Source organism: Oryx dammah, unplaced genomic scaffold (genome assembly GCF_014754425.2).
Source record: "Oryx dammah isolate SB20612 unplaced genomic scaffold, SCBI_Odam_1.1 HiC_scaffold_16, whole genome shotgun sequence".
In the NCBI taxonomy this organism is placed as follows: Eukaryota; Metazoa; Chordata; class Mammalia; order Artiodactyla; family Bovidae; genus Oryx; species Oryx dammah.
This window is the reverse complement of record NW_024070200.1, coordinates 63755899-63827987: the sequence shown is the minus strand read 5'-3', so window position 1 is coordinate 63827987 and position 72089 is coordinate 63755899. Positions and strand designations below refer to the sequence as shown.

Below are 72089 nucleotides of genomic sequence, written 5' to 3'. Positions count from 1 at the left end.
TAAAATTTTTTAAAAAAATAAATTAAATAAAATTTAAAACAAAACAAACAAACAAAAAAAGAACAAATGTTGGCAAGGATGTAAAGAAAAGGGAACATGGTATGCTGTTTTGGAGAATGTAAATCAGTACAACCAGTGTGGAAAATGGTATGGAGTTTTCTCCAAAAAGTTAAAACTGGAACTACCATATGACCCAGCTAATTCCACTCCTGAGTATATACCCCCAAAACCCTGAACACCCTAATTTGAAATATACAGGCATCCCAGTGTTCATAGCAGCATTACTTACAGTTGCCAAGATATGTATGCAACCTTGGTGTCCATCAAAAGATACATTGATAAAGAAGTATACACATCTCACCATATATATACATACATACACACACAGAGACACATGCACAGAATGGTATACTACTCAGCAATTAAAAAGGATGAAACTTTGCCACTAGCTGCAATATGGATGGACTTGGAGGGCATAATGCTAAGTGAAATGAATCTGACAGAGAAATAAAAATATTGTATTACTTATATGTGGAAAAATATTGTATCACTTATATGTGGAATCTAAAAACTACATATCCTAGTGAATATAACAGAAAAGAAGCAGACTCCTAGATACAGAGAACAAACTTCTGGTTACCAATAGGGAGAGGGAAGCTGGGAGGAGCAATTAAAAGTAGGACATAAGAGTTACAAACTATTAGGTATAGGGATATATTGTACAATACAGAGTATTTCGCCAGTATCTTATTTATAACCTTTAAAAAAATCTTTAAAAATTGTGAATTAAATTGTTACCTGCAACATATAATACTGTGCATAAAACATACTTCAATTAAAAAAAGAAACAAGGTCAGGCCAGAAAATACTGAGGGATTGTACAGGGAGGGAGGTGGGAGGGGGGGTCCAGGATGGGGAACACGTGTACACCCATGGCAGATTCATGTTGATGTATGGTAAAACCAATGCAATATTGTAAAGTAATTAGCCTCTAATTAAAATAAATAAATTTATATTTTTTTTATAATTGTTTGAAAAATGAGTTTGAAAAAAAGAATGTTTGTGGTTTCTCTCAGGCCCTGGATTTGAGCCAGCTTTCTGCAATGTGTCCACTAGCCATCTACTAAAGCTTGCTCTTGCCACTGTTGGGAGCATACACAAGGAGCTAGATGCAGGTTGCAGGGGGATATCACATGTAGAGTCCTAGAAGTGCCTATAAGCCATTTGGGGAAATCCACAGGTGAGGCGCCCTCAGTAACTTGTGGGCACACCTTCTGATTGAATCCCTGAAGCACTTAGTAGAATCTTTGTCCTTTGTTCAGGCCCATTACAAGCTCTAAGTGCTCACCACCCCTCAGGTTGCCACTCAGGATTCAGTGCTCTGGGTGAGGGAAGAGAAAAGTGGGTGTCATTAGCAGCATCTCTCACACTAGGAAATCAGGCATTCACTTATGTGCTTTCAGTTTCTTCTATGGGAGAAATCACAGAAATCACAAGAAAATCTCTTGGCTCAGAGCTGTACTGCCTTGGGGGAAGAGATGATGTGGGTAAAGTCTAATCTTGATTTATTTACTCTAGTAGTACAACTTTTCCACTAGACTCTTGGATTCTGACAAAATCTCTCTCATCTGTAGGTGATTGTTTAAATCAGTGTTTTCAGGAGCTCCCTGACCACAGCTAAGAGGGGCAGGAGCTGATTCATGGGCCACTTCATGGCCCACAGCTGGGACCAAATTCTGTACTAGCCAACATACAGTAGGTATGACTCCTCGTGGGTCCCTAGGCATATGGTGTTGCTTACAGAACCAAAGTCAAACAGGACTGTAGCTGAATTCTAATACAATCAGAGTTGTTTCTAGGTCTGTAGTTTTGACTGCAGTCAATGAGTCAGTCATCTGGGTATAAATCTGTTTTCTCATTTGGTCTCTATTCTTCTACAGCATCATTTTTTCATTCTCCTAGCTGAATACCACATCTCCCAGAAAGGCAATTTTATCCATGGATAAATGAAAAAGATGGGAATACCAGACCACCTGACCTACCTCTTGAGAAATCTGTATGCAGGTCAGGAAGCAACAGTTAGAACTGGACATGGAACAGACTGGCTCCAAATAGGAAAAGAAGTACATCAAGGCTGTATACTATCACCCTGCTTATTTAACCTATATGCAGGGTACTTTATGAGAAACGCTGGGCTGAATGAAGCACAAGCTAGAATCAAGATTGCTGGGAGAAACATCAATAACCTCAAATATGCAGATGACACCACCCTTAGGGCAGAAAGTGAAGAGGAACTAAAAAGCCTCTTGATGAAAGTGAAAGAGGAGAGCGAAAAAGTTGGCTTAAAGCTCACCATTCAGAAAACTAAGATCATGGCATTTGGTCCCATCACTTCATGGGAAATAGATGGAGAAACAATGGAAACAGTGGCTGATTTTATTTTGGGGGGCTCCAAAATCACTGCAGATGGTGATTGCAGCCATGAAATTAAAAAACGCTTACTCCTTTGAAGGAAAGTTATGACCAACCTAGACAGTATATTAAAAAGCAGAGACACTACTTTGTCAACAAAGGTCCATCTAGTTAAGGCTATGGTTTTTCCGGTGGCCAAGTATGGATGTGAGAGTTGGACTGTCAAGAAAGCTGAGCACCAAAGAATTGATGCTTTTGAACTGTGGTGTTGGAGAAGACTCTTGAGAGTCCCTTGGACTGCAAGGAGATCCAACCAGTCCATCCTAAGGGAGATCAGTCTTGGTTGTTCACTGGAAGGACTGATGTTGAGGCTGAAATTCCAATACTTTGGCCACCTGATGCAAAGAGCTGATTCATTTGAAAAGTCCTTGATGCTGGGAAAGATTGAGGGCAAGAGGAGAAGGGACGACAGAGGATGAGATGGTTGGATGGCATCACCGACTTAATGGACATGAGTTTGGGTAAACTCTGGAAGTTGGTGATGGACAGGGAGGCCTGGCGTGCTGCAGTCAATGGGGTTGCAAAGAGTCAGACACGACTGAGCGACTGAAATGAACTGAACTGAACTGAACTGAACTGAAGGGAGAATTTGTTTAAGGGACCTTTGGTTTGGCCACTGTGCTGATGTCATTCTATTTTTCCACTTCTTTGTAACAAATTACCAGCAATTTTGTGGCTTAAGACAAAATAAACATAATTCAACAGTTTCTGTAAAGAGGAATGGGTGTGGCTTACCTGAGTCCTTTGTCTAGGCGCTCATAAGGCTGTGATTGAGCCTGAGCTTAATTTTCATCTGCAGTCTTGACTGGGGAAAAATTTACTTCTAAACTCGTTAGACTGTTGGCAGAATTCATTGTTTGTAACTGTAGAGCTAATGACAGCTCACTTCTTCAAAACCCGAAAAATTTTTCATCATGAAAGACTCAGTTCTTTTAAGGATTTTCTTCTGATTAAGTCAGGCCCACACACAATAATCTTTCTTTGGATCAAACTTGAAATTAACAGATCTACAAACTCCATGCTAAAACCAAATCACATGTTCTGCCCAGGTTCTCAAGAGGAGAGAGTTATACATATGTGTGACTAATTAAAAGTCATTTTAGGGTATGTCTGCCAGGAATGTCTTTGGTGTCTGAGGAGAGATAAAGAAATGAGGATACTCATGACATTGAGTAAATAATGATTTATAATAGTATTCTCTGGAACAGTGAAAATTATGAAAGATATAGCTACTGTTTAACCTTCAGGGGACATTCTGTATGCTGTTAATCTTTATATTTCATGGAACACAGTACTAGCTTAACAAATTTTTATTTCATAAGTAATATCAACAGGCTGTCTATGCTGTTGTCCGAAGAAGTAATAATTCACCTGCTCTCCCAAAAAGTCTTCAGTATAGCTTTTCCTTACCTTGGTTCAGAAAAAAAATTTTTCACAAAAATGAGCAATTAGCAAAAGGTAAATTCTTCTTACAATTCCACTGACCCAAGATGACTTGTCTATCTTGATAAATCAAATCAGAGAAACTTCTCACTTCCTCTCCAGCTTTTTCTATTCCATCTTCCCCTGGGAAATGGGTATCAGACACATTGCATGGCAGACTCTGGTGACCTCTAAGGATTCTATAATCACTGAACCCTGTTATCTGTCATAAGAGTTAATTGGAAACTCAAGTGTCTGATCACAATAAAACAAAATCTCTTCAATTTAGTTCATGACTTGCATTAGGAAGGCTACACATTTATCAGAGTAAACAGCTAAAACACCTCAGAGAAGGAATTAAGGCCTCTAAAAAGCATGTACTTGGAGAGGAGACTTCATACTCAAGTTGGAGCTTGCCAGGTCCCTGAGTATGTGTCTGTGTGTTCATAACGTGCATGTGTGCAGGTATGTATACACTTGCAGAGGGGAAGCACATAGAAGAAACATTTCTTTTTCAGTCCCCAGTCCTAGAACTAATGACAAATATAACTAGGAATGCAGCTGACCTTATCTGAGAAACTGCACGTGTAGTGTTCAATCACTCAGTCGTGTCTGACTTTTTGCAACCCTATGGACTTAGCCCACAATGCTCCTCTGCCCATGGGATTCTCCAGGTGAGAATACTGGAGTGGGTTGCCATTTTCTCATCCAGGGGATCTTCCCAGCCTAGGGATTGAGCCCATGTCTCCTGTGTCTCTTGCATTGGCAGGTGAATTCATTACAACTGAGCTACCTGGGAATCCCTGAGGAACTTTATAGGCACACGTTTTCAGAAATAAGGAAATGGTTTTGCCTTCTATGAAGATATGTTTTAACTTAAGCCTAGACAAGTAAATTATGTACAGAAACGTGATGTTTCTGAAAATGAGAGCCCTATGCCCTCTTCCTTCCAATTTGGGATGACTGGCACATTGGCTTTGTATTGGTCTTCCTGTCTGAAACAGTGAAGCTGGAACCCGCAATTCCTGCTGCTACTGCTTCTCCAGATATTTGATCCCCATGGAAGCTGGAAACAGAGAGCCAGGGGTTCTCTGGAACCACTTTTTATATTGTGTCCCAGAACATTACCAAGAGCCAACTGAGTTATAGAACCCAGCCTCAGAATGTGGCCCTGACAACCCCTTCTCACTTTCACATCTGACAGTGGGACATGCAGGCAGACCCATGAGTTAGGCAAACGGGTATCCTGAACACAGGATATGCGGAACCTGTTCACCTCAGGTGGGTGCAAAGCAGATGAATTTGTTAAAATGAATCTGCTCTGGAGTTGTCCCTCTGTTTTCCTCACTGAGGAAATTACAATGGTGGTTGAAGAAATTATTCAACTTGTGGAATATTCCATTGAGATTGTGTTCATAACTGTTAAGGTGTTTTATTATGTTTTGCTTTTCTATTTTCTGCTCAGTTTTTACTGAAATTTTATGTAAATATTGATAGACCTTTAAATATCACACATAAATAATAATATTTCCCCAGGAAATGATATAACTTGACCTTTATATTACTTAGAAAAATATGTTTGTGTTTTTTATTGCTTCAGGTTAATCATTCTGCTTTCTTTGTACTGAAATAATAATTTGCTAAAAATTTTTAATGTTTCTTGGGAAATAATCTCCAAGTTGATGTTTCTATTGGCCATCCTGAATATTGCTACAACAGAACACCATATTTTGCAAAAAATATTCTAATTTGTTGAAAGGCATAATTTTATATAGTCTGCTTGTGAATATTTTAAGTAAAAATGTGACTTTGGGACGTTTTTCATAGAAGAAACATTTCTTTTTAAGTCACCAGTCCTAGAACTAATGACAAATAAAACTGGGAATGGATCTGGCCTTATCTGAGAACCTGCACGTGTGGTGTTCAATTGCTCAGTCATGTCCAACTCTTTGCAAACATGAAAATCTTCTTTTTTTAAACAAGTGCCAGCTGATTGCTTATCAAGTGACATTGATAAACAAGGCATATATTCTAAAACTCAACTAGTTTATTGGTTTTGAGTCGAATATTTTATTAGAATTTTAGAAATAAATTAATCGCAGTTGTTGGAAACAATTAGAGATTGCTTCCTGGTGGACTAAATGGTTTCTAAGCTGAGCTTCAAAGTTGAGTGTGAACTATTTGGGTGCAGGTGAAAGGAAGCACATCCTACACAGAAAAGAAGATATGCAGCAACCATTGGGGAAGGGTCTTGGCACAACTGAGGACCTGGGGAAGTGCAAAGAATACAGGGACAAGGGGGCATTTCATTCAGAGTGATGCAGACTGTTGGAGAGAGGGAAATTCCCCCCACCCTCCACCCCTCTTTAGTTCTTATGGCTGGACTAATATTAATGATAAAATTGACATGATACAGATTAACAGGAGAAATAGAGAGAAAATTTGATTCATACACAAGGAGGTCTCATAGAAATGGGACCTAAGAAGTGCCCCAAAATGTAGCTTTTATACTTTTTAGACTAAAAAGAACAATACATCTGTGAGGAATTAATAGGATAAAGAACTTGGGTTTTGAGTGCTTAATTAGTGAGAAATCAATTAAAGAAGGGAAAAGGTTTGTTTATACAGGCTGCCTGGCAATAAGGATGTCCTACATCTAGACATGGGGAGTACACCTTTCACATGAGAGATTGTTTTCCTACTTCTGGAGACAAATAGGAGGGTCAGAGTATATATCTCTTGCATTGGTCATTTCTTAAGTAACTTTAATTCAAAAAAATCACTATGCTATTGAGGCATATTTTGGGGTAGCTTACCCTGGGCCCCAGAAAGACCATAATAAAGTATTTTTCCCTTTTTAAAATTTTTCTTTATTTTTTTTTAATAAAAGGATAATTGCTTAACAGAATTTTGTTGTTTTCTACCAAATATCAACATAAATCAGTCATAGGTATACATATGTCCCCTCCTTCTTAAACCTCCCTCCCAACTCCCTCCCATCTAGGGAGGGTTGTTACTCCCTCTGTAAAGTTGTTACAGAGCCCCATTTTGAGTTCCCCGAGTCATACAGCAAATTTCCATTGGCTATCTATTTTACTTATGGTAATGTAAGTTCTATGTTACTCTCTCCATATATCTACCCTCTCCTTCCTCCCCATGCCCCATGTCCATAAGTCTGTTCTCTACGTCTGTTTCTCCATTGCTGCCCTGCAAATAAATGCATTGGTACAATCTTTCTAGTTTCCAAATATATGTGTTAATACATGATATTTATCTTTCTCTTTCTGACTTACTTCACTGTGTATAATAGGCTATCCATTCATCCACCTCATTAGAATGTAGACTCAAATGCATCCCTTTTTATGGCTGAGTAATATTTCATTGTATATATGTACCACAGCTTCTTTATCCATTCACCTGCCAATGGACATCTAGGTGGCTTCCATGTTCTAACTATTGCAAACTGTGCTGCAATGAACATTGGGGGTCATGTATCTTTTTCAATTTATATTTCCTCAGGTATATGCCTAGTAGTAGGATTGTTGGGTCATATGGTGGGTTTATTCCTAGTTTTTTAAGGAATCTCCATACTGTCTTCCATAGTGTCTGTATCAATTTACATTCTAACAAACACTCCAAGAGGGTTTGCTTTTCCCACACCCTCTCCAGCATTTATTGTTTGTAGACTTTTTAATGTTGGCCATTCTGTTTGGTGTGGGGTGATATCTCGCTATAGTTTTGATTTGTATTTTTCTAATAATGAACTATGTTGAGCATCTTTTCACGTGTTTGTTAGTCATCTGTGTGTCTTCTTTGGAGAAGTGTCTGTTTAGTTCTTTGATGCACTTATTGATTGAGTTGTTTGTTTTATAGATATTGAGCTACATGAGCTGGTTCTATATTTTGGAGATAATTCTTTGTCAGTTGTTTCATTTGCTATTATTTCCTCCCATTCTGAAGGCTGCCTTTTCACCTTGCTTATAGTTTCCTTCGTTGTGCAAAAGCTTTTAAGTTTAATTAGGTTCCATTTGTTTATTTTCATTTTTATTTCCATTTCTCTGGGAGGTGGGTCAAAGAGGACCTGGCTGTGATTTATGTCAGAGAATGTTCCACCTATGTTTTCCTCTAGAGTTTTATAATTTTTGGTCTTATATTTAGGTCTGTAATCTATTCTGAGTTTATCTTTGTATATGGTGTTAGGAACTGTTCTAATTTAATTCTTTTGCACATAGCTGTCCAGTTTTACCAGCCCCACATATTGAAGAGGCTATCTTTGCCCCATTGTATATTCTTGATTCCTTTGTGAAAAATAAGGTACCCATAGGTGCATGGGTTTATTTTGGGGATTTTAATCTTGTTCCATTGGTCTATATTTCTGTTTTTGTGCCAGTACCATTCTGTCTTGATGACTGTAGCTTTGTAGTATAATCTGCAGTCAGGAAGCTTGATTCCTCCAGGTCCATTCTTCTTTCCCAAGACTGCTTTGGTTATTCAGTCTTTTGTGTTTCTATATGAATTGAGAAATTTTTTGTTCTAGTTCTGTGAAAAATACCATTAGTAATTTGATAGGCATTGCATTGAATCTGCAGATTGCATTTGGTAGTATAGTCATTTTCACATTTTATAGTCATTTTCATATATTGATCCTTCTACATAGGAACATGAAATATCTCTCCATCTGTTTATGTCATCTTTTATTTCTTTCATCAGTGTCTTATAATTTTCTACATACCATTCTTTTGTCTCCTTATGTAGGTTTATCCCTAGGTATTTTATTCTTTTTGTTGCAATGATGAATGGAATTGATTCCTTAATTTCTCTTCCTGATTTTTCACTGTTAGTATATGGGTATGCAAATGATTTCTGTGTATTGGTTTTGTATTCTGTGACTGCTAAATTCACTTACTGGCTCTAGTAATTTTCTGATAGTATCTTTAGGGTTTTCTATGTATAGTATCATGTCATCTGCTAACAGTGACTACTTTACTTCTTTTCTAATCTGGATTCCTTTTATTTCTTTTTCTTCTCTGATTGCTGTAGCTAGGACTTCCAAAACTACGTTGAATAATAGTGGTGAGAGTGGACACCCATGTCTTGTTCCTGCTGGGGAATGATTTTAGTTTTTCACCATTGAGAATAATGTTTACTGTGGGTTTATCATATATGGCCTTTACTATTTTGAGGTATATTCTTTCTAGACCCTTTTTTTAAAAAAATTTAATCATAAGTATGTGCTGAATTTTGTCAAAGCCTTTTTCTGCATCTATTGAGATTGCAATATGGTTTTCATCTTTCAATTTTTTAATATGGTGTATCACACTGATTGATTTGCATATATTGAAGAATCTTTGCATCCATGGAATAAACCCAATTTGAATTGGTGTATGAGCTTTTCAGTGTTTGTTGAATTCTGTTTGCTAGAACTTTGTTGAGGATTTTTGCACCTATGTTCATCAGTGATAGTGCCCTGTAATTTTCATTTATTGTGTTGTCTTTGCCTGGTTTTCGTATCAGGGTGATCGTGGCCTCTTAGAATGAGTTTGGAAGTGTTTATTCCTCTGTAATTTTTTGAAAGAGTTTTAGAAGGATAGGCATTAGGTTTTCTCTAAATATTTGAGAAAATTCACCTGTGAAGCCATCTGGCCCTGGGCTTTTCTTTTGGGGGAGAATTTTGATCACAGTTTCAATTTCAGTGCTTGTAATTGGGTTGCCCATAATTTCTATTTCTTCTTGGTTCAGTCTTAGAAAATTGAACTTTTCTAGGAATCTGTCCATTTCTTTCAGTTTGTCCATTTTATTTCCATATAGTTGCTTATAATAGTCTTTTATAATCCTTTATATTTCTTCACTGTCTGCGGTAACCTCTCTTTTTTCATTTCTAATTTTGTTGATTTGGTTCTTCTCTCTTTTTTTCTTGATGAGTCTGGTTAAAGGTTTGTCAATTTTGTTTATCTTCTCAAAGAACCAGCTTTTAGTTTTATTAATCTTTACTATTGTTTCCTTCATTTCATTTTCCTTTATTTCTATTCTGATCCTTATATCTTTCCTTCTACTGACTTCGGGGTTTTTGTTCTTCTTTTTTTTCCAGTTGTTTTAGTTTAAAGTTAGATTTTCTATTCAATGATTTTCTTGTTTCTTTAGTTAAGATTGCATTGCTATAAACTTCCCTCTTAGAACAGCTTTTGCTACATCCCATAGGTTTTGAATTGTTGCATTTTCATTGTCTTTTGTTTCTAGGAATTTTTTTAATTTCCCTTTTGATTTCTTCAGTAACCTGCTCATTATATAGAAACATATTGTTTATCTTTATGTGTCTGTGTTTTTTATAGTTATTTTCTTGTAATTGATATCTAGTTTCATAGTGTTGTGGTCAGAAAACATGCTTGATATGAGATCAATTTTCTTAAATTTACTGAGGTTTGATTTATGACCCAAGATGTGGTCTATCCTGGAGAATGTTCCATGTGCACTTGAAAAGAAAGTGCATTCTTCTGCATTTGAATGGAATGCCCTGAAGACATCAATGAGCTCCATCTGGTTTAATGTGTCATTTAAGATTGTGTTTCCCTTTTAATTTTCTTTTTGATAATCTGACCACTGGTGTAAGTGGGATGTTAAGGTCTCCAACTATTATTGTGTTACTGTCAATTTCTCCTTTTTTGTCTATTAATGTTTGTCTTATGTATTGAAGTGCTCCTATGTTGGGTGCATCGACTGAGTGACTTCACTTTCACTTTTCACTTTCATGCATTGGAGAAGAAAATGGCAACCCACTCCAGTGTTCTTGCCTGGAGAATCCCAGGGACGGGGGAGCCTGGTGAGCTGCCGTCTATGGGGTCACACAGAGTCGGACACGACTGAAGTGACTTAGCAGCAGCAGCAGCAGCATGTTGTGAGCATAGATATTTACAACATCTATTGCTATGTCTTCCTCTTGGATTGATCCCTTGATCATTATATAGTATCCTTCCTTATCTCTTGTAATGTATTTTATTAAGATCTATTTTTTATGATATGAGGATTGCTACTCCAGCATTCTTTTGATTTCCATTTGAGTGGAATATATTTTTCCATCCTCTCATTTGCAGTCTATATGTGTCTTTAGGTCTGAAGTGGGTTTCTTATAGACAGTATACATGTGGGTTTTCTTTTTGTATCCATTCAACCAGTCTGTATCTTTTGATCTTTAATCCATTTAGATTTAAAGTAATTATTGATATATATGTTCCTATTGCCATTTTCTTAATTGTTTGGGGTTCATTTTTGTAGATATTTTTCTTCACTTGTATTTCCTGACTATATAAGTCCCTTTAACATTTGTTGTAAAGCTGATTTTGTGGTACTAAATTCCCTTAACTTTTGCTTGTCTGTAAAGCTTTTGATTTCTCCATTAATTTTGAATGAGCTTCTTACCAGGTAGAATAATCTTGGTTACAGATTTTTTTTCCCATTCAGTACTTTAAATATATCCTGACATTCCCTTCTGGCCTGAAGAGTTTCTGCCAACAGATCAGCTGTTAAATGTATGGGGTTTCCTATGTATGTTACTTGTTGATTTTCTCTTGTTGCTTTTAGTATTCTTTCTTTGTGTTTAATTTTTGTTAGTTTTATTAGTATGTGTCTTGGTGTGTTTCTCTTTGGGTTTATCCTGTATGGAATACTTTATGCTCCTTGGGCTTGATTGACTATTTCCTTTCCCAATTTGGGGAAATTTTCAACTATAATCTCTTTAAAAATTTTCTCATACCCTTTCTTTTTCTCTTCTTCTACTGGGATCCCTATAATTTGATTGTTGATGCATTTAATATTGTCCCAGAGGTCTCTGAGACTATCCTCAGTTCTTTTCATTCTTTTTACTTTATTCTGCTCTTCAGTGGTTATTTTCACCATTCTATCATCCAGCTCACTTTTCTATTCTTCTGCCTCAGGTATTCTGCTAGTGATTCCTTCAAGAGTATTTTTTATTTCAGTAATTGTGGTGTTTGTCTCCGTATGTTTATTCTTTTATTTTAATAGGTCTTTGTTAATTGATACTTGCATTTTCTCCATTTTATTTTTTGACGTTTTGGATCATCTTCACTATGATTATTCTGAATTCTTTTTCAGGTAGTCTGCCTATTTCCTCTTTAGTTATTTGGACTTACATGTTTCTAGATTGTTCCTCCATTTGCACATTATTTCTCTACTTTTTCATTATTTATTTATTTATTTTTAACTTATTGTGTTTGAGGCCTCCTTTTCCCAGGCTTTGATGTTGCACTCTTTCTTCCTTTTGATTTCTGCCCTCATCAGGTTGGTCCAGTGGTTTGTGTAAGTTTCAGGTAGGCTGTGACTTGTGCTTGTGTTTCTGTTGGAGGAGGTGAGTTTTTTCCCCTCTGATGGGCATGACTGAGTGAGGCAGTAATCCTGTCTGCTGATGATTGGGTTTGTATTTTTGTCTTGTTTGTTGTTTGAATGAGGCATCCTGCACAGGGTGCTACTGCAGTTGGGTGATGCCAGGTCTTGAACACAAATGGTTGCCTTTGTGGGTGTTCTCACTATTTGATATTCCCTAGGGTTCTCTGGTAATCTAGGGACTTGGAGTCAGCATACCCACTCCAAAGTCTCAGGGCCTAGGCTCTGGCCAGGAACAGAGATTCCACAGGTGGTTTGTTAGGGCATTAAATGGTATTAAAACAAACACACAAAAGTGAGAAACAAAACATGCATCCCAGATAAATGGCAATTACAAAATCAGGTAAATAATAACTAAAATAATGGAATATACACACATATATGTACACCCATAAGCAAAAGCAAAAGTCCAAAAAAGATAACTAAATAAAGTATAATAGATTGACCTTGCAAACAAAGGAAATCAAAAATGATATCCACCAATTAAGAATAAAACTAACTAAAGTGCAAACTGGAAAACAGAACTAAAGCAAGGTGCCAACTGGGGAATAAAACAATAAAAACAAAATGAACTGACAAATATGGTGAGAAAAATAAACAAAGAATATAAATGCAAAGTTAAGCAGAAGTAGATAAAGAAGATTTATATACAGTAAAGATTAACTACAATGGGAAAAAAACAGTAGGAAAAGCAAACAAAGGAATAAATGTAGGAAAAAAACCTAACAATAAATTTTTAAATTTTTTAAAAAGAGAGAACAAAAAATAAAAAAAAAAAAGGAAAACCCCACATAACTGCAAAAAGCCAATGCAGAGGCAGTATATTACAGAAATAAAAAGTGTGATTTTAAAAAATTCTCTAAAGTTTAAATAGATTTAATAGTACTAGTAAAAACAATCAACTACAAAGCAGAGTGAAAAGGGGGTGGGGGAACATCCAGAAGCAACTACAGAACAAGTCAAAATATAAGAAATGTGTTTTTTTGAGTCTCGGCTGTCAGCATCCATTCCCTCACTGGGAGTCACAGTCCACCTCACCTCCCTAGGATGCCCTTCAGTACTGGGCTGGGGTCTGGACCTGCTGTGAGATCTGCTCAGACTCTAATCTGATACTATTCCTGTGTGTTCTTGCCTTCAATGTCCACAGGTGTCAGAACTAGTGCATTTTCTTTTGTGAGAACTCTCATTGTCCTTTTACATATTCCATAAACACAGTCTTCCTAGTTGATTGTGTGGATTTAATCTAGTTTGTACAGTGGGTGGGAAGGTTTGGGGTCTTCTTCCTTAGCCACACTGCCCCTGGGTTTCAACTGTAGCTTTACCTCTACCTTTGGATGTGGGTCATCAAGAAGGGTTTGCTCCTGAGGCTGCCCTGGAGTACTTGGTTTTGCGCCAGTGAGGGCCAGATGTGGAGGTGGCACAGCTGCTTAGTTCACAGGGGCCCTGGCAGCACCAGATACTCAAAGGAGCTGGCAGCAGGAAATGTCATGCTCTAGAAGGGTATGGCAACCCACTCCAGTATTCCTGCCAGGAGAATCTCCTGGGCAGAAAAGCCTGCAGACCACAGTCCACAGGGTCTTAAAGAGTTGGACGTGACCAAAGTGACCCCGTTTGCATAGATGCAGGACTCTTTCTAGCTTCTGGCAGTTCTTTCCCAGGAGTGATCATGCATGAAGGTGGCGCGGTTGCTTGGATCACTGGGACCCTGGCAATGCTGGCTATGCAGGAGCACTGATGTCTATTGTCACAGGAGACATGGTGTTATTAGGGCTTTTTCTAGTCTGTGGCAGCTCTGCCCCAGTAAGGACTTGAGCATGAAGGTGGCACAGCAGCGCCAAGTGTGCAGGGACACAGATGGCTTCAATTACAGGAGCTATGGCCCTACCAGAGTCTTCTTCTAGCCTCTGGTAGCTGGTGACCTTCAGCTAGTCCTCCGCCATTGCCCCACCCATTCAGGCCTTTAGAGGGCTGCCCTGACTTGGGTCCTTCTCTGTTGCTCAGCACTGTCACGTGCTTGAAGGGCCAGCCTCTCTGTTGTTCAGCTGCCAGCGCTGGCCTGTGGGAGAGAGAGGTTCAAGTGGTGGCCCCACCCTATAGACTCAGCCTTGCCTCCAAGGCAGCCTGGCTCTCCTCCACAGGCATTTCCTGCCACAGTCTCCTCCCACATGTCCCCTCCGCCCATCTCCCCACCATCAACAGCAGACCTCACCCTGAATTCCTCCACACTCCCTGCACTCCACCTCCCAGCTGCTGTGCCTTCGAAGGGACCCACATCCCTGACTGGGGTATATATGGCTGCGGCAAGGATTGTCTGTGTGATTCTCACTCCATTTAGACTGTCACAGATCAGCTGCTTCACTCTCAGCCTCAACTATCTCTCCTCTGTCCCAAACAATTGCCCCAGTGTGGAGGTCGAACCCCTGCTCAGTTCCCCCACCTTCCAGGGGCAGGTCCAGTGCTACTAATGCTTCTCTTTTTCTCCCTACTTCCTTCATTCTACTGAGTTTTATGTGGTTCTATATATTATTTTCCACTGGTCAGGAGCTCCTGCTCACTTTCAACTGTTGTTCTGCAAGCACTTCTGTGTCTGAAGGTGTATTCCTAATGTATCCATGAAGAGAGATGCACTCCATGTCCACCTACTCCTCCACCATCTTATTCTCTCCACTATAAAGTTTTGACAGTTGTACAGGAGAAACAAGATGCTGTGTTCTGGAAAGATCCTTTTGGTGACAGGACGCAGAATGATCCAGGGTACTGAAGGTTGTTATGAGACAAGCCAGGGGCTTTGGTAAATAGTACATGGGCCAGGTAGGAAGAGGAATTGGGGGAAATATAGAAGTTGAAGAAGGGAAAATGAATCAGAAATGGTTGTCTAGGTTCCCACCTTGGATAAATGAAAGGAGGACCTAAACTAAGAGAAGGTATTGGTGTGATAGAGATAACAGCTTATTTCTAGTCATCGTGAATTTCAGGTGCCAGAAGATTGAATCCAGCAGGTTGAAGGATGGAGGTCAAACGGGAGGAAGGGGAGAAACACAGTTCTGCAGAAAATCACCTAGAGGTGACTTTGGAATAAAATGAACAATGTATTAGGCATGCACACCCTCACAGTCCCTCATGGACTCTTATGAGATTTCCAGTAACATCTCTGTTAATCCCAACTCTTCTATGTGTGGCTTTGCATTAGTAAAGAGGAAGTAGTGTCCATAAAATGATTTCTTCTGTTTGTTTTCTGAGTAATTATGAAAGGATAAGATAAATATTAAAATATTATCTAAAACATTATAGTAAGTGATTGATAAGCTTAAATTCATACTACAAAAATATAAATATAAATTTGTTGCCAAAGTTTAGATATAAAAGTTTATGTATAGGTCTATTACTATTGAAAAAGCAAACTGAGAATGGAGTTACTTGAGGGATGAGTTTTTTCTTATCCTTGGTTTTAAACATGTAACATACAGCTAGACAGAAGTGATAATAGCTCATTGAGTAATGGCCTGAATAAATGGTGTAGAATAATGGCATAGAATAAATGTGCATGTCTATCACACATATCAACTATTATGTATCTTTTTGTGTCTTTTACAGTAAAATACTTCACACAGCCATGGATATAAAAATTAAATTTCAGAGCACCAGAATTCTGACTCTTTCCCCAATTTGATAAATGCTGTACTTGAATACTTTTATCAAGTCATTCATTTAACAAAATAAGTTATAAATTATTTACTTGAATTATTTTAACACAAGAAAGTTGTGTTAATTTTGGCAATACTTCATTACAGGTGACTATGTTGTCATGACTATATATTTTGAATTGAGTAGAAGAATGGGATACTTCACTATTCAAACATATATTCCTTGTATACTGACTGTGGTTTTATCCTGGGTATCATTCTGGATCAAAAAAGACGCTACACCAGCAAGAACAGCATTGGGTGAGTTTCAAAAAAAGTCTCCTACCATTTTGTGTAATTTTAAAATATAACTATATTCATAAAAATACTTTCAATGAAAAAGACTCAGTTCAAATGTAACTGGTCTAATTTGAGGGCTACTTGATAATTTTATTTATTTTTAAGTAGATGAGTTAGATTTTTCTTCCTGACAATAGAATTCCCTGTGTACCACTTAAGTTGAGGTTAGGTACTCAGAATAAATCAATTGCATCATTCTGTACTGTGCTCTACAGATGATGTCATTAAAAATGTAGTCATGTTCTGAAACCTGCGACACTCAAAAGTCTCATTATGTCAGTGAATGGAAATAGAACACTGTATGGAAATAGAACCTTTGAGGATTGATGAACAAATCAGTAAAACAATCTTTCAATAAAAGAAGTGCTGCTTATTTAGAGCAAATTTACCAGCAAACAAGAAAATGATTATTCTTTTCAGCTATAATTTACACATTAAAGCTCAAAGTCTTTTCATAAATTTTTCTCTGGTACCCAAAGTTCTCTTAATAAAACATTAAATTTCAGTGGTTTTAGAACTGTAGTGCATGTTTTATATCAGTTTTTCTTTATGGTAGGAATTTTGCCTAACTTTCTATATTTTTATTTGTTAATAATGTATGATATATAGTTCTTTCCACCAGCACTCTCACAATTTCTTTGGAAATCAAGCTACCTCAATATTAAAAAACTGCAAAATATTGTATATTACATTGCACCGCTTATGTTGGTTTTTTAATTCTTGTTTGTTTAACAGAACAGTAATTTTTGAATAAGGTAAATTAGTCTTTAATATTCTCTGTCCTGTGGAAAATTTTTAAAGAGATGAGACTACCAGACCACCTTACCTGCCTCCTAAGAAATCTGTATGCAGTTCAAGAAGAAACAGTTAGAACCGGACATGGAACAAAGGACTGATTGCAAATTGGGAAAAGAGTATGTCAAGGCTGTATATTGTCACCTTGCTTATTTAACTTCTATGCAGAGTACATCATGAGAAATGCCAGGCTGGATGAAGCACAAGCTGGGATCAAGATTGCGAGGAGAAATGTCAATAGCCTCAGATATGCAGATAACACCACCCTTATGACAGAAAGCAAAGAGGAACTAAAGAGCCTCTTGATGAAAATGAAAGAGGAGAGTGAAAAAGCTGGCTTAAAATGCAACATTCTAAAACAGAAGATCATGGCACTGGGTCCCATCACTTCATTGCAAATAGATGGGGAAACAATGGGAACAGTGATAGACTTTCTTTTCTTGGGCTCCAAAATCACTACAGATGGTAACTGAAGCCATGAAATTAAAAGACACTTGATCCTTGGAAGAAAAGCTATGACCAACTGAGACAGCATATTAAAAAGCAGAGACATTACTTAGCCAACAAAAGTCCATCTAGTCAAAGCTATGGTTTTTCCAGAAGTCATGTATGGACGTGAGAGTTGGACCAAAAAGAAAGTTGAGCTCCAATAAATTTATGCTTTTGAACTGTGGTGTTGGAGAAGACTCTTGAGAGTCCCTTGGATTGCAAGGAGACCAAACCAGTCAATCCTAAAGGAAATCAGTCCTGAATATTCATTGGAAGGACTGATGCTGAAGCTGAAGCTCCTACTTTGGCCACCTGATGCAAAGAGCCAACTCACTGGAAAAGACCCTGATGCTGGGAAAGATTGAAGGCAGGAGGAGAAGGGGATGACAGAGGATGAGATGGATGGATGGCATCACCAACTCAATGGGCATGAGTTTGAGAAAGATCTGGAAATTGGTGATGGACAAGGAGGCCTGTCATGCTGCAGTCCATGGGGCTGTAAAGAGTTGGACACTATTGAGTGAATTGAACTGAACTGACCCTCTGCCCAATATTGGCTTTGCGTTCTTATAGAAAATATGTGATAAATCAGCTGACAAACACATAATATAAATTTAGCAACTATTCTTGAGGTTATGACCTCACAATGACAAATTCAGAGGTCATAGTGAGTATAACTTTAAAGATCAGCTTCAAAACAGAGTAATATTTCTGCACAACTTGAAACTATGCAAGCCCTACCAAAGAGTAGCCAGCATGGTGTTAAGAGGACAGAGATACTAGAAATATACCATCCTTTCAGATAATAGATTTGCTGACCAGAAGAGTGCAGAAATCTCACCACTGGCAAATTTAATTGAGACATCTGAAGGGCTCTGCTTAATAAAGGAATACTCTAGACTTCCTTTAAATGAAACAAATCATGCCATGACAAATCAAGCAAAACCACCAGTAAATCAACTATTTATTATAAGGAAGAATTCAACATCCTTTTAAGAAAATTACATAGTTCATCATGTATCACATCCTTTTAAGAAAATTACATAGTTTATCATGTATCATCTATAAGATTGTATATACAGTAAAAAATTACTAGACTTTCTAAGAAGCAGATAATTGTGATCCATGATCAAGAAAAAAAGTCAACATTAAAATGCAACTCTGATGTTGAATCAGCAGATATGGGTTTTAAAGCAGCTATTATGAGAGTGTTCAAGGATTAAAAAGAAAATACAATGTTAGTGAATGACAAGATGGATAATATCAACAAATACATTTCTTAAAAACGAAGTTCTAGAATAAAATGTACAATAGTCAAATTGAAAATAATTACTAAATGAGCTTAAGAGCAGATTGAAGATGCCAGGGAGGGGAGAGATCATGTACAATTGATCATTACATAAAATTTATCTAATTAGGAGAAGATATGAATTAAAAAATGATTTAAAAGAATCAACATGCAGAAAACTAAGATGATGGCATCCAGTCCCTTCATTTCATGGCAAATAGATGGGGAAACAGTGGAAACAGTGGCTGACTTTATTTTTCTGGGCTCCAAAATCACTGCAGATGGTGATTGCAGCCATGAAATTAAAAAACATTTACTCCTTGGAAGGAAAGTTATGACCAAACTCGATAGCATATTAAAAAGCAGAGACATTACTTTGTCAACAAAGGTCCATCTAGTCAAAGCTATGGTTTTTCCAGTGGTCATGTATGGATGTGAGAGTTGGACTATAAAGAAAGCTGAGCACTGAAGAACTGATGCTTTTGAACTGTGGTGTTGGAGAAGACTCTTGAGAGTCCCTTGGACTGTGAGGATCTCCAACCAGTTCATCCTAAAGGAGATCATTCCTGGGTATTCATTGGAAGGACTGATGCTGAGGCTGAAACTCCAATACTTTGGCCACCTGATGCAAAGAGCTGACTCATTTGAAAAGACGCTGATGTTGGGAAAGATTGAGGGCAGGAGGAGAAGGGAACGACAAAGGATGACATGGTTGGATGGCATCACCTACTCGATGGACATGGGTTTGAGTGAACTCCAGGCATTGGTGATGGACAGAGAGGCCTGGCGTTCATGGGGTTGCAAAGAGTCAGACACGACTGTGACTGAACTGAAGTGAACTAAACTGAACAGAGCCTCAGTGATCTGTGGGACAATATAGAGACGTATAACACAACTTCAACTGGTACTCCAAAATGAAAAGAGAAAAAGAACCAACTTTACAGAATTGTAAAGTAAAATAAATAAATAAATAAGATTATAAAAAAATAAAATAAAATTTTTTGAAGAAATTTAGTGAAAATATGCAATTTTCTTGAAAATGAAAGTGAAAGTAAAGTTGCTCAGTTGTGTCCGACTGTTGTGACCCCGTGGACTGTAGACTACCAGTGTCCTCTGTTTGTGGGATTTTCCAGGCAAGAATACTGGAGTGGGCTGCCATTTCCTTTTCCAGGAGATCTTCCCAACCCAGGGATCAAACCCGGGTCCCCTGCATTGCGGGCAGACACCTTACCATCTGAGCCACCAGGGAATCACTACCTACAAATTCTTTAGACATAGCATGGTCACCACATTTTTGAAAATGTTAAATTGAACATTTATTACAAAATCTATATTTTTCATAAAAATTTACCCACCATCAGTGTACACTTTTCAAATTTACAATGCATTTTTACAAAATGTATCACAACTTTCCCACCTACAATAAAGAGAGCCTGACATTCTGTTTTCACTGTATCGATTCAAGAAACTGATTCAAAGAGAGTAAGTGGCTTTATCTGACCAAATATTGAGAAAGCCCAGAGCAAGGCTGAAGGCTTTGACTTCTAGTTCAATATCCTGGACACCTGACCACATTGTTCATGCTGTTCTATTTGATTTATTCTACAATTTCTTGCTGATTGACAGACCAGGGAGGCACTAAACAGGAGCTGTGATGGTACTGCAAAGATGGGAACTAATGTGCATTCATCTGTCATGTCTACCTGATCTTTCTATCACATATACATCTCTTAAATTTGCTCCACAGTCTTTGATTAAATCTTTAGTGTTGGCCAACATATATGAAATAAATTCAGATTAATACTGTGAATAGTTAACTAATTAACCAATGAATCAATGCACTCATAAAAAGCATTTATTGAAATAGTTATAATGCTAGACATGGTGCTATGTAATGGGCAAGAAAGGATGAGCAAGATACAGCTTTGCTTTTCAAGACTGCACATTCTATGCAGGGAGACAGACCACAAAGATATAAGCAATTCTCTGTGATCATGCAAAAGATGAGGCACATAGAATGTACAGGAATAGTGAAGATGTGTGTATTATCAGCTCTGCCTGGAGTACTATAAAGTGATTTGCCTCAGAAAAAGTGGTGTTTCTGCTGAGTCTTCAAAAAAAAAAGTGAGTTTACAAGTTGCATACAGAAGGAGAAGTAAGACAGGAAATAGTTTATCTGGGCAGAAGAGAAGTGTGAGACAAGGAACAGACAAAGTATAGAGGACTGCAAATCTCACTTTCATTAAAAATATATTTAAAAGACAAAATCAACCAATACAAACATTACTGAATAAATGGGATGATATCAACTTAATTCATATATTTTAATGTTATTGTGAAGACTATAATAAAACATCTTATGGAAATGTTGCTTATAATATTATATATACATTACAATTAAAAGTATTATTACATTTACGCAATGTCAAGGAGGATTCGCATAAAAATAAAACACCGTGTGGAATGCAGGGATTCTGTTCGGCTTCTCTGACAACTTGGTATGTGTCCCCTGTGCAGGCATCACCACGGTGCTGACCATGACCACGCTCAGCACCATAGCCAGGAAGTCCTTGCCCCGCGTTTCCTATGTGACTGCCATGGACCTTTTCGTGACTGTGTGCTTCTTATTTGTCTTTGCTGCTCTGATGGAGTACGCTACCCTCAACTACTATTCAAGTTGTAGAAAACCACCTACCACTAAGAAAAAAACATCGGTGAGTTCCGGTAGCAAAGATTTTCTCAGAAGGTAGTAGAAGAATATTTTTAGGTAAATGGTTCTTATTCATAAGGATTTTATACATGATATACATAGTTAATTTAATAAGACTTTTAAAAAACAAGATAGGTATGCAGAAGATATGAATGTGACTGTCAAGCAGTCTCCAGCCTCACCTACCAGTGGCATGGACTGATGTAATCACACCTTAAAGATTATTCTTTATCCGAGTGTTCTGTAATACAGATTCCACGGCAGTTTTCAACGGCTTTTCTGCTTTTCTTGTAGTTACTACATGCAGATTCCTCGAGATGGATTCATGAAAGGATAAGCCTACAAGCCCCATCTGTACGTATAACATTGCAAGTGTAAATATTTCTGAGAACTTTGTGTAAACTACAATTGAAAAATATTATTGTTTACAGATGCATCTATTGAAGACCAAAGAGTAATGCATGTATTCCCTAAAAAATGTATTGACAAAGAAATGTTCAACTTAGAAAATTTGGAAAATAAAGGGAAAAAAATCACTTCTACTCAGGGATTAGTGTATAGCATATATAATTCTGTAATTCAGAATTATGTTCTGAATACACTTCTTGGTCAAAATATTAATTTGTAGGATCATTTTGATGATTGTATCATATGTTCATGATTGATGCATGCACAGATGATCTTGGCTGGACACTGGGCTAATCCACAACTTTTCACTTTTAAGCATATTTTTATCACTACCATTTTGTACATACTTGTGACTATTTTCTTAGTATTAATTCCTAGAAGCAGAATGCCTGGGCCAAAGAATTGAAAGTTTTTCTTTTTCCAAATCACATTTCACCAGTTTTGTTAGCAGTGTGGGTCACTCTCCCTGCATTTAGTTGGGAGAGTATACAAACAACTCCTACAAACTATTCCTATTGGCATTGCTTTGATATTGATAAAGCTTAATACATTTTTTACATGTTTTTGATTTTCACATATTCCTGTGAATTGCTTTTTCTGTCCATTAATTTTTATAAAATTTTTGGACAATTTTGATAGCATTTTTATCCTTTAAGTTTTTTAAAGTAGCGTGTTATCTGCCAGTTATTTTATTGCATTTATACAATGTAAAATTTATATAATCACATATAGAATATATTAGGGATATTAATCTGGTTTTGTATGCAGTTTTTATTCCAGATTTCATTAGTAATGCTTTCACTGCAATTTCTCGTGCTTTTTTCCACATGCAGTGTCTTCAATCTCATGTTGTCAAATCTATCAGCATTTCCTTTTGTGGTATCTGCCTCTTGTGTCCTGCTTGGAAGTCCTTTCCTATCTTCAGAATGACATAGCTCTCCCTGATTTTCTTTTGAGTGCTAACTCTGTTTGACAACATATTCTAAGTAGTTGCATTTATCAACTCATTCTATCGTCACAAAAACCCACTCTACTGACAAGGACACTGAGATGTGGAAAAGTAAAGTCCGATAAGTATTGACTGAACCTTCACAATTTAAAAAATTGTTGTATTTAATTATTAGTGTTACCTGAATTTTTAGTATATAGCTTAATGTAAGACTCTATTGAAAAACATCTTTAAATCACTGATTGTGAGCTACCACTTTTACCATATGACAACTTTTACTTTAATTATTTTTATTCCTTTGTACATAAGAAGTCACAAATTGCACTGAAAGTTTTATGCCCACCCGTACATGATAGATGGTTTTCTAGTTCCTAATCAGCATCTTATGTTCAGTTCATTTCAGTCAATTTCATCACAAGATTGTATAATTATCTATACTCTGCAAGCATGTATCATTGTAGTTCTGACAGAAGTGAAGCCATTTTTCTAGCTGTGGGAAGCCACGGTGGACATAGTTTTTGCCAGCAAATGCTGCCAAATAGAAACAGACTGAAAGGCAATGGGAAGGGGTGGAAGTAGGGGATGCTAAATAACAGAGACAAGTCAGAACAAATAGTCTGAGGCCCAGAAAATACGTTATCACACACAACCAGGGTGCTAAGAGTGGAGGAAGAAATATTGACATCTTTGGTATAGACATGATACAGTCAAAAGTAATAAAGAATGTTTTAACATAGAGAAAAAAAATAGCCACAAAACTAGAAATTTTTAAGCTGGAAAATGTAATGACCCTAAAGAAAGTACATACAAAAACAATTCACAGATTCAAATGTATTCTTTTTAACGGCTGAGTAATACTCCATTGTATATATGTACCACAGCTTTCTTATCCATTCATCTGCTGATGGACATCTAGGTTGTTTCCATGTCCTGGCTATTATAAACAGTGCTGCGATGAACATTGGGGTACATGTGTCTCTTTCAATTCTGGTTTCCTCCGTGTGTATGCCCAACAGTGGGATTGCTGGGTCATAAGGCAGAGATGGATGAAACTGGAGCCGATTATACAGAGTGAAGTAAGCCAGAAAGAAAAACACCAATACAGTATACTAACACATATATATGGAATTTAGAAAGATGGCAATGATGACCCTGTATGCAGGACAGCAAAAAAGACACAGATGTGTATAACAGACTTTTGGACTCAGAGGGAGAGGGAGAGGGTGAGATGATTTGGGAGAATGGCACTGAAACATGTATAATATCATGTAAGAATCGAATTGCCAGTCTATGTCCGATGCAGAATATGGCACGCTTGGGGCTGGTACGCGGGGATGACCCAGAGAGATGTTGTGGAGAGGGGGGTAGGAGGGGGGTTCATGTTTGGGAACGCATGTACACCTGTGGTGGATTCATGTCAATGTATGGCAAAACCAATACAGAATTGTAAAGTAAAATAAAAAATAAATTTAAAAAAAAAAAAGAAGAAGAAGAAAAAAAAAAAAAAACAATTCACAGAAAGGGCTCCAGGCCAGCTAGCAAGACATAATCAGGGAGTCTTCAACAGGAGTTCAGAAGACAAAAAAAAAAAAAAAACACTGGGGTTATTCAACTGTTGGATGATAACGTCTTCAGTTCTATTCTGAAATATCTAGTGTTAGGTTAGTTAAGGGGCCACTCTCCTCAAAAAGGAAAAGCAGAGATGAACAGCCTCTCAGTAACCAGGGGCAGAAGCTGGCCTCCTGAGGGTCATATGTTGCTTTGGGGCAAGTTGTCCAAACTGTTCTGTGCCTCAGTTACCTAACCCATAAAATGCAAGGCTAGTCCACTCTGAGTACGCAGTAGTACTTGCTGCCCAGGAAGTGCAGTGGTTCTGAGTAAGTCAAGGAACTGCATTTACAAAGAAGCAAAACAGGAGTGAGTCAGGCAGGGACTAGCTGGGCTGAAGATGACCCTGGAGATTCATTAATTAAAATCTCTATTTGGGGCATAGTTGAAATTATCTTAACAAATGGGGGGACTGAATTTAAAGAAGTACTTAATTTAACATATGGCTATTTACAGTTCTTAACATTATAAGTTTTATTTCAATATTATAATATGTCATTTTACAACAGTGAGCTATAAAGATATAACTAGAGATCTCTTATTATTTGTTTCAGTGATCATGGATTTTAGTTCTTTAAATGAAGAAGTGAGGTATATAGTTCTCTTGTCCCAGAAATCATACGCTTTTTAGCCTGTTACCTCATTGGGCATCCTTTTAATCTCTAGTGAGCTGTCTTCATCCCTGCAGAGACTTCTGATGCCCCTTTTGAGTCAGCTCTTCATGTTGGTCCTGCCTGCTTGTAATGGCTGGACATCTTTGTGTGACACTATACAGGAAAAACGGTTGAAGAAATAAAAGGATGAAAATCTGGCTGAACACTGTCAAAACACATGTACAATTATTGTTCAATAAAAGCAGATTTTTCTAATTGGAGATTATAAAAAAAAAATTCCTCAAATGCACCAGAGTCGAGTCAGAGATTTGCTTTTCTCAGCAAACTTCCAGGTGAAATTTACACCCACTCAGGTTTAAAGAACAATTAACCTGGAGAACATACACCTACACTAGAACCAGAGGGACACCAAGGTATTTATTTCTTCCGATTGCCTAGAATTGTAGAAGAAAGTAGGCAGCTGCACCATGGCTCCCTGAATGGCTATTGGCCCAGAGCATTTTGACTTAGTTTAGTCCTTACACAGACATTTCCCAATTAAAAGGATGCCCTAAAGGCTACCAGTAGTGACACTGAATGCTCTACCACAGAGCTAGAAAAATATCCAATCAGTGTGATATCCAGAGTAGAAGGAAAAAGCTGCCATATTTCCTTGTATTTATGGGTTTTGGTTTTATATAAATATATAAGAATATATAATATATATCAATTAATATAAATAAATATATATTAATAAAATATATTATATAATTATGTATATTATATATTTTATATAATAGATTATATATTATCTATATTATCTGATACAGATTATATCATATATATTATAATATATACAATATTGTATATATTATACATATATCATGTATATATATTGTATACATATACATGTATATATGTATACATAATAAATATATTATTATATATTATATAGTATATATCATATAATAATATATAATATATATCATATAATTATATGATATATGATATATTATATATTTATTCCGGTGATTATATTTTGTATTATATATTATATTATTATATTATTATTATTAACATTGTATTTATAATACTATAATATAATATATGTATGTTATATATTGATATATTATATTATATATCATGTATTATATTATATATAATTATATTATCTATATTATATTATATACATATACAATATTATATATATTACAATAATATATTATACAATAATATAACACAATATACCAATAATATTATAATATTGCAATAATATCACAATATTACAATATTGTAATTAATAAATTAATTCTAATTAATTGTTGTATATTATATAATATACCTATAGAAGTATAGTATACAATATAATATATTGTATATTATATTAATAATTATAATTAATATTTTACACTATTATATATTGTCTATACAATATACAATATTGTATATGTATATATACACAATATATATGATATTATTTTATGTATATTATAATATATGTATTAATTAAATATATGTGATCATAATATAAATATATAATATTCATGATGAATTCTGAAAGGCCTCTCTTCCAGCATTACGCAAAGGGCTTGTGTGCCTCCGTCTCCCTTGATTTCAGCCTCTACTGACACATACTGTTTCCTTTCACACTCAGATCAGTTCCTGCGGCATAAATAAAATTAGAACAGAAAGACAACTATGGTTTTTAGTTTTCATACATTATTCAGTCAAACTTAGAAATGTGTCCTCTCTAAATGGACAGGGAAGCCTGGTGTGCTGCAGTCCATGGGGTTGCAAGAGTCAGACATGACTGAGTGATTGAGTGACTGAACTGAACTGATCCTCTCTAAAAACTTCAATTTAGTACACAGTTCTAGTTGTATAGGAGAGTTCTTCAACTGCCTGAAGAATTGACAAGTCTATTTGAAGCCATTACTCAAGGTTAGGAATGATTCCTCTCATTTATGAGTGACTATAAGTCGTCCCCTCGCCTCATCTGCCCAAATATTGACTTCTCCACATCCGGAAGAGAGCTTGTGAAGTAGAAAACAAAACATTCCAATTGTATACAATTTGTGACTGTCAGGAGATGACAAGCAATATCTGGTGTTCACACACTGAAAGCTCAGTTTTTAACCTGAATTACATGTAACAAGAAGATTCTCTCTTATCATTCCTACACACCATAGCTTTTTTTTACTGTCTACTAATTAGAAAGAAAAGAAATTTATTTCTCCACAAGTTGATAATTATTGTTTAACATTTGAAGAATTGTATATAATTTGTGTGCCTATATACTCCAAATCAGCAGAGAAGTAGGCAGAACAGGGACTTGAATCTCCCTTATCAGTAATCTGAGAAACACAGGTTTGGAAAACTGAACTCTAGTTTTTTGTTTTTCTATTAGATTTGCAAAGATTTAACTCTCTATAGCAGGGATGGGGGAGCAGGCATGGGACATAGTATTGTCACCATTATTAGTGGACAGGCATAATCTATGCTTATTGCTTGATTCATCTCGAGCTGTCCTTGATGCATTTCATGATGATTTTTGTGTTGTTCTTGTTGTCTGCAGAACTATTCTCTCCTTGACATGAGGCCACCACCACCTGTAACAGTTACTCTAAACAATTCCGTGTACTGGCAGGAATTAGAAGACACCTGTGTCTATGAGTGTTTGGATGGCAAAGACTGTCAGAGTTTCTTCTGCTGCTATGAAGAGTGCAAATCAGGATCTTGGAGAAAAGGACATATTCACATAGACATCTTGGAACTGGACTCATATTCACGGGTCTTTTTCCCTACATCATTCCTGCTCTTCAACTTGGTTTATTGGGTGGGATACCTCTATCTCTAACTCTTCTTCCAGGTGATAAGTGAAGAGCGTTAGATTCCCCTCTAAACTTTCACCGTCCCCAGACCAGTAGTGACTAACTGGAGTAGCAAGGAAAGACACTGCTCAGTTTATCTGAAATACATTACTTTTGAGCAGTGTAGGAGTATGTGGCAAATATTTCTCTTACCTATTTCAAACCCACAGATACATGCGTGTGCACACACAAGTTAACTGAGTGTTAAAGTGATCTTCTTGCTAATCCTTTGCTGAATCTGTAGCTTGGTGATATTTATAAATGTGTTTTGGATATTGGAAGCAGTTCCCAATTTTCTTTTGTGAAGAAATCTGTGAAACGTACAAGCAAATATCTGAGAAGCTCTCTCAGACTCCACCCTTTCTGTATTTTTACTTGGGCCCTCGGCGGCACTGGCGCCCAGTTGCGCGGGGTCGCTGCTGACTGACACTCATACCACTGGTAGTCTGAGTTCAAGTGTGAACTGCAGTGAGTTACCACCCAGTTTCCTCTCTCTGTGGCCTCTTTGCTCTGTCACCACCTTCACTGGTGGGTGTACTTTTATCTAATAACCTCACCCTAAGTTTGGAAAGGTTATATCTGTTTCATCCATAAGTTTTCAGTTGAGGCAACAGTCTGATTTTCAGAATTCTCATGTTGCTGAATACAAAGATGTTTACTATCTCTGAACATCATAAGTTCAACATTTTACCCTAAGAATTGTGTTTTACTAGACCAAGAGGCAACCCCAGAGTATACTCTATTATAGGTTCAATGATTCTCTTTACCTTGCAAAGAAAGGTATATAGCATTCACAAGCTTTGGTTTTGAAATTGTTTTCCAGAGTGTGAAAGAAATATAGATAGAATTTGTACAAATTTTTCTTAGTGAATATTAATTTTCAAGTCAGATCAATTTTAGATGCAAAACAATGGGTCATGGCTATCATCAATGATATATTTTGGTGAAAAAATTATTTTATATTTTGGAATAAGGGTAGGTAGCAAGATTCTAAAGGAAAAGAAACCTTGAAATTGTTACTGTTTTGATATTTTTATAACACAAAGCAAACTTGCTTATTGATGTTAGTTCTTTGTTATAACTGGATGCTAGTATGTACTTCACAAGACTCTTCAGAAGCTTTCCACCATAGATAGAGGGAAAAAAAGTCCTACCATTAGTTTAACAGATGCTTTGCCATTATTAAATTTTTGGTACTAACTCTGCTTCTCATCTTTATCACATAGAAAATTGAATTTGTTTTATTGGAAACCATATAATTTTGTTTTAATTATGTATTGTGCATACTATTATTATTCAGGAAAAAAGGTAAAACATTTTGCAGGAAAAGTACATAAAAGTGCTTTTTCATATAATTTAATGAATGCAGACCAGACACAGAAGACATGGGAGTGGAAAAGACCAGAAGAGTTGAAATTAGATGAGTCAATTTTTATGAACGTCAAGTGAATGCAAATATGTTGATCTTTATCACCCAATTTTCCAGGAAAAGTCTATATAATGTGAGACATTGCGTTACTTCCTGTAAACTCCTTCCATGCCTTTTGATTTGATACTTACTACATAGGCCACAAACCAATTGGTTTTTCTTTTGGAAGTCCAATTTAAAACACAAAAAAACAGTAAGTATTTGTGGAGAAACAGGTTGAATCTATTAGCTCAACAGAAATTTCTGTGCTATTGGAGACTTGTGCCTACTAGCAATCTCATCCTATCTCTCAGGCATGAACCTCCCACTCACTCAACAACAGGGAGGGGTTCTGGAGGTGCCCTGACAACATCCCACCAGAGGAACTAAACACCCAGGGAGAGAATCCCAAGGTTCTTCAAACACAATTCTCAACTTTATAGCAATATGAAAATTTCAATTCATTATTTCTTTTTTAAAAAAGTTCTGGAAGGAGCTGAATTTTTCAGTGAAATTCTTGGGAGGAAAACAGCCTAAAAGCATTTTTATCACATATATTAAGTCCAACTTTACCTTTAAATTTTTTTACTGAGGCCTCTTGTTTCAAGGCCATTCAATAATTGAGCATCATGGGAGACTCTTATGAAATTATAAGTATAGGATCATCTGTGTTTTCTGAATCCAACCAATCTCTCCCTCCCAGTATCAGTAATTCTGCTGATCTAAACACACTAGTTTTTGGTTCCTTTTCCATGAAACAGAACATTCATCTCAAGAGAGTGTAACAGATCACAGAGCCTAAACTGGATTTCTGCACATCTATCCACTACAGGATCTTACTAAGAAGAACGAAAGCATTCCCTGAGAACACACCAATGCCTGCTTCTCTGCAGCTTGCCCATTTAAGTTCTCCATATTGATCCCAGCTCCCCAGATAAACCATTCCAGTCTGCAGTAAGGGAAATTGGCATGTACCTCACACAAGTGCAGAGCTCAGGGGCATGCTTTTAAGTAGGTATGAGTTTACTTTATGCAAGAAGGAAGAGGATGGGCACTGGGATAGTGTGAGGGGGATGTATCACTCTTTAACTGAAGGACTCTCTTTCACCAGTATGCTTGATTAGTAGCGTATGTATGGTGAGCATTGTACAAGACTGTTCACAGATACTACATCCTTACAGCTCCACCCAGATTGCTTTGCACGTAGAATGGAGAGTGATATTTGGCGGCTAGATGGCAGCTGTAAGGAAGTTGAGTGACCTGCATTCCAAAAGTGCTACTGCGTTCCTCACTTTTAGAAACACTAAGTTAAGGAGATGACTGTTCCACATTTTGACAAAAATTTCTAATTTCTGACCACCATAGCTCATACTGACAACTGTGACTGTCTCTAATAAGCTGCATCTAGGCTGGCCAGAGAAAAAAGAAATTTCACACCAATGGAATTAGAGCAAAATGCATCTTCAGATCTTAGAAAGTTTCAGTTTCTGCAAAGTCTGAATACCACAGGCCAGAACAGAGACTGTCATATACATGACTGAGAAGGACAATATAGCTATAACTTACTCTGGACCCAGTCAATACTGTCCCTAATTTACCCAGCATATGCCTTAAAGTAACACATAAATCTTAAATTACATATATCATTTAGATTTTTCATTTCCTGCCAGATTTTACTTATCATTTGTGAATGGTGAAGACAAGATTTCTTTATGTGACCAACAGTTTTATCCTTAATTGTATTATCAAATCAGTTAAAAACTCAATTTTTGTGGACTCTTTCATTGAAGAAATGCCTTTCCTTTATGACAAAGCATTTTCAGGCTACATATGAGAAATCAGGGCCAATCTAAAAGTCAGTCATTAGCGCTTGTGATAGGATGTGAGTGTTCACTTAGAACCTTCACACCAAGTCTTTTTACCTAGTCACAGCTTGCTGTAGTAAAAATGTGTAGAGAGATTTTTTTGTTCCTCCGCAAAATATCACACTCTGGAAGCAAGAGTGGTAATTGATAACCCTATTTTGCATTGGTGGATACTTGCCACAACAGGGCATTCTTTACTAAAAGGGCTACGACTCAGAACAAATACAAACCTCATTTTTATCACTTTGATCTTGGCTGCCAATAACTGAAAACTTTCTGTGATTCCCTTTGAAGACTTGAAGGATTCTAACTAGTCTCCATGCCATTATACTTGCTATACCAAATCAGTGCTCTCAAAATACAAACATTTTTAATTCTCTCCATGATCTTGCTACTGTCTGAAGTGTTCTGAAATTTATATATATATGAAATTTCATCCTCAATTTCTGTAAAAAAGACAAAATGTGAATGATGAGATAAGGATAATCTGATGCAAATGCACACTGAAATATTTACTATTAGACTTCAGAACACCATCACATTTAAAAATATTCAGAAAGATGTCTGTAAATAAGAAAGAAAGAATCAGATGGTAAACACACTGTAATACAAAACTCAGATTTTTCCGTTGAAGTCCCCTTCAAATTTCCCAAAACTGAGGCAGTGTGTAATCTGTACATTTTTCCTCTCAAACTTGCCTGTAGAAAACCTTCAGATTCACGCAACTTAACAGTACTGCCACAGTATATAATCATATCCAAAGAACCGAAAATAAAAGGTCAGCCTAAATGACCCCTTCTCAAATTCTTTGTCAACTTACCTTTTACTGTAAAAACATATTTCTATCATTATGGGGATAAAACACCATAAAAGACAGAGATAAGAGTTGAGATAATAGGTAAACAACTTAGCCAGTCATATCTATGGAAAATAAAACTTTGGCTTTTAAAGTAAAATATCTGGTAATCTTTGAAGAGCAGCCATTAGACATTACCACTCCTTCATTTACAATTTCTTCTGATTAAAACTTAGCAACTCCAGGATATAAACCTAGTCTAGTTCTATTTAGATCAAAAGAGAATGTTTCCTACTTTCTTTTCAAAATGTCTAGTTAAATGAGGCTTTGGTTTTTAATGTTGTCGATGAAACATCTTAAATCTCATTACTCTGCTCACAGAAAAACAAAAGTTTAGACCGGTTTATATAGGTCCCAAGAAAGTAGTACATTTACTAACAAGTCTTCAATGTTTTGAGTTAACTAAGCCAGTTTTTAAAATTGTATTATACAGGAACATGAGCTAGAAAATAATTAGGTAGGTAAAACACAGGAGCATGAGCCCAATGCACATGTACACTCACACACAGAGCCTCAGATTTGAATGTACCATTCAGGTAATGAGAGGGAAATGCAAAGTTGTTTTGCTTAAATTATTCAGAACATCACCTACCTCTACCACCTTGGGTTTTTGGGGGGGTTTTGTTTTGTTTGCATTTATAAGCACAACACAACACTTTCTCAACCCAGTGGATTGTTCTACAATGTGAGGATGATAGTGGTTTCTGCAGGGAAGGATGGTCTTCTCTAACTGCTGAACGGTTTAAACTGTGCAGGTTGGAAAGTACAGTGAAGATTGCTTGCCAATAATGAAATCCCCCAGACTGAGAAGGTGGCTGTTGTATTTTCTGCTTTTCTAGTTCTTTAAGATTCTTTATTTTTCCCAGTAACCACTTTTCCACAAAAAGTATTAAAGCTCTTATTTTCCATTAAAAAGCAGAAGAACTCAATGCCAGACTGATTTTCAGGAGCAAATGATAAGCACTTTAAATTGGTTCTTGTTTATTACAGCAAATTTTGTTTTAATTGGCTATTTGTTGACAAAAGGAAGGATCTGGGATATCAGCTTTGTCAATTGACAGGTGAAAGCCACTCAATACACAGAGCAGCACTTCAGTCACTCTGTCGACATTAGAACAGCTCATCACCCTAACTAGCTGTGGCGGTTCCAGTCAATACATCCACCAATCAGCTAACCTGCCCCATTCACTGATTTCACGCACTGGTTAGGGCAGGGTAACCCTGGAAGCTACAGAGAATTTAAAGGAAAAAGAAAAACTTCATTCTGAAGTGACTTTCAATGTAATTAAACGATATATATTGACAGAAAGCTCATTTAGCTTGCTGACCAAATTTTTAAGTTGGCAGCTGAATATGATAGAATTTTAGAAGAAGTAAATTATGCTGCATTGCAATTATCATCATCATCACTATTATCATAACCATCATCACCACCACCACCACCACCATCGTCATTATCATCATCATCTATGTATCCTTTTCCAGGTTCCACGCTAGTGCTGGTCTTCTGCGGTGGCCCTTGTTGTAAGGAACCCGCCAGCCAGTGCAGGAGATGCCAGAGATATGAGCTTGGCCCTGGGGTCAGGAAGATCCTCTGGAGAAGGAAATGGCAACCCACTCCAGTATTCTTGCCTGGAAATTTCCATGGACAGAGGAACCTGGTGGGCTACAGTTCATGAGTCACAAAGAGTCAGACATGACTGAACACAAACACACACACACACACTTACTAGTGCTTTGAGGCTTCCTGGGTTTCACAGTTGTAAAGAATCTGCCTGTCAATGCAGGAGACACAAGAGACACAGGTTTGATCTCTGGATCAGGAAGATCCCCTTGGAGTATGAAATGTCAACCCACTCCAGTATTCTTGCCTGGAGAATCCTATGGACAGAGGAGCCTGGTGGGCTACAGTCCATGGGTCACAAAGAGTCGGACACTGCTGAGCATACATGCATGCATCCTAGTGTTTAATTATTCATGCAACATGAAAGTTTAATGTCTTTTCCAAACTAAAACAAAATTAGAACTTAAAAAGAGAAAATAAAAATGTTTTATTTCAGTTTAAATATTAAAGACACAGTTCAAATATTTGCTTTCCTAAAAACATTTCCAGAACTGTATTTTGCCACAGAGGTCCTGTTTGTCTACCCCGCCTCAATCAGAATTTGAAATTATTCCTTAGGAGAATATTCCACCTAATTGTTTTTTGGTGGCTTGTGGGTTTGTGTTTTTCTTTCTTATATTGTCTTGGTTTGGTTCTGTTGTTTTTATGGTGCTTGATGTTTTTTATTCCTTTTCAAGAAAGTTAACATTTAAATTGGCTAAGAACTATCTATCATTTTTCCCTAAAATGAATGCTTCTGTATACACTTCAGATTTTTGTTAGCCCCAACAGACAATCAATATGCTTCTTATTATATAATTTGGGTCTAACCTTTGACTCTTTCTAATATATCTTGAGATTTTTACTTTTGGAGAGAAATAGACACAAGTAAAACATATTAATGAAATTTACAGTATTTATTATTATATTAGCTGTTTAGACTAATTCTATGAAAACATTTAAAAAGAAACTTTCGATCATTCTTGACCTTCAGAATGACTAATTTTGTGCTAGTGAACAATGTTTACAAGCATATGTTTGTGCAACTACATGATATGTTTTTCCTTATAAGCAGCTCCTGAACTAAGTGAGAGATTCATTCCTTATGAATGAATTCTCTGTGGAAAGTTCTTAAAGAGCAACAATTTTCAGGGATTAGGCCTGGATTGTTTTGTGAGGAGTAAGGGGCCATCTAGTGTTTACATGCAGTGATGTGTGTATTTATATCCTTACGTACAGTGGTAAAACTGGAACAACTTATTAGCGTGTATATTACTCTACCTACCACCCTAAACATGGTTGAAACAAATCAAAAGGAGCACAGTTTCCTAATGAAAGCATATTAGCTTCTCAAGCTTTTTCTTTTTATGGAAAAAAAGAAACAGATAGGAGAACTATCTTTCTATTTCCTGAAAATGTGGGGCCACATTTTTTGTTTAAAAAGAAAATCAAGCTTAAATAACTGATCAGAAATTGTTTTGAAGTCCAAACGAGCCTGCCTTCTACTGAGAGCAGACCATCACATTTTCACTAGGGCACACTTAAGTTATTTCTTGGTCATTTGTGCATAGTGGTCTATTTTAACTGATAAGCCAAAAGTAGTTCTTCAAGATATAGGTGGCAAATAGCCTCTGTAACACTTGTTTAGGAAACAGATTTCTTGTATATTGTGAGAAAGTACCAGGTTTAGTGTGAACTGTGCAACATGTAAGAGTTAACCATAGTGTGTAGTTGTCTCTTTTTGAAACATGTGTGTAAAGGAAAACCGTCAGGTGCCCTAGGAGATGCTCCAGGCAGAAAGACAGAGAAGATTTGCATATCTGCTCTCTGCCTGGATGGAATCCTTCCTGCCTGTGAATTCATCTCCTCCAAGTGGGAGAGAGGAGAAGGATTTCAGAATCTGAGGGTTTCTTGAAACCTGCATTGCGCACTCAGTGTAGTGGCTCAGTGTGGAGACCCGGTCCTGAGAGGTGACCTGCCCTGGCCAAATGTGTGCTCTGGTCCCTTTCCAGGCAAATGGGTTGAGGGCCAAACCAGGGTCCCTGCCTTCATCAAGTGGCACCAACAGCCCCTGCTCTACTGTCATCCCATGAGGGCCTGAAGGCTCTGGCTCTGGGTCCGAGGTCCTGCCATCCTCCTCCTCTCTGTCAAGGATGTGACTCCCTGCTAGTTGTGCGGCTCGTGATTTCCTAGAGAAAAGTGGGCACACTTATGTCCAACGTGCCTTGGCAATGCGGGCAGCACTGAGACATGGGAGGCACTATACCTTGCTTCGCCAGTCTGGTCCCACTGTGCCCTGCTCGGGGTGGGCTAGGCTGCCCTCTGTATTTGTATTTGGGTTCTTATGTTTGTACTTCTAATACAAATAAATGCACATGTTGTCAGAAATATTTGAGCCAAGAGTAGGTATCTTTCTTGTTTTGAATGGCCAAACAGGAGGCTGGGAAAAGGCATGGGCTTTCAGGTCCACATGGGTGGGGGTCCTTCCCACTGGCAGGAGTATAACATCAACTGCCCCTCTTGGAGGCTCACCCTTCTGCTAACCCTACCCAGAGGCAGATTCTGCAAATGGTAAGAAAGAGGGGGGAGGTTACAATGACCTGTGACCTATGATCAAAGTATATGCCATTCTCCACTCTTGATGAAGCCCAGAAACAGAGACCCCCCTACAAGCCCAAACAACACACCCACCCCTGCCCATGGAGAGCTTGAAATCTCACTCTAGCCAAGCAAGGAGGCAAGTGCCAGTCTCCAGGGCCTCACCTACAGTTCAGGTGTGCTTAAATAGTATGAGCAGGGTTCTGGGTTACTGCCCCTCCACTATCCATGAACGTGAAAGGGAGAACTGATTACTCTTAAAGTCTGAATAGCCTCTTTGTGAGAAAGCGCTGCAGCCCCAAACCTAGCTTAGCAAACATAATCACAAACCAATGGCCATCACTAAGGACAGACAGGCTTTACGCTCCACTTTGGTCAATTTGAACTGAGCACATTTTACTGCAAACAAGCACCAGGTCTCCTAGCTCAGCCATTATGACTTCAGTAAGGCAGCCCAGCCTGTTCCTAGATGGGTACTCCACTGGAGGAATGGAGTGAGGGCAGCTATGAGACATTTTCTTCTGCCTCTGCCAGCTTCCACTGCTTCTCCAAGACTTAGCACAGGCTTCTGAACCTGACATTAGGTTTTCAGATGTCAGCTGGATGGGTCAGAAGTATCTAGTTTGGTATTTCCAGCACTTCTGGATTACTTCAATCTATGTTTGAATGATGGTGAACATTTCATTGTCATTAATCCCTCCCTCTTACCAGAATTGTCAAATTGTTCCTGGTCTGTGACCAGTTCTACAGGCCTCTTCATAGATAGATTACAATCACAGCTGTCTTTTATGCAGGACTATGTGCTAAGAACTTTGCATATGATGAATCATTCAGTCCTTCTAGTACTCTGTGAAAGAGGTACTGTTGTTATCACCTTTATACTGATAAGAAAGCTGAGGCTTTCCCAATGTTAAAGACCTAGGAAAATGCAGAAAAAGAGTTCAAGTGCTGGAAATATGACTTTAAGTACTTCAGAACTTCTGTGCTTAAATGTTATACTCTGCAACTAATGTCTTGAAAACTTGGACATTATGGAGTGAATTTCTGAGAACTTTTGTTTACTAAGGCCAAAATTTACTTTTTAATTAATTTAAACATGTTTTTGTTTGGAAAGGAATATTTTTTTTCAAAAGGGCATGGGGAATGTAAATTGGTACAATCACTCTGGAGAACAGTATGTAGGTACCTTGAGAAAATAAAATAGTTTCACATGATCCAGCAATCACACTCCTGGGCAAATATCTGTGGAAAAACATGGATCAAAAGGATACAAAAAAAAAAAAAGGATACATGCACCCCAATGTTCATTGCAGCACTGTTTGCAATAACCAAGAGATGGCAGCAAAGTAAATGTTCATAACAGGTGAATGGATAAAGATGTGGTACATATATGCAACAGAATATTAGTCAACCATTAAAAAGAAAAAACTAATGCCATTTTCAGCAATATGGATGGACCTAGAGATTATCATGGGCTTTCCTGATGGCTCAGTGGTAAAGAATTCGCCTACAATGCAGAAGATAGTGGATTCAGTTCCTGAGTTGGGAAGATCCTGTGGAGATGGAAATAACAACCTACTCCAGTACACTTGCCTGAAAAATCCCATGGACAGAGGAGCCTGGCAGGCTACAGTCCAAGGCGGTCATGAAAGAGTTGGACACAATTTAGCAACTAAACAACATCAACAAAGAGTAATAAGCCAACTAATTAAGTAAGCGAGACAAAGACAAATAATCATGTGTTATCACTTATATGTGGAATCTAAAAAAATAAGTGAACTTATTTATAAAGCAAAGACTCATGGAGAATGAACTTATGATTAGCAGGGAGAAGGGTGGACTGAAGGGAAAGAGTGGGAGTTTAGAATTGACATGTACACACTACTATATTTAAAATTGATAGCCAACAAGAACCTGCTGTACAGCACAAGGAACTCTGCACAATATTCTGTAATAACTTAAATGGGAAAAGAATTTGAAAGATAATAGATTTGTATATATGTAAAAATACTAATATTTTTAAATAAAATTTAAGAAAAATAACAGGACATCTAAAGAATGTGCTAAAATGGTACAATGAGGTCAGCTGTGTTTACTAGGGATCCACAGAAATCAATCACAGTTGTTCTCAGTTGAAAAGTAATACACACAATGTCCTCTCACTTGATTACTTGAGTTGTAAAGTAAGAACAGATTTTATTACCAGACTCTGTACTGGTTGCAGAGTGGGAATTATAAGGAAAGTGAGAGAGTCAGTTCCTAGGTAGATTGATAAGGATTCCAGAATCCTCAAGGAGGAGCAGGAGGAGGAAGGGACAAACATTTTTTTCTACATGGCTTTGCCTTAGTCACATAAGACTTTTTTTCTTAAGCTCTGAGTTGCCATGGCAACAATCTATTTTGCTTAAGACTAACTAGAATGGGTGAATTTAACTCAGATGGCCATTATATCTACTACTGCCGGCAGGAATCCCTTAGAAGAAATAGAGTAGCCATCATGGTCAACAAAAGAGTCTGAAATGCAGTACTTGAATGCAATCTCAAAAACGACAGAATGATCTCTGTTCATTTCCAAGGCAAACCATTCAATATCACAGTAATCCAAGTCTGTGCCCCAACCAATAATGCTGAAGAAGCTGAAGTTGAACGGTTCTATGAAGACCTACAAGATCTTTTAGAACTAACACCCAAAAAAGATGTCTTTTTCATTATAGGGGACTGGAATGCAAAAGTAGGAAGTCAAGAAACACCTGGAGTAACAGGCAAATTTGGCCTTGGAATACGGAATGAAGCAGGGCAAAGGCTAATAGAGTTTTGCCAAGAGAACTCATGGGTCTTAGCAAACACCCTCTTCCAACAACACAAGAGAAGACTCTACACACAGACATCACCAGATGTTCAACACCGAAATCAGACTGATTAAATTCTTTGCAGCCCAAGATGGAGAAGCTCTATACAGTCAGCAAAAATAAGACCAGGAGCTGACTGTGGCTCAGATCATGAACTCCTTATTGCCAAATTTGGACTTAAATTGAAGAAAGTAGGGAAAACCACTAGACCATTCAAGTATGACCTAAATCAAATCCCTTATGATTATACAGTGGAATGGGAAATAAATTTAAGGGACTATATCTGATAGATAGAGTGCCTGATGAAGTATGGAATGAGGTTCGTGACATTGTACAGGAAACAGGGATCAAGACCATCCCCATGGAAAAGAAATGAAAAAAGCAAAATGGCTGTCTGGGGAGGCCTTACAAATAGCTGTGAAAAGTAGAGAAGTGAAAAGCAAAGGAGAAAAGGAAAGCTATAAGCATCTGAATGAAGAGTTCCAAAGAATAGCAAGAAGAGACAAGAAAGCCTTCTTCAGTGATCAATGCAAAGAAATAGAACAAAAGAACAGAATGGGAAAGACTAGATATCTCTTCAAGAAAATTAGAGATACCAAGGGAAGATTTCATGCAAAGATGGGCTCAATAAAGGACAGAAATGGTCTGGACCTAACAGAAGCAGAAGATATTAAGAAGAGGTGGCAAGAATACACAGAAGAACTGTACAAAAAAGATCTTCATGACCCAGATAAACATGATAGTGTGATCACTCACCGAGAGCCAGACATCCTGGAATGTGGAGTCAAGTGGGCCTTAGAAAGCATCACTACAAACAAAGCTAGTGGAGGTGATGGAATTCCAGTGGAGCTATTTCAAATCCTGAAAGATGATGCTGTGAAAGTGCTGCACTCAATATGGCAGCAAAGTTGGAAAACTCAGCAGTGGCCACAAGACTGGAAAAGGTCAGTTTTCATTCCAATCCCAAAGAAAGGCAATGCCAAAGAATGCTCAAACTACCGCACAATTGCACTCATCTCACACGCTAGTAAAGTAATGCTCAAAATTCTCCAAGCCAGGCTTCAGCAATACATAAAGTGAACTTCCAGATGTGCAAGCTGGTTTTAGAAAAGGCAGAGGAACCACAGATCAAATTACCAACATCTGCTGGATCATAGAAAAAGCAAGAGAGTTCCAGAAAAACATCTATTTCTGCTTTATTGATTATGCCAAAGCCTTTGACTGTGTGGATAACAATAAACTGTGGAAAATTCTGAAAGAGATGGGAATACCAGACCACCTGACCTGCCTCTTGAGAAACCTATATTCAGGTCAGGAAGCAACAGTTAGAACTGGACATGGAACAACAGACTGGTTCCAAATAGGGAAAGGAGTACGTCAAGGCTGTATATTGTTGCCCTGCTTATTTAACTTCTATACAGAGTACATCATGAGAAATGCTGGACTGGAAGAACCGCAAGCTGGAATCAAGATTGCCGGGAGAAATATCAATAACCTCAGGTATGCAGATGACACCACCTTTATGGCAGAAAGTGAAGAGGAACTAAAAAGTCTCTTGATGAAAGTGAAAGAGGAGAGTGAATAAGTTGGCTTAAAGCTCACCATTCAGAAAACTAACATCATAGCATCTGGTCCCATCACTTTATGGGAAATAGATGGGGAAACAGTGGAAACAGTGTCAGACTTTATTTTGGGGGGCTCCAAAATCACTGCAGATGGTGACTGCAGCCATGATATTAAAAGATGCTTACTCCTTGGAAGGAAAGTTATGACCACCCTAGATGGCATATTCAAAAGCAGAGACATTATTTTGCCAACAAAGGTCCGTCTAGTCAAGGCTATGGTTTATCAAGTAGTAGTGTATGGATGTGAGGGTTGGACTATGAAGAAAGCTGAGCACCAAAGAATTGATGATGATTTTGAACTGTGTTGTTGGAGAAGACTCCTGAGAGTCCCTTAGACTGCAAGGAGATCCAACGTCCATTCTAAAGGAAATCAGCCCTGGGTGTTCTTTAGAAGGAATGATGCTAAAGCTGAAACTCCAGTACTTCGGCCACCTCATGTGAAGAGTTGACTCATTGGAAAAGACTCTGATGCTGGAGGGGTATGGGGAAAAGGGGACAACAGAGGATGAGATGGCTGGATAGCATCACTGACTCGATGGACGTTAGTTTGAGTGAACTCCGGGAGTTGGTGATGGACAGGGAGGCCTGGTGTGCTGCAATTCATGCGGTCGCAAAGAGTCAGATACAACTGAGCGACTGAACTGACTGAACTGTCTTGAAGCCTAGAGCTAATGATTACACAACAAAATAATGCATCTTGTTCAAGGGGATGTTTCTCCTTAAGTTCTGTGCTAATGATTATATAACAACAATGGATCTTGCTTGAGGACGTGTCTCTCCTTAACAGGAACCCATTCCTTCCCACTAACCTTGTTATCTTACAATATATGTTGAGGGAGTCTGTCTGGAAAGACCTTTACACCTTTAGACATTTTTTTGATCTATTATTTTAACCAATTGAAAAAGTATATAAGATGAGTGAAAAGGGTACTCTTTCTGCCCCCTTCTGATGTCTGTCAGAAGCTTTCTCTACCCCTTCTCAGTTTAATAAAACTTAGGCCTCACGAAGCTCTGAGTGACTAAAGCTGCATCTTTGGTTCTGAAACAAAATTTTCTCCCTTGGAGATCATGAATCTGATGCTATTTACTGTAAGCTATCAAAAGGAAATCATTCACATTGTCATTATTTGGGACCCTGAGATTTGGAGTGGCATGTTTGAATATGTTTCCCCACACCAGATTAGCTTTTGTTTTCTAAAAGCTGTTCAATGGCTCCTCCTGGATCAGTTGAGTCTCAAGGGATACTCTTCTCATTGTTTCAGGCCCAAAACAAAGTGACATCCAAGCATAGCCCAGAAGGAGAACCTCAAGTTCTATTACCCAGAGGGGTTGCAGACACCCTTGAGTGACCACAGCATCTTGAATATTTGTAGTTGGCAGGAGTCTGTGAAGTTGCCTGTGAGTTATGTTAAGGATATTAGAACCAGAAAGGACCAGTTATAACACTGGACTGACTGTGTTTATAAATGAGGGGATTAAACAGTACCAACAATTCATTTAAAGCTTAACAGTGAAACTATTTCAGTAAAATGACTTGAAATCTGGATTCACAGTGGCCTTCAGCCAAAGATGTTGAAATGCTGGCACTTCCTTAATACACTATAAAGGAAAAAGCCCAAGTTTTTAAGAGGTGGAAATGTTGGAGTAGATTCATCATGTGCAATTAATACACTCATAATCCAGCCATAAGTAGGAATACTCAGGGATAACTCCCTGACCTAGATACTTAGAAAGGCACCAGGGAAACAGTTCCAGCACCCATGGAATTCACAGTAAATGATGGTGGAAGATGCCACCATGAACTCTTGGAATAGCAGGATCAGATGGCATGACTTTACCTACAGAGACAGTGGATTCAATGACCATGATAAGCCCTAGTCAGTTCAGTATCAGTTCAGTTGCTCAGTCGTGTCTGACACCTTGCAACCCCATGAAGCACAGCACGTCAGGCCTCCCTGTCCATCACAACTCCCAGAATCTACCCAAACCCATGTCCATCAAGTCGGTGATGCCATCCACCCATCTCATCTTTTGTTGTCCCCTTCTCCTCCTGCCTCCAATCCTTCCCAGGATCAGGGTCCCTTGCAATGAGTGAAATTTTTGCATGAGGTGGCCAAAGTATTGGAGTTTCAGCTTCAGCATCAGCCCTTCCAATGAACACCCAAGACTGACCTCCTTTAGGATGGACTGATTGTACCTCCTTGCAGTCCAAGGGACTCTCAGGATTCTTCTCCAACACCACAGTTCAAAAGCATCAATTCTTCAGTGCTCAGCTTTCTTCACCATCCACCTCTCACATCCATACATGACTACTGGAAAAAACATAGCCTTGACTAGACGGACCTTTGTTGGCAAAGTAATGCTTCTGCTTTTCAATATGCTATCTAGGTTGGTCATAACTTTCCTTCCAAGGAGTAAGCGTCTTTTAATTTCATGGCCACAGTCACCATATGCAGTGATTTTGGAGCCCCAAAAAATAAAGTCTGATACTATTTCCACTGTTTCCCCATTTATTTCCCATGAAGTGATGGGACCAGATGCCATTATCTTCGTTTTCTAAATGGTGAGCTTTAAGCTAATTTTTTCACTCTCACTTTCATCAAGAGACTTTTTAGTTCCTCTTCACTTTCTGCCATAAGGGTGGTGTCATCTGCACACCTGAGGTTATTGATATTTCTCCCGGCAATCTTGATTCCAGCTTGTGCTTCTTCCAGCCCAGCGTTTCTCATGATGTTCTCTGCATAGAAGTTAAATAAGCAGGATGACAATATACAGCCTTGATGTACTCCTTTTCCTATTTGGAACCAGTCTGTTGTTCCATGTCCAGTTCTAACTGTTGCTTCCTGACCTGCATATAGATTTCTCAAGAGACAGGTCGGATAGTCTGGTATTCCCATCTCTTTCAGAATTTTCCACAGTTTATTGTGATCCACACAAAGGCTTTGGCATAATCAATAAAGCAGAAATAGATGTTTTTCTGGAACTCTCTTGCTTTTTTGATGATCCAGCAGATGTTGGCAATCTGATCTCTGGTTCCTCTGCCTTTTCTAAAACCAGCTTGAACATCTGGAAGTTCACTGTTCATGTACTGCTGAAGCCTGGCTTGGAGAATTTTGAGCAGTACTTTACTAGCATGTGAGATGAGTGCAACTGTGCGGTAGTTTGGACATTCTTTGGCATTGCCTTTCTTTGGGATTGGAATGAAAACTGACCTTTTCCAGTCTTGTGGCCACTGCTGAGTTTTCCAACTTTGCTGGCATATTGAGTGCAGCACTTTCACAGCATCATCATATGCAGAGTACATCCTGCCAAATGCCAGGCTGGATGAAACACAGCTGGAAGCAAGATTTCTGGGAGAAATATTGATAACCTCATATATGCAGATGACACCACCTTTATGGCAGAAAGGGAAGAGGAACTAAGGAGCCTCTTGATGAAAGTGAAAGAGGAGAGTGAAAAAGCTGACTTAATACTCAACATTCAGAAAACTAACATCATGGCATCCAGTCCCATCACTTCATTGTAAATAGATGGGGAAGCAATGGAAACAGTGAGAGATTTTATTTTAGGGGGTTCCAAAATCACTGCAGATGGTGACTGCAACCATAAAAGTAAAAGATGCTTACTCCTTGGAAGAAAAGCTAGGACCAACCTAGACAGCATATTAAAAAGCATAGACATTACTTTGCTGACTAAGGTTCATCTAGTCAAGGCTATGGTTTTTAGTAGCCATGTATGGATGTGAGAGTTGGACCATAAATAAGGCTGAGCATTGAAGAACTGATACTTTTGAACTGTGGTGTTGCCGAAGACTCTTGAGAGTTCCTTGGACTGCAAGGAGATCAAGTCAGTCAATCATAAAGATAATCAGTCCTGAATATTCATTGGAAGAACTGATGCTGAAGCTAAAGCTCCAATACTTTGGCCACCTGATGCAAAGAACTGACTCACTGAAAAAGACCCTGAAGCTGGGAAAGACTGAAGACAGAAGGAGAAGGGACGACAGAGGATGAGATGGTTGGATGGCATCACTGACTCGATGGACATGAGCTTGAGTAAGCTCCAGCAGTTGGGATGAACAGGGAAGCCTGACGTGCTGCAGTCCATGAGGTCACAAAGAGTCAGACACGACTGAGCAACTGAACTGAACTGAAGCTATAGTATCATGTTATCTGCAAACAATGAATATTTTATTTATTCTCCGATCTGAATTCCTTTTATTTCCTTTTCTTCTCTGAATCCCATAGCTAGGACTTCCAGAACTGTGTTGAATAATAGTTATGAGAGTGGGAACTATTGTCTTGTTTCTAGAAATACCTTCAGCTTTTCACCATTGAGAATAATGTTTGCTGTCAGTTTGTCATATATGGCCTTTATTATGTTGAGGTAGGTTCCATCTATGCTGATCTTCTGGAAAATTTTATCATAAATGAGGTTTGAATTCTGTCAAAAATTTTCTCTACATCTATTGAGATGATCATATTTTTCTCTTTCAATTTGCTAACATGGTATATTATATTGACTTGCATATATTGGAGAATCCTTAAATCAGTGGGATAAACCCCACCTGATGATGTATATAATTCTTTTAATGTGTTGTTAGATTCTGTTTGCTAGAACTTTGTTGAGGATTTTTGCCTCTACACTCATCAGTGACATTAACCTAAAATTTTCTTTTTGTGATATCTTTGTCTAGTTTTGGTATCAGGGTGATGGTGGCATCAGAGAAAGAGTTTGAATGTTTTCCTCCCTCTCTAAATTTTAAGAACAGTTTGAGCAGGATAGTGCTAACTCTTCTCTGAACTTTTGATAATCTCCTATGAAGACATCTGGTCCTAGGCTTTTGTTTGTTGGAAGATTTTTTACCACAGTGTCAATTTCAGCATTTGTGATTCAGTTTAGTTTAGTTCAGTCTGTCATATCTGACTTTTTGCGACCCCATGAACTGCAGCACGCCAGGCTTCCCTGTCCAGCACCAACTCCCAGAGTTTACCCAAAGTCATGTCCATTGAGTCGCTGATGCCATCCAACCATCTCATCCTCTGTCATCCCCTTCTCCTGCCCTCAGTCTTTCCCAGCATCAGGGTCTTTTCAAATGAGCAGCTCTTTGCATAAGGTAGCCAAAGTATTGGAGTTTCAGCTTCAACATTAGTCCTTCCAGTGAACACCCAGGACTCATCTCCTTTAGGATGGACTGGCTGGATCTCCTTGCAGTCCAAGGGACTCTCAAGGGTCTTTTCCAACCCCACAGTTCAAAAGCATCAATTCTTCAGTGCTCAGCTTTCTTTATCGTCCAACTCTCACAGTTTGTTCATATTTTCTACTTCTTCTTTCAGTCTTAGAAGGTTGTACTTTACAGAGAATTTATCCATTTTTTTCCAGGTTGTCTGTTTTATTGTCATATAAGTGCTCATAGTAGTCTCTTATGGTAATTTACATTTCTGCATTGTCCTTCTTTTTTGTTTCTAATTTATTGATTTGTCTCTTCTCCTTTCTTTTGATGAGTCTGGCTAATGGTATGTCAATTTTATTTTCTCAAAGAGCCAACTTTTAGTTTTATTGATATTGCTATTGTTTCCCTCGTTTCTTTTTCATTTATTTCTGTCCCGATCTACATGATTTCTTCCCTTCTACTAATGTTCGGGTTTTCTTGTTGTTTTCCTAGTTGCTTCAAGTGTAGTGTTGGTTAGGTTTGTAATGTTGATTGGTTTAATGTTGGTTGATTTTTAATTTGGTGCTTTTCTCATTACTTGAGGGTAAGCTTGTATTGTTATAAACTTTCCTCTTAGCACTGCTTCTAACTGCATCCCATAGGTTTTGAGTTGTCATATTTTCATTGTCATTTGTTTCTAGATATTTTGTAAATTTCCTCTTCAATTTATCCAGTGTCCTCTTTGCTATTTAGAAGTGTATTGTTTAACCTACACATGTTTCTGTTTTTTACAGATGTTTTTCCTGTAATTGATATCTAATGTTATAGCTTTGTAGTCAGATTAAAAGCTTGATACAATTTCAATTTTTTTTTAATTTACCAAGACTTGATTTGTGACCCACAGTGTGATCTATCCTGGAGACTGTTCCATGTGTGCTTGGGGGAAAAGTGTGTTATTTTCATTTTGTATGTGCTCCTAGGTCTGAAGTGAGTGTCTTATAGACATCATATACAAGGATCCTTTTGTACCTACTCAGGCATACTTTTTCTTCTGGTTGGAGCATTTAAACTATTTACGTTTAAAAGTAATTATTGGTATGTATGATCCAGTTACCCTTTACTTTATTGATCTGGGTTTGTTTTGGTAAGCCTTTTCTTTCTCTTGTGCTTCTTATCTAGAGAAGTTCCTTTAGCATTTGTTGTAGAGCTGGTTTTGTGGTGCTCAGTTCTCTTAACTGTTGATTATCTGTAAAGTTTTTGATTTCCCCATCACTCTGAATGAGATCCTCGCTGGGTAGAGAAAGTTTGGTTGTAGGGGTTTTTTGTTTTGTTTTGTTTTGTTTTTTACCTTGTTTCATCCTTTTACGTATATCCTGACATTCCCTTCTAGTCTTCAGAGTTTCTGCTGGAAGATCAGTTGTTAACCTTATGGCCATTTCCTTATGAAGATGATACTTATTCTTTTTCTCTGGCTGCTTTTAATGTTTATTTTTTGTGTTTAATTTTCATTAGTTTGATTAATATGTGTCTTGGTGTGTTTGTTTTTGAATTTATCCTACACAGGACTCTCTGGGCTTCTGGACTTGGGTGGCTATTTCCTTTCTCATATTTGGGAATTCTTTGAATACAATCTCCTCAAGTATTTTCTCATACCCTTTCTTTCTCTCTCTCTCTCTTTTTTTTCTGAAACCCCTATAATTTAAATGTTGATGTGCTTGTTGTTGTCCCAGAGGTCTCTGAAACTGTCCTCATTTCTTTTCATTCTTTTTTCTTTATTCTGTTCTGCTTCAGTAATTTACACCATTCTACCTTCCAGCTCATTTACCCATTCTTCTGCCTCAGTTATTCTGTTATTGATTCCCTCTATTGTATTTTTTCTCTAGTAGCTCAGTCGGTAAAGAATCTCTCTGTAGTTCAGGAGACCAGGGTTCAATCCCTGGGTCAAGAAGATCCACTGGAGGAGGAAATGGCAACCCACTCCAGTATTCTTGCCTGGAAAATTCCATGGGCAGAGAAGCCTGGCAGACTACAGCCCATCTGGTCACAAGGGTTGGACACAACTTAGCAACTAAACCCCACCATTGTATTTTTTATTTCAATTATATTGTTCATTATTAATTTTTATTTTTATTTCCTCTGTGTATGTGTGCTAAGTCTTTTCAGTCATGTCTGACTCTCTGTGACCCTATGAACAGTAGCTTGCCAGTCTCTGTCCATGGGAATTCTCCATGCAAGAATACTGGAGTGGGTTTCCTTTTTCTCCTCCAGGGGATCTTCCTGACCCAGGGGTTGAACCCACATCCCTTATGTCTCCTGTATTGGCAGGAGTGTTCTTTAACACCAGCACCACCTGGAAGGCCACAGAGGCTTCCCTGGTGGCTCACACAGTAAGGAATCTGCCTGCAGTGTGGGACACCTGAGTTTTACCCCTAGGTTGAGAATGTTCCCCTGGAGAAAGGAATGGCTACCCACTCCAGTATTTTTGCCTGGAAAGTTTCATGGACAGAGGAGCCTGGTAGGCTACAGCCCATGTGGTCACAAATAGTCAAACATGACTGAGTGACTAACACTTATTTCCTCTGCTGCTGCTAAGTCACTTCAGTTGTGTCCAACTCTGTGCGACCCCACAGACAGCAGCCCACCAGGCTCCCTCATCCCTGGGATTCTCCAGGCAACAACACTGGAGTGGGTTGCCATTTCCTTCTCCAATGCATGAAAGTAAAAAGTGAAAGTGAAGTCGCTCAGTCGTGTCCAACTCTAGCCCTTATTAAATGTTTCTTGTATCTTCCCAATCTGTACCTCCATTATATTCATCTGTTCCTCCATTTTTTTCTTTGCAGTTTTGAATCATCTTTATTATCATTACTCTGAATTCATCTGCAGGTGGTGGTGGCAGTTTATTCTCTCAATCATGCTGACTCTTGTGACCCCATGGACCATAGCCCACCAGGCTCCTCTATCCATGCTGCTGCTACTGCTACTAAGTCACTTCAGTCATGTCCAACTCTGTGCGACCCCATAGATGGCAGCCCACCAGGCTCCCCTGTCCCTGGGATTCTCCAAGCAAGAATACTGGAGTGGGTTGCCATTTCCTTCTCCAATGCATGAAAGTGAAGTCACTCAGTCGTGTCCAACTCCTAGCAATCCCATGCACTACAGCCTACCAGGCTCCTCCATACATGGGATTTTCCAGGCAAGAGTACTGGAGTGGGTTGCCATTGCCTTCTCCGTCCTCTGTCCATAGCATTTTCCAAAACTTAAGACTAATAGTAAAAGACTAATGGTAAAAACCTAAAAAGAAACTCACAAACTCACACTCACAAAAAGAAAAAAAAAGAAAGGATAATGAGAAGAACCAAAAAAGAAGAGAGTAAACAAGCCAGAAAACAAACCCATAAATGAAAACAAATACTAAAAACTAGAGTAGCAAAAATACAAAACCAAAGACATGAAGAAAGTAGAACACAATGAAAGGATGTTGTAGCAATGGGGGGAAGTGAATTTATTTAAAATTAAAAGCATTAAGAAAGGGAAAAGTAAGTAAAAGTAAAAATTAAGGATTAACAAAAAGGAACAATAGAACAAAATGAAAGAAAACATTTTTATATTAAAGAAAAATTTGCTTTTTCATTTTGTTTATATATATATATAGTGGTATTAAGAAGAATATGGACTTCCTTGGTAGCTCAGATAGTAAAGAATTCCTCTGCAGTGCAAGAGACGCAGGAGACCCAGGTTCCATTCCTGGGTTGGGAAGATCCTCTGGAGAATGGAATGGCTACCCATTGCAGTATTCTTGCCTGGAGAATTCCATGGACAGAGGAACCTGATGGGCTCCAGGGTCACAAAGAGTCAGACATGACTGAGCAACTAACACTTTTTACTTTAAGAGGAATATTATCCTGTGGTGTCAGTTGTTCTCACCACACAGTGAGCTCAAGTCAATCTGCCTACCCAGAAAGACCTCTAATATTTCTAGAAAGATCTCTGGGCTGGCTGTGAGCACTGTAGGGTCTATTCCTACTCAGATCTGACCTTACTGCAGCTTGTCCTTGCTTCCAAAGTCCACAATTGCCCCAAGTCCAGTTTCAAGTTAGTTGCAGGGATTTAATCCACTGCCCCTTTCCTCTTCTTTGGCCACACAGCCCCTGGCACTCCGCTTTGGTTTTGGCCCCACCTCTGCTTGTAGACCACCCTTTGGCATCTGATTCCTGCCCAGACAAGACAATGATCTCTTGCTTCCCTGGCAGGCCGAGACTTTCCCCTGAACTCCTCAGATGTATAGGATTAGGTATATTAGAGTATCTTCACATCAGTCAACCCCAGTCATCTCCCTGGGAAACCTGAGACTTGGCACCCAGCCTTCTTCCTGTCGCTGTGGAAGGCATGCAAACAAGTGTTTCCAGCTGGGAAGTGCTGGGAAGCAAACATCTCTGTGGTGAATTCTGTTTTGTCTTCTTAGTATCTGCTGCTGTATTTCCCTCTGAGGTTCCAGAACTTCCCCCATCCCCGCCTATGAGGAGGCTTCCAAGTGTGTGGAAACTTTTCCTCCTTCATAGCTCCCTCCCCAAGGTGCAGTTTCTTGTCCCAATTCCTTTGCCACATTTTTTTCTTATATCTTTTGCCCTACTTAATTCTGTGGAGATTAGCTTGCCTTTTTGGAAGTCTGAGCTCTTCTGCCAGTGTTCAGAAGGTGTTCTGTAGAAGTTGTTCCACATGCAGGTGTGTTTTTGATGTATGTGTGGGGAGGAAGGTAATCGCCACGTCTTACTCCACCATCTTTAAAGTCTCCCCCAGTACATGTATTCTTAATCTAAACACCCTTGCCTTCCACCTAGTTCTTACTAGCCCTCGATGCTTCATAAAATGAATTCTTGGGATATTTAGGCACCCAGGAAGTAAAACAAATATATAATAGATGGGATTATAAGCTTAAACTTTTACAGTTAATTTCAGAAAAAGATAACTTCTTTGGTGTCTGCAATTCAGGTTCTATCTATCCCCTCACCAAGTTTCCCTTTGAGATTAGGATTTTGCTACATGAGCATAAATCAGAACTGAAGGACTAGGGGTGGGGACGTCTTAGGATCTAATTCTTCCTGAGCTAGATTAGAATTTAGCTCCCACATCTTTCATGACATGTGCTAGTGAGGATGCCTTTTCTACCTCCATACAGCCTTCCTGGTAATGCAAGTCCACCTGTTGTTTCTACTTCTGATAGGACATTGAAAATGATTCTGGCATTTTTTTCCTACATTTAAGACCCAGAGACACTCTATCTACCATTTTCAAGAGGCTTCCTGCTCCCATCCTTTGTGAGCCACCTCACTGAGTGGAACTCCAGAGCTCTGATCAATAGCTTCATAAATAACAAGTTGATTGCAGTTAACTTTTTTCTGATCACGTTCCTTACCTCAAAAGAGTACCTTCCTTTGGGTTCTGGATTTGGCTGTTGTGCAGCACTTAACAATAACATGAGACTTCAATGTCATTTCCTGATTTAATGTGGGCTGAATAGGATTGCTTTGGCATCAAACAATTTAATGACATAGGCTTGATAATTTAAGGGCTAGTGAGAAAAAATGGGTTAAAAAAAAAGAAACTTGTAACATTATTTATACTCTTGTCCCAAGTGAAAATTTTGCAAAAATTTGATGAGAGGAAAGTGAGGGCTTCTATGCTCAGAGCTCAACCTCCATTTGTGTGTCTTGGGACCAGAAAAATTAGCTCTAGTTGAATCCATTTTTTTCCCAGAAGTCCAATATTTTCAGTGTGCAATTTTTCAGAACATGAAGTTCACTCAGGATAACTTGTATCATGTTATAGCAGGAAATTTTATACCAGTGACACAGTCATGCAACACTTGAAAGAACTTTGCTTCTGTGGAACTATATTAAAATGTTGATTTGAATATGTATGTATTTGTATGTAATCAGTAAATGCCCTGGCTCTGAGGGTGTAAGAATATGAATTTAAGAGATATATATCTATTTGTGTTGTTGTTCAGTCACCCGGTCATGTCCGACTCTTTGCGACCCCATAGAAAGCAGCACTCCAGGCCTCCCTGTCCCTCACCATCTCTTGAAGTTTGCCCAAGTTCAAGTCCCTTACATCAGTGATGCCATCCAACCATCTCATCGTTTAACAACCTCAATCTTCTCCTTCTGCCCTAAATCTTTCCCAGCATCAGGGACTTTTCTGATGAGTTGGCTGTTTGCAGTAGATGACCAAATTACTGGAGTTTCGTCTTCAGCATCAGTCCTTCAAATGAGTATTCAGCATTAATTTCCCTTAAGATTGACTGGTTTGATCTCCTTGCTGTCCAAGGGACTTTCAGGAATCTTCTTCAGCGTCACCGTTCAAACACAGCAATTCTTTGGCAATCTGCCTTCTTTACAGTCTAGCTCTCACAACCGTATGTGACCACCAGGAAGACCATAGCCTTGACTGTGTGGACCTTTGTCAGCAGAGTAATGTCTCTGCCTTTCCAAACACTGTCTAGGTTTGTCATGGCTTCTTTTTCTTCTTCAGAAAATACCTTCTCTTCAGGAAAATTGGAAATATCGAGGGAACATTTCACCCAAAGATGGGCACAATAAAGAACAGAAATGCTAGAGACCTCGTAGATGCTGAAGAGATCAAGAAGAGGTGGAAAGAATACACTGAAGAACTATACAAAACATATCTTAAACTGGATTACTAAAGTCAGTCACACTGCTGTTAATAAAGCTTGTGGATGCAATGGAATCCCAATAGAGCTATTCAAAACTCTAAAGGATGATGCCATCAAGGCGTTGTTTTTGATATGTCAGCAAATCTTGAAGACCCAGCAGTGGCCACAGGACTGGAAAAGGTCAATTATCATCCCACTTCCCAAGAAGGATATGACTAAAGGATGTGCTAATCACCAGACAACTGCACTCATAGCTAGTTTTACCTATGTGTATATTTAACATATTTTAAAGGCAACACCTGGGGGTCTACAAGAATGTCATTCCAAGAGAGGTCTTTGTATTAGTCAATCTGAGAAACACTATTGTTTGATTGCCATCTCTGCAATCTCCTTAGCTACCAACTCCTTAGTCCTGTTTTGCTGCATAAACTTTTGTGAAAAGCTGATATTTCACAATTTATTAGTTAGCTACTGCCACAATAATCTTCATAGTAGCACTATTTACAATAGCCAAGACATGGAAACAACCTAAATGTCCATCAACAGATGAATGGATATGTGGTATGTATATACAATGGAATACTACTCAGCCATAAAGGAGAATGAAATAATGCTATTTGCAGCAACATGGATGGATCTAGAGATTATCATATTAATTGAAGTAAGTCATGAAGAGAAATACAAAAACCATATGATGTCACTTAGATGTGCAACCTAAAATATGTTACAAATGAACTTGTGTATGAAACACAAACAGACTGAAAGATATAGAGAACAAAATTGTGGTCAAGAAGGGGGTAGGAGTTGAAGAGGGGTTGTATTGGGAGTTTGAAATTAGCAGGTGTAAACTATTATACAGAGAATGTATAAACAGCAAGATCCTACACAGGAAACTATATTCTATATCCTGTAATAAATCATATGGAAAAGAAGTGTGTGTATATATATATGTATATATATGTATATATGTGTATATATATATATATATATATGTATATATGTATATATATCAGTCAGTGCTCAGTTTAGTCACTCAGTCATGTCAAACTCTTTGCAACCCCATGGACTGCAGCATGCCAGGCTTCCCTGCATGCCAGTCCATCCCCAACTCCTGAAGTTTACTCAAACTCATGTCCATTGATTCGGTGATGCCATCCAACCATCCCATCCTCTATCATCCCCTTCTCCCACCTTCAATCTTTCCCAGCATCAGGGTCTTTTCAAATGAGTCAGTTCTTCGTATCAGGTGGCCAAAGTATTGGAGTATCAGGTTTAGCATCAGTCCCTCCAATGAATATTCAGGACTGATTTCCTTTAGGATGGACTGATTGGATCTCCTTGCAGTCCAAGGGACTCTCAAGAGTTTTCTTCAACACCGCAGTTCAAAAGCATCAATTCTTTGGCGCTCAGCTTTCTTTATAGTCCAACTCTCACACCCATACATGATTATTGGAAAAACCATAGCTTTGACTAGGTGGACCTTTGTTGGCAAAATAATGTCTCTGCTTCTTAATATTCTGTCTAGGTTGGTCATAATTTTTCTTCCAAGGAGCAAGCGTCTTTTAATTTCATGGCTGCAATCACCATCTGCAGTGATTTTGGAGGCCAAAAAAATAAAAATAAAGTCTCACTATTTCCATTGTTTCCCCATCTATTTGCCATGAAGTGATAGGACCAGATGCCATATATATACATATATATATATGTGTGTGTGTGTATATATAATATTATATTATATATTATATTTTTTATTTTATATATATAATACATGCTGTGTTGTTTTTAGTTGCTCAGTCATGTCTGAATCTTTGTGACCCCATGGACTGTAGTCCTCTGGTCTCCTCTGTCCATGGGGATTCTCCAGGCAAGAATACTGGAGTGGGTTGCCATGCACTCCTCCAGGGCATCTTCCCAACCCAGGGATCGAACCCGGGTCTCCCACATTGCAGGTGGATTCTTTACCATCTGAGCCACCAGGGGAGCCCAAGAATACTGGAGTGGATAGCCTATCCCTTCTCCAAGGAATCTTCCCAAACCAGGAATCGAACTGGGATCTCCCACATTACAGGCAGATTCTTTACCAGCTGAGCTACCAGGGAAGCCTATATATATGCCTATATATATTATATATCTATATATAAAGTGATTTCAATGTACAGTAGAAATAACACATTATTATAAATCAATTATACTCTAATAATTTTTTAATGCTGCACCCCCAAACTTATTTTAAGCAACAGTCACCATTTTCTCTTATAGCTGGCTCTGTTTTTCACTTCACATCTATGGATTAACTATTGTGGTTCAGCTTTATGTATTTTTCTCTTTTTGCCTGGACAACCAGGCAAAGGCACAAAAAGGAAAAAGTAGAGGCATCTTAAGACCTACACTCAAAACTGACACGTTATTACTTTTGCTTACTTGCCATTAACCAAAACAAGCAGTCTGACCAAGTTCAAAGTCAAAGGATGGGGAAATACATTCCTCCCACCTTGAGACTATGGCAAGGGTATTGTTGCAAGGAGTAATGGAATAGGGCCAATCATTTAGTCTACCATTGTCAGTGACCGGTTGGGAATCCTGGATACTACCTTTGTTCTGTTTTTGTTAATAACACCTGAGCAGTTATATTGAGCAAAATGTTTGCTGAAATAACTTTATGGTTCTGGACAAGCTAGGTGAGATGACACACTGATTAACAGGACAAAGGTAACATATATGCCTAGCCAAGAAGAATGAGTAACTTCTATCAGTGAGACCATAAGAATAGCAACATATTAGGAGCTGAAAACAAATCATCCATACTCTGAAATCAGTTTCTTAAATTTCTGTTGAATACAGTCTTTATCATTATACATGTATACATATGTATGTATACATATAAATACACTGAAGTTCACAATAGTATACAGAAGTATATAGAAGTTCAAAATAGTTCAAAAACATTTACAAGACACTTTGTTCTTGTAAATGTTTAATTGTACATTAGTTTCATGACTCTTGTGCTCATTTCTATTCTATGTCACGAAGTCTTGAGTGACAAGAATTGTTCACTATTTTTGTTTATATAATAGAAACTAAATGTTACAAATGTATTCCATCTTCATGATTACAAACATTACAGGGCAAGGTGGGTAAACAAGGCTAATAAAGCAGTCTCTTTTCTTCTATTTAACCAGATGCAACATTTTGACACTTTTATGATATGCAAGTTGTCTTAATTCATTGACGACTCATTGACTTATTATGAAAGCTAGCAACAGCAAATCTTTGCAATGTGGGATCTTTCTCCATACCTACTCCAAGTATCTTAATTCCTGAACTACACCATGAACTCAGAAATGATATTCACTGAAACATTCTTGAAGCTTTCACATCTTTATCTGAAACCGCTTACTAAGGCAGGGAACTGTCTGATCAAGACTGTTTTCCTTTAATTTATTAATTTTTGGCTGTGTTGGATCTTTCCTGCTGCATGGGCTTTCTTCTAGTTGTGGCGAGCCAGGCCTGCTCTCTAGTTAGAGCACAGGCTAGCAGGCTAGCAGGCTTCTGCAGTGGCAGCTCCCAGATTCCAGAGCACAGGCTCAATAGTTGTGGTGCATGGGTTTAGCTGCTCTGAAGCATGTGAGATCCTCCTGGATGAGGGATCAAACCCTTGTCTCCTGCATTGGTGGGTGGATTTCTCACCACTGAGCAACCAGGGAAGCCCAAGACTGTCTGTCTGCTTAGCTAACCCAAGCCACCAGTAATCTTAACCATTAAGTTAATATATAAAAATAAACTGCTCTAGATAAATGTAATATCACCTGCCATGTCAGTAAACAGTGTCACAATCATCAGTGGCTGCAGCCAAGCAGCCACTGGGAAAGGTGCGCTAGTGAGCTGGTGAATCATCTGGGAACTCAGGAAGGAAGCAAAGAATACCTGCCTTCTAGCAGCCGTCAGACTGCAGCCACTCCCTAAGGTCAGCCCTGAGTTTCCTCAGGATGTGAAAACACACAATGTTGGCCCCACACAGTTGAGGTGCCTATCAAAGGAAGGCTTTCAGTGAGCCCAGGCTCTTGCATCTTCCCATATATAGAAAGGCACTAAATTCCTTAACTTGGGATATCTGGTTTTGTTTAATTAGCCAGAATTGTTTGTTGTCCTGCCCTTTGTCACAAACTCCTATATCCTATGCATCCTAGCCTCCTCGTCATCTCCTCAGAGCAGTTCTCTCAGGGACACTTGAGATGCTGCCTCATCGGCTTGACGTTCTAGAAATTCCCAAAACATAATTCTCAACTTTCAGGTTATGAATAAATTTTTAGTGGGCACTCCTAAACATTGACCGAAGCTGTTGTGCCAGATCAATTTTCAGAACACTAATTCCCTGAAAGAGAAATCATAACCAGCTGCTTCCATGAACAGTGACCACCACCCCCCCAATACAGTGTACCTAGTGTCCAGAGTATAACCAAAAACTTCAGCTAGCCCTAGTCATCCTGAGTGGTTCATTGGCATTTACATATGAGTATATGTTAAGCCAAGTATTGCATCTGTAATCCCAAGGGGTCATTCAATTTTAACACACCGAGTTCCTGCAGGATGTCAGAGCAAGTGAGAGTTCACCTCAGAGCAAAGAGTTCATCATCTTTTACAGATAATAACATTGGATTCACACAGCAGTAACTTTAGCAGCAGCTAAAAGTGAGAACTTAGTTCCCTGACTGGGAATCAAACTTATTTACCTGACTGGTTGCCTGGGTAGAAACCAGGAATCTTAACCCCTAGAACACAGGGGCCAGTGTGTAGAATCTAAGTCCCTAGTCTTTGCCTAGGGACTTTGTTTCCTTGTAAGAAAAAAATCAGACAAGGAGTCAGAAGCTATAGAGCAAAGAAAGTATTAGAAAAGCACAGTACGTGTGGAAAGACGCATTGGCAAGCAGTTGCTAGAGTTGTATGTTTGGGATTTTAAATTCTTTGTAAGAAGCCAGTCTTTTGAGTCTTTGTCTTCTTGGCCAGTCATCTTACTTTGACCCCTACTGGTTAATTTATCTTAGGGCCATCCCCTGGGTGGGGATGCACCCCTTAGTCAAGGTGGATTTTATGTGTGGGGGATAGCAAGATTTATTATGGTCTGGCATCCCCTGCCTCTGTAGTTGTTGCAGGGAAGGGCCAATTTTGACTCCATTATGAATCTATATGACTATAACCTTTGCTTTTTATTGCTTTTGTTATTATGTGAGTGTGTTAGTCGCTTATTTGTATCCAACCCATGAACTGTATAGCCCACCAGCCTCCTCTGTCCATGTAATTCTCCAGGCAAAAATACAGGAGAAGGTTGCCATTCCCTTCTCCAGGGGATCTTCTTGACCCAGTGATCAAACCCCATGCGTGCATGCTTAAGTCGCTTCAGTCATGTCTGACTCTGTGCGACCCTATGGATAGCAGCCCCCAGGCTCCTCTGTCCACAGGATTCTCTAGGCAAGAATACTGAAGTGGGTTGCCATTTCCTTCTCCAGTCTCCTGCATTGCAGACAGATTCTCTACCATCTGAGCCACGGGGAAGCCCACTTTTGTTATTATAATCATACATAATGACCTGCCTCAGGGAACCCTGCCCCTCTACCTGAAGACATTAACACTTTGGCAGGCAGTACAAGGCCCTTTAAGGAGGAGGCAAACATTCTGGCTCATGCTTTCCTTAAGCCTTGTGCAACAATGTATCTTGCCCAAGAACTGGCCTTTCTTTTTTTTTTCCCAAAGAAATAAAACATTTTTAATCTGAAAGTACAGTATCTGGAAAAGCACAGTTGTACAGGACAACAGGGACTGGCATCAAGTGAACAGGCAAGAAGAGTTACTGACTAGAGAGGGAGGGAGGGTGGGAGATGGTAGAGCTGAAGGGTCATCAGCAACAAGAGACAGAGGGCAAGCTGCGATTTCGTACCTGCAATTGACGGCACAGGTTCTGGTTCCTTGCTGGATTCAATTCTGTTTAGCTTCTTGAAAGAACAATTCAGTAATGTGAGTGGTAGCTCTCTTTTTCTCATCATAGATGCCACGGTAGCCCTGGATTACACTCTTGAATGGCTGTTGCAACCTTCATGTACCATCCTACATTTGGGTCCTGTGCCTCAAAACCTAAAAGTGCCTCCTCAAACAGCTAACTTATGTGATTGGAGGGGAAAACACACGTTTACGTCTTTGAATGTTCACAACTTGAAGGTTCATATATAGAGATTTACAGTAGAATGAACTGAACAAGTACAGTAATACAGACTAGAGGAGAACAAAGGTATATTTCAGGTCCTCGAAATATGACAGGGACAACCTGAAACAGCATTAGAAAGCAGAGGTCATGCTCAACATTGGCAGGCAGGAGGAACAGGACAAAAATAAAAGTGAAGCTGTCACAGAAAAGCCAGATTTCTACTAAGTTACATATTGTGGGAGACTGTTAAGTCACATATTAGCAGTCTCATCAATAATGTGACCACATCTGCGATCAGAATTTTCAACAGTAAAATTATTTACATATGTGTGCTGCTGCTGCTGCTGCTGCTAAGTCACTTCAGTTGTGTCTGACTCTGTGCAATGCCAGAGACGGCAGCCCACCAGGCTCCCCCATCCCTGGGATTCTCCAGGCAAGAACACTGGAGTGGGTTGCCATTTCCTTCTCCAATGCATCAAAGTGAAAAGTGAAAGTGAAGTCGCTCAGTCATATGCGACTCTTAGCGACCCCATAGATTGCAGCCCACCAGGCTCCTCTATCCATGGGATTTTCCAGGCAAGAGTACTGGAGTGGGGTGCCATTGCCTTCTCCACATATGTATAATATAGTACAAATATTTTTCTAATGTTTAATTTCCCAAGCATGTTCATTCACATCTGACTGACTGATAGTACATAATATTCTTTTGCAATAGGTCAGTCAGGACATCTGTGTTATCCCAGTTATACAAAAACAGATACAAAATGGTGTTGGGACTTCCTGGCCTGAAATTACTAAGTATGTGTGCATATATTTTAAAAATCTCTTTCTTTCCATTCTGCCTCTTTGGCTGAATTTTATTAATACAATATCTACCCTTCTCTCGTATCCCCCTCTCCTGTGGAAGGCATCACTATCTAGTCACCCAAACCAAATCTCCTTTCGGTCATCTCCCGACCAATAGTCATCAATGTTAACAAGACATCTTCCTAAATTTCTGGGGTTGATTTCTTCCCCATTAAGAGTTCCTTTTTGCAAGTCCATTTCTTCCTAATAAGTCTGACATTGAGCTCTTAATTGCTCTGCCAGTTTTCTTTTCTTCAGTCAGTGGTAACAGCTCCAGGTCTGTTTTCTTCTGCAGTTCTTTATCAAGGTCATAGTCTTATTGAAAGTAGCACAAATGCGGCTCTTAGTCTCTTTCTGCTCCACAGCAATTGTTTTAAAGCAAACATGCAAAGTTTGATATCGAGACTTTATTGTTGACAATTCCTTTAAAAGTGTAACTGGATTTTTCCTGCCTGCTGAATCAGGATAATTAGTCTTGATTTCATATTCCAGCCTGTACTGAATGTAGTCCAGATCAGAGTCAGCTTTCTGGAACATAAGTTCCAGCTTACCAACCTCCGCCTCCATGTTGAATAGTTCAGAACTGGCCTTTCTTTCAGAGCAAATGAATACACAGAACCAAGCCTACTCATGGACATGCTTTTCTTAGACTCTATGTTAATGATTATAATTGTAACAAATTGTAACAGATCTGTGGATCTGTTTCTTAAAACAATGTATCTTATGCAGAAAAGCATTGTCTGGAACACTTCCTTCTGGTTTCCTTCTGGTTAATCTGGTACTGAAGCCATCTCAGCATATATGCCTTGGGAAAGGGTCCAGTGGAACTCTTACAACCTCGAGGTATTCTTCTTATCTATCCTCAGCAGCCATTGAAAAGTATATAATGCTCTGCATGAAACAGTGAGGTGGGTACTCTTTTACCCCTTTCTGATATCTATGTCAGAAGCTTTCTCTGTCCTGTCACTTTAAATAAAACTTTGTTACACAAAGCTCTGATCGACTGAGATCTTGTCTTTTGGTCCCAGAGTAAAATTTTCTTCTTCAAAGACCATGACTACCTGCACCATTCACAGTAAGTTATCAACAACCCATCCCTAATGGCCTGCCTCAGGGATCCCTGCCCCTTTGCCGGTTTTTGTTCGGTTGCTCAGTCACCTATGACTCTTTGTGAACCCATGGACTGCAGCATGCCAAGTTTCCCTGTCCTTCTCAATCTCCTGAGGCTTGCTCAAACTCATGTCCATTAAGTCAGTGAGCACCCAACCATCTAATCCAGTGTCATCCCCTTCTCCTCCTGCCTTCAACCTTTCCCAGCATCAGGGTTTTTTCCAATGAGTCAGCTATTTTCATCATGTGGTCAAAGTATTAGACCTTCAGCATCAGCCCTTCCAATGAATATTCAGGGTTGATTTCCTTTAGGATTGACTGGCTTGATCTCCTTGCAGTCCAAGGGACTCTCAAGAGTCTATCTAGCCCCACAGTTAGAAAGAATCAATTCTTAAGCACCCAGTCTTCTTTATTGTTTAAGACTCACATCTGTACAAGACTACTGGAAAAACCATAGCTTTGACTATATGGACTTTTTTCAACAAAGTGATGTCTCTGCTTTTTAATACACTGTCTACATTTGTCATAGCTTTTCCTCCAAGGAAGCAAGCGTTGTTTAATTTCATGGCTGCCGTTACCATTCACAGTGATTTTGGAGCCCAAGAAAATAAAGTCTGTCACTGTTTCCATTGTTCCCATATCTATTGGCCATGATGGGACTGGATGACAGGATTAGCTTCTTTGAATATTGAGTTTTAAGTTGTTTTTTTTCACTCAACTCTTTCACTTTCATCAAGAGGCTCTTTATTCCCTTTTCACTTTCTGCCATAAGGGTGGTGACATCTGCATAACTGAGGTTATTGATATTTCTTCCAGAAATCTTAATTCCAGTTTGTGCTTCATCCAGCCTGGCATTTCATATGATGTGCTCTTCATATAAATTAAATAAATAGGGTGATAATATACAGCCTTGATGTCTCTTTTCCCAGTTTGGAACCAGTCCATTGTTCCATGTCCAGTTCTGTTTCTTCTTGACCTGCATACAGGTTTCTCAGGAGGCAGGTAAGGTGGTCTGGTATTCCCATTTCTTTAAAAGTTTTCCACAGTTTGTTATGATCTACACAGTCAAAGGTTTTATCATAGTCAATGAAGCAGAAGTTTTTCTGTAATTCTCTAGCTTTTTCTATGATCCAATGGATGTTGGCAATTTGATCTCTGGTTCCCCTGCCTTTTCTAAATCCAGCTTGAACGTCTGGAGGTTCTCAGTTCACACACTATTAAAGCCTAGCTTGAAGTATTTTGAGTTATTACCTTGCTAGCATGTGAAATGAGTGCAGTTGTGTGGTAGTTTGAACATTCTTTGGCATTGCCTTTCTTTGGGACTGGAATGAAAACTGACCTTTTCCAATCCTGTTGCCACTGCTGAGTCTTCCAAATTTGCTGGCATATTGAGTGCAGCACTTTCACAGCATCATCTTTTAGGATTTGAAATAGCTCCACTGGAATTCCATCACCTCCACTAGCTTTGTTCATAGTGATGTTCCTAAGGCCCACTTGACCTCACTCCAAGATGTCTAACTCCAGGTGAAAGATCACACCATCGTGGTTATCCAGGTTATTAAGATCTTTTGGGGACAGTTCTTCTGTGTATTCTTGCCACCTCTTCTTAGTATCTTCTGCTTCTCTTAGATCCATAATGTTGTTGTCCTTTATTGTGCCCGTTTTTGCATGAAATGTTCCCTTGGTATCTCTGATTTTCTTGAAGAGGTCTCTGGTCTTTCCCATTTTATTATTTTCCTCTGTTTCCTTGCATTGTTCACTTAGGAAGGCTTTTTTATCTCTCCTTGCTATTCTTTGGAACTCTGCATTCCAATGGCTAAATCTTTCCTTTTCCCTTTGCCTTTGGCTTCTTCTCTTTTCTCAGCTATCTGTTAGGCCTCTTCAGACAACCATTTTGCCTTTTGGCATTTCTTTTTCTTGGGGATGGTTAAGATCACCGCCTCCTGTACAATGTCACTCACCTCTGTCCATAGTTCTACAGGCAATCTGTCTATCAAATCTAATCCCTTGAATCTGTTTCTCACTTCCACTTTATAATCATAAGGAATTTGATTTAGGTCATACCTGAATGGTCTAGTGGTTTTCCCTACTTTCTTCAATTTAAGTCTGAATTTTGGATTAAGGAGTTCATGATCTGTGCCACAGTTAGCTCCCGGTCTTGTTTTTGCTGACTGTATAGAGCTTCTTCATCTTTGGCTGTAAAGAATATAATCAACTTGATTTAGATAATGATCATCTGGTGGTGTCTCTGTGCTGAGTCATTTCTTGTGTTGTTGTCATATCTTGTTGTGTTTGCTATGACCAGTGTGTTCTTTTGCCAAAGCTCTGTTAGCCTTTGCCCTGCTTCATATTGTACTCCAAGGCCAAACTTTCCTGTTACACCAGTTATCTCTTAACTTCCTACTTTTGCTTTCCAGTACTCTATGATGAAAAGGACATCTTTTTTTTTTTTTTTTTTTTGGTGTTAGTTCTAGAAAGTCTTGTAGGTCTTCATAGAACCATTCAACTTCAGCTTCTTTGGCATTCATGACTGAGGCATAGACTTGGATTACTTTGATATTGACTGATTTGCCTTGGAAATGAAATGAGATCATTCTGTTGTTTTTGAAATTGCACCCAAGAAACTGCATCTCAGACTCTTTTGTTGACAATGAGGGCTACTCCATTTCTTATAAGGTATTCTTGCTCACAGTAATAGATATAATGGTTATCTCAATTAAATTCACCTATTCTGGTCCATTTTAGTTCACTGATTCCTAAAATGTCAATGTTCACTTTTGCCATCTCTTGTTTGACCACTTCCAATTTACCTTGATTCATGGACCTAACATTCCAGGATCCTATGCAATATTTTTCTTTACAGCATTGGACTTTACTTTCACCATCAGACACCTTCACATCTGGGCACTGTTTCCACTTTGGCTCAGCCTCTTCATTTCTTCTGGAGCTGTTTCTCCACTCTTCTCCAGTAGCATATTGGGCACCTACTGACCTGGGGAGTTCATCTTTCAGTGTTATATCTTTTTGTCATTTCATACTGTTTATGGAGTTCTCAAAGCAAGAATGCTGAAGTGGTTTGCCATTCCCTTCTCCAGTGGACCACGTTTTGTCAGAACTCTCTACCATGACCCATCTGTCTACATGGCTGTCCTACCTGGCCCAGCTCACAGTTTCATTGGGTTACACAAGGTTGTGATCTATGTGATCACATAGTTTTCATTCATTGTGGCTTTCTATGCCTGTAAGAGATTAAAACTTTCCCTCCCTAAGGTTGGCCATTTCAGGAGATATTTGCAAGGTCTTTACTTCCTCAACTTCCCTTCTCTGTTCTATAAAAGAACTTAGTATCCAGACCCACCCCCACCCTCCCATGATGGTTATTCTTCTAGGTAAGGTGAAAGTATGAACAGGGGGCCAGTTGTAAATGTCAAGCCTGAAGACCATCTAACTCCTGCTTCAATAAGAGGAGAAACAGCAAGGACAGGGGGAATAAAATTCCTTCTTCTGTTGTATTAAGGGAGACCCCCTCCAGGGCCCCAAAAGTGGGCCCTTGTCTCACCAGAAAAGAATTGTCTGAGGAGACATGTGCTGATAGAAGGAAGAGACTTTATTGGAATTGGCACCCGGGTGGAGAGCAGCAAGGTAAGTGAACCCAGGAGAACTACTCTGCCACGTGGCTTGCAGTTTTGGGTTTATGGTGATGGGATGCATCTCCAGGTTGTCTTTGGCCAATCATCCTGACTCAAGAGTCCTTCCTGGTGGCACGCACATTGCTCAGCCAAGATGGATGCCAGCAACAAAGATTCTGGGAAGTGGTCAGACATGTGGTGTCTCCTTTTGACTTTTCCCCCAACTCCTCCAGTTGGTGGTGGCTTATTAGTTCCATGTTCCTTACCAGGACCTCCTGTCAAAAAACAATCCATGCAAGGGTGGGCGGTTTTAGTCAGTGTGCTTCCCCTAACAACTCCCCCCTGAGAGACTTCAAACTCAAGATACTTCTTGGGAATTGGAGCAGAGGTCTTTTTCTTCTGTAACTTTTTCCTGCTGTGCATGGGTGTAGACCTGCCTAGCAGAGCAGAAGTCTCTCTCTACCTGATCTAAGTTGAGGTGTTCTGTATCTGAAACCCTTGTAGTAACATCAGTTTGGTTTGGAACTGTTGGAACCTGTTGTAGATAAACTTTGCAAGGAGTTGGAGTATACAGGGGCCCAATAGGACTCCTAATAAGATAGTTATCACTGGAGCCAGAAATGGCAGGAGCCAAGAAGGGAAAGAAGGAGAACTCCATATACCTATTGAGCTCATATCCAAGATCTCTGTGGCCTGTTCCAAAAGCCCCTTGATATCTTCTTGGACCTGCCCAGACTGGTTATAATAAAAACAGCATTCTTCCCTTAGATAGAGACAAGTGCTGCTCTGCCCTGCAGTCAGTAAATCTAGAGTCCAACAATCTTGTAGGACCATTGTGGCTAGGGACTCTAACCAGGATTGTAGATGTTGGAGGGTCCTTGCAGCTTTTTCTATGGACACAGAAGTGTTGGTAGAAAGCTGCTGAAATTTATATAAAGAAGTTCCCTCAGTGGCAGCTCCTGTCAAACCAGAAGTCAGCCCTAATGCCAGAAAAAGGGGCTAAGTACCACTGCATGACATAACCTCTAGTGGGTAATACTGGTGGAGGCAAGGAGGTATTACTCCAGGCCAGATCTATGTATAGCATAACACACCCTAGAGAGCAAGTTCCTGTCCAAAAAGGTGGCAGGGATAAACAAGCTTTATCCCCACATATGAAGTAGACACTATGACTGGGTTCAAGCTGGGCAACAAAACAAGCTTCCCAAAGGGGGACACGATTTCCATCTGCCTTAAAACTGGAACAGGGCAGTCCTTTAGCAGCTGAGAGGAGATCATCACCCACTTGCTGCAAAACCAGAGCAGTGAGGGCATTTGGGAAGGGATTCAAGTGTTGTGAGGCATCCTGGGATCTGTCCTCGAGGTAGAGAGTATTTCGTTTAGGTTCCCACCATAGGGTTATGTTTTCAGCGGTGGGGACCCCTACAAGGGAACAACAGGGGTCAGAGTTGCCTGTCTGATTTAGAAATTAGGATGATCAGGTGTGGTTTTTGGTCGTCCAGAACAAAACATGGATTTTTGAGAGTGGTTAATGGCAACTGAGGAGAGCCTCATGCTCAGGGATAGGTATAGCATTTCAGTTCTGCCAGAACTTCTAATCCCCAGGCTTTGGGTGAAATCATAATACCCTAGAGCAATTCCTAGATCCTGGTTTTCTCCATCAGTTCTGACACTGATGGTTACCCCACATTGTGAGTTGTCCAGATTTCCCACAGATACCCCTGTTGACTTTTAAGACAGATAGGGAAGGTCACTTGGGGAATGTTAGTCAAGAGAGAAAATAAGGGCCTGAGTGGGATTGCAGATGCTATCATGGGAGTAAATAAAGACAGCTGTTGCTGATACTAAGGCATGAAGTTTTTCTCCCCTTTTAACCAAAAGGCCATGCCATGACCAGATGGGGCACACTGGGTGACAGCATGTAGCTGGGCTGGAAGGGTGGACCATTGATACCCTGGGATAGGTTGGACATATCCCCAACTTCTGCTGCTAATGCAGATTCAGCAAAGGGCGGTTACACTGAGTCAAGAAGCAGTGTGGTTTTCAAGCATATATGCATCATTAAGGGAGAAGTTAATAGCTGTGCAGGAAGGCATGATAAGGAAGAGGAGAAACATCATAAGATGCATTGACTTACCTGAGGGAGATTTGATGGTGTTCTACCTGAACAACAGTCTTCAACAGGTTCACAGGAATAGTTGTCCTCTGCTTTTGGAGTCTCAGTCCCCATCTCCCCCTCTTGTAAGGCCATAGGGTTTTATTCTAGAATTGTGGACCCAGGCTGATAGACCCTTCACTTTTACAGCAGTTGAGGTTACTAGGACAACTTGATATGGCCCTGTCCAATTCTCAGACATCTGGCTTGGACTCCCTTTCTCTTGCCAGGTCTTTACTAACACTTGGTCCCCCAGCTCTACTTGGTTTTTTTTAAGTCCTCCTGTGGTCTAGGAAGACTTTTCTCCATATCGCAGTTCTTGTTGAAACTGTCCCAGGTCAATTGTATATTTTAGGAGTTCATTGGTGTCCTCATTTAAAAAAAAAAATCAGAAGTTAAGAATGGATGTCTATACATCATTTCATAAGGGCTTAATAGTATCTATTTGGGGGCTGCCTGTACCCTCTTGAGGGCTATGGGTAGCTTATGGCTCCATTTATTATGTGTTTCTTGACGTAGTGCAGCCATAGTCCTTTTAAGAGTCTGGTTGGCTCTCTTCACCTTCCCAGAGAGGAGGGCATGGTAATCCACTCCAGTATTCTTGCCTGGAGAATCCCTATGGACAGAGGAGCCTGATGGACTACAGTCCATGGGTCTCAAAGAGTTGGACATGACTGAGTGACTAAACACAGCATACTTTCCTTGAGGCTTGAGGCTGCCATGATGTGTGGAGGTGATATTTGATTCCTAAACATATGGCCAGGTTCTGGGATATCGTGGCTGTAAATGAGGGCCCATTGTCCCTCTGAAGTGATCAAGGCACCCCAAAGGTAGGCACTATCTCCTTTAGCAGAGCTTTACAGACTTCTGTAGCTCTCTTTGTCCTGGTAGGGTATGCTTCAATCCATCCTGTGAATGTGTCATTAAAGACTAGCAAATAAGAGAACCTATGACCTAAATCATACCCCTTACGATAATACAGAGGAAATGACAAATAGATTCAAGGGATTCAATCTGATAGAGTGCCAGAAGAACTATGGATGGCGGTTAGTGACATTGTAGAGGAGGCAGTGATCAAGACCATCCCCAAGAAAAAGAAATGCAAAAGAGGCAAAATGGTGGTCTGAGGAGCCCTTATAAATAGCTGAGAAAAAAAGAGAAGCAAAAGGCAAAGGAGAAAGGGAAAGATATACCCATTGGAATGCAGAGTTCCAAAGAACAGCAAGGAGAGATATGAAATCCTTCCTAAGTGACCAGTGCAAAGAAACAGAGAAAAACAATAGAATGGGAAAGACTAGAGATCTCTTCAAGAAAATTAGAGATACCGAGGGAACGTATCATGCAAAGATGGGCACAATAAAGGACAGAAATTGTATGGATCTAACAGAAGCAGAAGATACTAAGAAGACATGGCAAGAATTATATAAGAAGAACTATACAAAAAAAGATCTTCAAGACCCAGATAATCATGATGGTGTGATCACTCACTTAGAGCCAGACATCCTGGAATGTGAAGTCAAGTGGACCTTTGGAAGGAAGCATCACTATGAACAAAGCTAGTGGAGGTGATGGAATTCCAGTTGAGCTATTTCAAATCCTAAAAATGATGTCGTGAAACTGTTGTACTCAAAATGCCAGCAAATTTGGAAAACTCAGAAGTGGCCACAGGACTGGAAAAGGTCAGTTTTCATTTCAATCCCAAAGAAAGGCAATGCCAAAGAATGCTCAAACTACTGCACAATTGTACTCATCTCACATGCTAGCAGAGTAATGCTCAAAATCTTCCAAATCAGGCTTCAACAGTACATGAACCGTGAACTTCCAGATGCTCAAGCTGGGTTAGAAAAGGCAGAGGAACCAGAAGTCAAATTGCCAACATCCTTTGGATCATTGAAAAAGCAAGAGAGTTCCAGAACTCTACTTCTGCTTTATTGACTATGCCAAAGCTTTTGATTGTGTGGATCACAACAAACTATGGAAAATTCTTCAAGAGATGGGAATACCAGACTGCCTGACCTGGCTCCTAAGAAATCAGTATGCAGGTTAAGAAGTAACAGAACTAGACATGGAACAACAGACTGGTTCCAAATTGGGAAAGGACTATGTCAAGGCTGTATGTTGTCACCCTGCTTATTTAACTTATATGTAGGGTATATCACGTGAAATGTTGGGCTGGATGAAGCACAAGCTGGAATCAAGATCTCCAGAAGAAACATCAACAACCTCAGATATGCAAATGACACCACACTTAAGGCAGAAAGCAACAAAGAACTAAAGAGCCTCTTGATGAAAATAAAAGAGAGTGAACAAGTTGGCTTAAAACTCAACATTCAGAAAACTAAGATCATGGCATTCAATCCCATCGCTTCACAGCAAATAGATGGGGAAACAGTGGAAACAGTGACAGACTTTATTTTGGGGGGCTCCAAAATCACTACAGATGGTGACTGCAGCCGTGAAATTAAAAGACATTTGCTCCTTGGAATAAAAGTTATGACCAACCTAGACAGTGTATTAAAAAGCAGAGACAATACTTTGCCAACAAAGATCCGTCTAGTCAAAGCTATGGTTTTTCCAGTAGTCATGTATGGATGTGAGAGTTGGACTATAAATAAAGCTGAGCGCCAAAGAATTGAGGCTTTTGAACTGTGGTGTTGAAGCAGACTCTTGAGAGTCCCTTGGACAGCAAGGAGATCCAACCAGTCCATCCTAAAGCAAATCAGTCCTGAATATTCATTAGAATGACTGATGCTAAAGCTGACACTCCAATACTTGGCCACCTGATGTGAAGAACTTAGTTGTTTGAAAAGACCCTGATGCTGGGAAAGATTCAAAGTGGGAGCAGAAGGGGACGACAGAGGATGAGATGGTTGTATGACATCACCTACTCTATGGACATGAGTTTGAGTAAACTCCAGGAATTGGTGATAGACAGGGAGGCCTGGTGTGCTGCAATCCATGGGGTCGCAAAGAGTCAGAAATAACTGAGTGAGTGAACTGAACTGAACAGGCAGATGGGATTCGTTTCCAGGTTGTCTTTGGACAATCATTCTGATTCAGAGTCCTTCCTGGTGGCACGTGCATTGCTCAGCCAAGATGGATGGCAGCGACGAGGATTCTGGAAGGTGGTCATACACATGGTGTCTCCTTTTGACGTTTCCAAACTCTTCCCGTTGGTGGTGACTTCCTAGTTCCATGTTGTTTACCAGGATCTCCGGTCATAAAACAACTCATGAAAATGGTTGCTGTGGTGCCTGGCCAGGGTTGGCAGTTTCAGTCAGTGTGCTTCCCCTAACACTTCTAAAGGCAAATCAATGAGTCTTCACAGTCTTAATTGATAAAATCCAGAGTCCTCAATTTCCCAATTTTCTCCAGAAGCCCATTTCTCCTCTTCTCCTGTTTTCTGACACACGCCTGAAAATGTCATTCTGTGGGTCTAGGTTCGTCCTTTGAGAAACTGCTAGGGAAACCTGCGGTGGAATCCCCCAAGGATACCCCAGGCTCATGTCTGTGCTCACCAAGGTGGCAGAGCACTCTGCATCAGTCATTATCTGCTCATTATTTTCTCTTCCTAATCCTCAACCCTTCTTTTGAGACACAGAGGAGTATTTTCACTTTAAATCCTCCTCCAAAATACGCTCAAGGTCAAATTCCATAGAGGGTGGTTAAGGTAGGGCTCCAAGAGAGGAGTGGGTGTGGAGGAGGGCATGGCAGGCAGAGAAAAGACAAAACGTTATTATAAATAATTATAATGTCTTATAATACTTAGTAATTACTGATTCAAGGAGTGTTGGAGCCATTGTTAATGCTAATTCTTTCCCAAGAGGTTTTGATTCTGGAGGAGACAATGGCGGGGGGGGGGGGGGGGTTGGTTAGCGGGGACTTTCCCAACTCTGAAAGTAACAGAGGCAGCGGAAGGGGAACGCTGGAACCCGCAACAGCAGGGAGTTGCCAATCTGCGAAGTCCCAGTTGCTTAAGGTGCCAGGGAGCACGGGCGTGGACGCAAATCCTGTTTGCCCAAGGCAACGTCTTGAGACCTCGGCGTCCAATCAGCACGAGAGTAAATATGCGACGCGGCGCAGGGCGTATGTGTCCCTCAGGTTCCCGGTGCCGCCCCGGAGGGCTCAGCTCGCCTCGGCCACGCCCTCGCGGCGATGTCGGGCGTCGGGGCCGGTTCGCCACCCGATTGGCTGGGAGGCCGGAAACCCGGCCCCGGGCTCCACGTACTAGGGGCCCGCCGGAAGGCGAAGGCTGGCGCTGACTCGGCGGGCGAGTGCGGCGCGGGGCTGGCCGCAGCTGCGTCGCCATGGAGCGGGACGGGGATCAGCTGTCCGCGCGGCCCGCCCTCGAGACCGAGGGGCTGCGTTTCCTTCACGTCACAGGTAAGTGGGCGCGCGCCGCGGGCCGCGGGGCCGCGCCACCCCGGCCGAGTCGCCGCCATGTTCAGTGAGTAGTCCTCCACGGCGCTGTGGGCCGGGCCGGCCAGAGGCCGGACGCGGCAGGTACCCACAGGCCTGGGCGGTGGGCCGAAGGCGCGCGCGGAGGCTCGCCCGGAGCCCGGCTTCCCTGGGCTTTACTGTCGGCCCTTGTTTGCCCGAGTCCTTTATATCGCGCGACACAGGCGGTACAAGCCCTTCCGGGTCGCGGTTACTGGGCTCACTGGGTCCTTGGCGTTTGCAGCCAAGCCGCGCGCCCGCCACCACCGCGCCCTCGCGCACGGCCCCAAACTCTGCCCTATGCCAGTCCCCGCGGCTACCCCTTTCCGTACGTTGCCTGGCTCCTTAAAGCCCTTCTCTTCCTGATTCGGACACACCCCATCATCCTTCAAAACCCGGCTGACGTGTCCCGCCTGCCCCGGGGCTTGCCCCTCCGCTTCCCCAGACGGCGGAGAAGCACCTTCTCAGGGATCCCTGGGTTGTGCTTCTCGCTGTTTTAACTGCCTTCTTAGGAAGTCCTCCGCTAGGAAAGTCCGGTGGTAGTGTCATTTTTAGCTTCTTGAAAACTGTGAGTGTTTTATTCTTTTCAGTGGGCTCCCTGCTGGCCACTTACGGCTGGTACATCGTCTTCAGCTGCATTCTTCTCTACGTGGTGTTTCAGAAGCTTTCCACCCGGTTGAGGGCCCTGAGGCAGAGGCACTTAGATCAGGCTGCCGCTGCTCTGGGTTAGTATGTGTGTGTATGTACGCGCGTGTACGCTCAGTCGTGTCCGAGTCTTTGGGACCCATGAACTGTAGCCTGCCAAGCTCCTCTGTCCGTGGAATTTTCCAGGGAAGAGGATTGAAGACATGGCTTTACCCGTACTTACTGTAGTATTTATAAGTTAGTCTCTTGTTACGAGTAAGAGGTATCAGTCTGATCTGTGTGGGAGGAAAACTATTTTACACTTACTGAAGTTGAATTTGGTGAATTGCAATAGTGTGTTTTTTTAAATTTCAGAGTTTTAGATTGGGTGAAAAACCTGCTTAATGATGCGTAGAACACCCTCTGCTTGCATCATTCTTCATTTACAGGAGAGATTAAAATGAAAGCGTCACAGCTTCTGC

General features: G+C 39.5%; 2 protein-coding genes and 1 long non-coding RNA gene across 4 annotated transcripts in view; 2 read left to right on the top strand and 1 right to left on the bottom strand.

Moving 5' to 3' along the window:
- GABRG3 (gamma-aminobutyric acid type A receptor subunit gamma3) overlaps positions 1–28376 on the top strand; it is an 823115-nt gene extending 794739 nt beyond the window's left edge. The window contains exons 7-10 of the mRNA XM_040257137.1: positions 16080–16232; positions 21361–21557; positions 21848–21907; positions 27687–28376. Of these exons, the coding sequence (XP_040113071.1) occupies positions 16080–16232; positions 21361–21557; positions 21848–21907; positions 27687–27968 (692 nt within the window). The 3' untranslated portion in view covers positions 27969–28376. The remainder of the gene's footprint in view (positions 1–16079; positions 16233–21360; positions 21558–21847; positions 21908–27686) is intronic.
- An 18735-nt stretch (positions 28377–47111) lies between these two features.
- Positions 47112–59743, bottom strand: LOC120875273. Its single transcript, XR_005723904.1, has 3 exons — positions 59732–59743; positions 47566–47568; positions 47112–47209 (listed from the first exon to the last, which is right to left on the bottom strand). It is a non-coding gene; the product is annotated as an uncharacterized LOC120875273 (long non-coding RNA).
- A 10996-nt stretch (positions 59744–70739) lies between these two features.
- The window catches only part of SELENOS (selenoprotein S), an 8738-nt gene continuing 7388 nt past the window's right edge, over positions 70740–72089 (top strand). Inside the window, exons 1-2 of one of the 2 annotated variants that reach the window (XM_040257042.1) lie at positions 70740–70929; positions 71574–71708. In XM_040257042.1, coding sequence (XP_040112976.1) covers positions 70854–70929; positions 71574–71708 — 211 coding nt within the window. In that variant the 5' untranslated portion in view covers positions 70740–70853. The remainder of the gene's footprint in view (positions 70930–71573; positions 71709–72089) is intronic. The other variant, XM_040257041.1, reaches the window with a different exon arrangement.